The sequence below is a fragment of the Anastrepha obliqua genome, chromosome 1 (assembly GCF_027943255.1).
Source record: "Anastrepha obliqua isolate idAnaObli1 chromosome 1, idAnaObli1_1.0, whole genome shotgun sequence".
NCBI classification, from domain to species: domain Eukaryota; kingdom Metazoa; phylum Arthropoda; class Insecta; order Diptera; family Tephritidae; genus Anastrepha; species Anastrepha obliqua.
In genome coordinates, this window is record NC_072892.1 from 153,325,832 (window position 1) to 153,397,920 (window position 72,089).

Sequence of the window (72,089 nt, forward strand, 5' to 3'; positions counted from 1 at the left end):
GACTACCCTGTAATTCACAGTCGACCACAAACGCAATCGTGTAACAACTTCACAGGAAGGTCTAGCGTTGTTTAGTCGCAATATGGAGGAGTTTTTGCACCGTTTTGTAACCGTGGACGAAACATGGATCCATCACCACACACCAGAGACCAAACAACAGTCGAAACAGTGGGTTTCTAAGGGTGAATCCGCTTAATAAGCACACGAAATTCAGTTTTTTCCATTTTCTCCTCAAATCACTGGGTAGTCTGATAAAGGTAGCTATAAAACACAAACTAACTGACGCAGCACGTTCAAATTTTGACAGGAGTCAACTGACAGATGCCTGTTGACAGGAGCAGTATTTCTTTTTTTTTTTCTTCCATCTAGAAAAGCCTTGCACTCATTGCTGCAGGCTTTCTAAGTTGTAGTCGGAGTCCACAATTGGACGCATTCAGGCTCATAGCCCGATGTGCCTGAGTAAAAAGCTTTTTTCTTTAAATAATTAAAGGAGAGCTCAAAAATTTTTTTAACTTCGAAAAACCACTTTATGCGCTCTGAATTATTCACATCTAAATTCAAAATTTTAATTAATTGGAAGACATAAAAAAAGTATTAGAGGAGGGTAAATGTCTGCATAAATAAATTCCTTTCCAAAGGTGTCAATATCCAAAACAGGCTAACTGGCAAAGCGACTGATTATATGTATGTGTATAAGTACATATGTGTGTATGTGTAGGCTCAAACCATTTCAAACAGACTTGAAAATATATCAGTATAGCAGCCGAATTGTCAGCAACAATTGATTTCAATGCTGTGCAGTTTTTATTGCTGTTATGATTATGGTTCGCGTGAAAACTTAATGCCACAAAGCGTTGAGAGTTTAGCATTGAAAGCGCTTGTTGATGTACAAATTTATACACACTCACATGGATTCATACACCTGTGTGTACAATAATAGCAGTGCGACAAATTGCAAGGTTTCGACTATTTATATATTTTGTATTTTAATTAATTTATTTTTAATTAATTTTTTTTTTTTATTTAAATATATTTTATATAATATATTTTATAAAAATATAGATCTTACTACGAGATAACCCATGTAACTTTAAGTTTCAAACTGTATGCAAATTCAAAAAAGAAAGAATCAACAAATTTTCATCAACATTTCTTAACTTTTTCGGAAAAAATTGTAGTATACAGTTTTATAGCTCATTGAGTTTTGGCGTAATAAATTGCAAATTTGAAGTGGCTCAAAAATCTCATTGATTTTTGGCAATTTCTTTTTTGCTGGCGGTTTTATGGATTTTCTCCACACAAAAATTCAAGCATTCTCTATATGAAGGAGAATTTAGAGCACCCTCAACAAAAATAATTATCAAAAATCAACGCGAACCGTGAGTCTCTTCAAACTGACACAATGCTGTACTGATATTTAATGAGCTTCAAAACTGCATACTTTGTTTTTCTTTTTCATTCTGACTAAAATGCGTGAAATTTTGATGGTAATTTGTTGAGTTTTTTGAAACTTTATACAAAGTTCGAAACTGCAAGTGAAATGGTTCTTATTGTATCATAGTAAAAACTATATTTTATAAAAAAATGAAGAATTTAAATGAAAAATAAATGAGTAGTCAAAGTTTTGGAATATAGCAAAACTTTTTAAATTTTATACAAATTTTGAAGTTTGGAATTTTATGATTTTTATTCTAGAAAAGACATTATTTTCGAAAAAAAAGATACAATTAAAATAGAAAATAAATGAGTAGTGAAAACTTTGCAATATATCAACACTGCTATTCACGCGATCGCAGGTGTATGCACGCGAGCACCAGTTGCAAGCCATTGACAGTAGCCACTTATCGACGTCCGACTACCATGGCCATGGACACGAACATGTGTTGTTGTTATTGTTGTGCCTGAACAACATTTCTCAAAAGAAAGCTGCTCGCAAAAATTGCTGGTGTTTATGCGCTGACAGCGGCAACACTACAAGGTGGTGTGCGGTTGCTTACTTTGGTTGTGCTGCCTGGCTGGCCAACTTGGTTGACTGGCGATTAGCGATATGCAGTGAAATTGCAACATTGCAACATTAGTTTGTTTGCCACCACCACGCCATACTTGGCATTGCGCATGAAGCGAATGCTCCTACTTACTTAAATAGCTGCGCAGCTGCACAACTTGTCAGCCAGTTAATATGTCAGTCTGTCAGTGAGTTGGTGAGTTGTGCGCATGTCAAATGTGTAAAATGGTTATTGCTATTCCATTTTTTCTTTCCTCTTTTTTCATTGCATTTTACTTTTTATATCAATTGTAATTTCATCCGATATTAAAATACCAGTAATGCCTGCCATACATCACGGCAAGCGGCTGCGGTGGCTTTTGCTCTTCATACCCGCCCACCTTCTACTTGTAATACTCAAAAGGTGTTTTGATTGTGGCTTGGCGTGTCGTTGTGCCATTGTCAATTCCTTTCAATTTTTACTCATTAATTTTTTTCTCTTTATAGCGCCTGATGATTGTTGTTGTGTAGTTGTTGCTAGCCGCTTGATGGCAACTTTCTTGTATTTGACTTTGGAGTTAGCCCAGTTTTCATTCGAAGATTCCTCAAATCATCGGGTATTATTACCCAGTCAACCAGCAGAGTCTGCAAGGTGCACAATTAGGACTCCCTGTGTGGTGCACTGACTCTTCTAGTAAAGCTTCGCTGAAAGTCCGAAAGAAGCACATTTGCCGGAGAATAAAGCCATCCTCATATATGTCAAGAAAAGTGTGACTGTAGGTTTCCTTTAATGAATGGTTTCGGCGTCTCAAAAAACTCACTCAGATCAAGAGAATACTCTCAGTAATGTAGAAGTAATGCAGAAAGTGGAAAAAAGGAGCCATGTCGTCACTTGGACGCTATCCCGCCGACTACATGACCTGGATTACGGAGACGTTATTTGCCTGCTTTTTAATGGAATAAAATATATGTAAATGTTTTATTGAACAAAAAAAATCCATGCGGATGCCTCTATTCATCTATGGTTTTTTTAAAAATGACTCCTTAAATCGTCCGAAAATGAGGGACTTGTTTATTTATTAATAACTTTGAGCTTTAGGGACTTTTATTTACTTATTAACAAATAATATATTAAGTGATTGCAAAAAATAATAAACCCAATAACAAAGAGATACAACGTGATCGCTAAACACTCCGATGTGTGGCTTTTGAGTAATCTCATTTTACTTTATATTTGGAGCGCTCATTCGAGGTGTTTCACTTCTGCTTCGGAGCGCCCCGCATTTGGTTGGCTGGGTAGTAGCGATTCTTACTTGACGTCGCTTTTCTACCTCATGAGTTCATTATGAAGAGATTCCTGTCTGGACTTTTTCACTGCATATCAGGCCAAGTTTCCTTGTACCATAGTTTAATAAAAAGAGAAGTGTGGCAAAAAGAACTCATTTTTGAATACAATAAACTTGTTTATATTATATATATATTTTTTTTGCTTGTTTCTTTGCAATGCACCATTGACTTTTAATAATAATGTGGGTTTTTATAAACAAGTTTAAGAAAATTAAACAAAACAGGAAATATTACACTTTTGCATTTTCGTTTATTTATTGATGGGATTAGTCCAATGCTATGTGTCAAATATATGTATAACAAATTAAAAATGTAGCAGTCAGTTAGAAAATATCTGAAATAATAAGTGAAAACTAATCGAGCTAAATATCGTAGCAGGGGCAGCATTGCGCGATCTAAAAGCTTTTCGAAAGAGAGTTTCAGATCATTGACCGGAATCCGGAATGTCCTTCAAGATGCAGGTACAAGCCTTTGGATGACCTTTGCGGACGCAAAACGTTTTCCTTTCATGGTCAAATGAAATTTTCCGAATAGGTAGAAGTCACAGGGAGCCATATCAGGTGAATACGGTGAGTAATTCGTGGTAAAAATGCAAATCTATGGTTATAATACGATCGATGAGATGGTGCATTATCATGCAATAAATTCCAGCTTCTTCCTTCGCGGTATTCAGGGCGAATTCGACGAATGCGATGCAACAAACGCTAATATGGAAAATTGCCTTGACGGTTTTGCCCGTTGGCACGAAATCCTTGCGGGCAATTCCTTTTGAATCGTAAGTAAAATAAAGGAAGCTCTCGTCTTTCCTCGCCTCTTTAATGAGGTGTTTCGGATGTTGAATTCTGATCAATTTTTGGTCCTCAGTTAACTTGTGCGGAATGAAGTTAACTTGTGAGCCCAAATGATCAGTTAAAATGCGATAAATCGATGTTTTGGAGGTACTCAACTCCGATTCCATAAATTTCAACGATGATTTCGGTTCATTTTTGATACATTTACGAACAAATTCGATGGATTTTTCGGTTACTACTGATTTTGGGTGGCCGGTATGTTTATTGTCATGTATGTCCTCACAACCATCTCTGAAAGTTGTAAATCACTCTTGAGCTCTGGCACGAGCTAGATAATCATCGTCATACACTTTTTTTATCAATTCAAACGTTTCGGAAACGTTTTACTGATTTTATGGTAAAACGAAATTTTATATTAACTCTTTGTTCGAAACTTATTTTTGTACCGATGACTACAAACATACTGACACTTTAGACGCAAATAGGTCGTAGGTGTGAAAAAAAAACAATAACGAGCCAACAGGCTAGACCTGCAGAGGTCAATAAATAATGCTTGTAGGCAAAGCCAGCATCTACCCGGACGACAATTAAATTGTTCCTAGAACAACGAATGAAGCCGGAGATGAGAATGATTTCAAATACGACAACAAGGCGAGAAAAAGGACTCGAACTTGTAAAACGGAATCGAAACCTGTAAGAATTGCATGTTGGAACATTATATCTTTCACAAACAAAGAAAAAGAGATATTGATAGCATCTGCGCAATCTCTGGAATTAAGAAAAAGGAACAGAGAATATTAAATTTTAATATCATGTGATCACATACAGTGGAAAAAATATGATACATGAAAAATTTATAAAATGTATCGAAAAGGTTAAAGATGTCAGCGGCAGGTTGTTGCATGTTTCTATTAACCTCAGTAGAACAATACCGACCAGCAAGGCCAGTGTTTTTGCGCTGGATGTATCGAAACCATAAGAACTAAACAAAACAATTCTGTGCAAGCTTTAAGCAATTGCTTGACGCAATACCAGCTTCCCATGAGGTTATTCTGTCGGCTCATGTCAATGTGTTGGAATCGCACAATATCTGGTGTAATAAATTATTTTAATGAAGACGAAAGCAACGACAATAGGCAACAGTTAATAAAAATTTGCTTCCAAAACGAACTAAGCAGAAATAATACATTCTTCAATCATATGCAATAACATAGGCCCCTATTATGAGTTAGATTCGATCTTCGATATTCGCTGCTTGTCGAAGATCGAAAATCGAATGTCAATTTGGTATTATGAGCGGTGCAACCCTATCGAAATTTTCGTTGTTTACCGAATTTAGATTCGAATGCAATTTTGCTTTCGATTGGGTAGCGTATTGTGGGAAAATTAGTTAAAATATAAGTTGTTTGCGATTATTTATTGTTTTATAGTAACCAAATAATAAACATACACTAATTTTGCTAATTTTATGCATGTCGAAAGTCGTGAGTACCAAACAGCAATTAGAAAGGCTGATTGCATTAATGGAAGGGAATCCACAATTCGCAAAAGGGATTTACACAAAAGTTCAAGCAGCAAAAAAATGGGAGGAGTTTACAACGGAGCTGAATTGATTGGGACCACCAGTTAGAACGGCAGCAAAATGGATTAAGGTTAATAATGTTTTTTTTGTGATGTTTGTAGAAATACATTTTTATTTTCCCTTGGCAGGTATGGGCTGACGAATGACGAATATTTGAATAAAGCAAATTTATGACAAAAATAAAAAAGAAACTATGGCGTAAAGGTTTTTATTTAATACTTTTTAGTTTTTTCCATAATATTCTAAGAATTTCATTTCTTATGTTTTCTGCTTCTCCGTTATTTGACTCCACTTCAATATCTTCAATAACTCTTCATCCGGAGCTTTTGTGCAAATCTGCACACACATTAATAATTTGTGTTGATTTTTTTTGGAGAATAGTGGAGAGCTCTTGCCTGCAACAAACATCTAAATCGGTTTTCAAGACTCCAATTGTTCTCTCAATGATACTTCTTCATTAAATATGGTTTTAGAGCGTATCCAGCATCACCTGAGACAGACAAAAATTATTAAAAACGGAAATTCAATTGGTGTATATTACATACCGAGGAGCCAAGTATTGCGACGGCCATTGAGATGTTGCTCCTCTAAATGCGCTTTCAATGGCGACATGTTGAAAGCCATAGAATCATGAGTAGCTACTGGCTTTTTCACATTTATATAAGTTATTTTCATTATATGATCACAAACCTAAAATTTACATCATTCACATTGAGATGAATCGTCAAACCACTACTCCGTTGTACTCATTTTCACAAAAAATACTTTTTTAACTTTTAAAAATGTTGTTAACAAAGAATTTCAATGCAACCGCCTTTTCTTTTATTTTGATTTGCTGTATCAGCTGAGAAAAAATTATCTATTGTAAATGCGTCGAGCGATCGAAATTCACAATAGTCCTATTCTTCAGCGAATGAGCACCATAATACCAAATGAAATTCGTTCGATCACCACTTTCGACTACAGTCGAAGATCGAATGTTGCTCATAATAAAGGCCATAAAATTAAAAATAACTATCTATAATAGACTACATCATCTCAAATAGAAATATTCATTCATCACGAATACTCCATGTTAGAGTTTTAAGCTCCGCAAATCTAGGAACGGACCATGACCCGGTTTCCAAGAAAATAAGAAGTATTTAACAATTCATCGAAGAAAGGAAGCAGCTGCACCAGCTTTCATTGAGAAGTCTAACATCGAGTCATTCAAGAATCCCTCCACTCCAATACCTGTACCAATGCAGATTATGTGAAAAATTCGGTGAAAACAACATAAACACAGAAGGTGACTTAGAGATTATGTGGAAAACGTAACATATTAATCTCTGAGTGAGAAGACTTTTTCAAAAAGTTGTTCAATAAAGTTTCGTACGATAACTGTCCATTTAACTGTCCAAGAGTGGCGAGTGCAGGGAATTATACCACCTCGATTGAACGTGGCTCAATTACGACGAAGAAACTTAAAAATCGCAAGTCTCCAGGAGTGAACGGAATACTTAACGAAATGATAAAATATGGCTACGAAGCTATTTCAGAAGAATTATCCAATTTTATTCAAAAGATTCTCGATACGGATGGTTTCATTAGAATGGAAAGACAGCATGACAATACCCATCTTTAGAAAAGGTGCCAAAAAGAGCCCAAGTAATAGTCGGGGTATAACATTACTTAATATAACTCTATGTTAAAGCTATGATATTTACGAATCGACCGATCAGCAACTGATGCAATATTTATACCAAAGCAAGTTGGATGAAATCACACTAACACTCGGTTTTAATATAATATTTCTAACACTGGCGTAAAAATAGTATGTTATGCGGGCGGTGCAATACTCATTCCGAATTCAGAATATGACCTTCAAAGTTTACTCTATTCTTTTGAAAAATCTTCGCAAAAATACGACATACAAATATCCACATTAAAGACGAGATCCCTAACAATTTCAAAGTTAGCCATATATGGCAAATGTATCGAGATGGTCATGGAATTTAAATACCAGGGCGCAAAGATAACATCTTCAAAAAATGCAGTTGATGAAGGCCGTTCGGCTGTTTACGGGATATTATGTGGAAAAACAAATTAAAGGGGCATCAAGGCCAGAGTTCGCATATATAAGGCATGCGTAAGACCATTTATGACATAGGGAATTGAAACTCGGGCGGATACAACAAAGTGATTAATATCCACCATCGAAATGCAAATGTTGCGAGCAATAGCTGGCTACACGAGGCGCGATCTTAAACGAAATCAATCATGTCATAATTATATTTTTATTAAAAAAACAATAACATATTGTAATTTTTTTCGTTGAAAAATAGGGCTAAATAAAGGTGAGGAAGAAGAAGAAATAAATAGCCAAAACTTGTCAATGTGTGGTGTACACTTTCTTTTTATGCTGGCGGGATATCTAAGCACTTTTCCTAAGCCAACAGAAAATGTTATGTTAGCAGTGATTGCCGTTTTGCAAGTGCAAAGATTATTTACAGGGCTACATTCAGGTGCAGCTTGAGCCGTAACTAAGCCAGTAAAAGAGGAAGCATTACTTAAGGGTGGTCCAGAATTTTCAAAGAATCGATTTTTTTTGTTTTGATATTTCGAAAGTATAGGCTTTTAATAATATATTGTCCAATTTTTGGAGGGAGATTCCCATTGTTTTCGATTCTACAGCCTTTTTAGCAGGCAGAGTCAGATTCGTCACGCGGCGGCATCAATATAAAACATCCGCTCTCAAAACTTTAAATTGAATTATATCAAAACTATTTTTTCGTCCTGGTGTTGTCAAAAAAAAATCGTCTTAAATTTTAATATTTTGTTCACAACATTAATGGCTATCACTCATATCATATTATTATTGTATTTCAATTATAACGTATTATTTTATTATAAAACTGAACGAAAATTCGATTTTTAGAGTGTCGAATTCAAAACCGCGCCATTTTGTCAACAATTTTCTTTTATTCTAATATGGGACATACCTACAGTCATACTGATTAATATTTTTTTTTTGGTTTTTGTGTTTCAGGTAAAGAGCCAAACTGGACAATACCGTCCAGGTCCAATTTTTCGGGATGGCGCCATTTTTCAAATTATTAAAATTAAACAAAAAATTTTTGTTTTTTCATTTTTGTATGTAAAAGAAGTTAAATAAAAATCCTCAATTTTTTTTTTTATTATAATATTTGTATGTTCATTTTTTAATATTATTTAACACCTTTTTTTGAAAAAAAAGCGAAAAAGCACTTTTTTTTCAATAAATAATTGTGTGTTCATTTTTTCATATTTTAATACAAAAGTAGTCTACTATATGCGGGAAAGTCTTCTGAATAAGACAATATTTTTCTTTTGTGTTTCAGGTGAAAACTACGACCGCAATCTTACACGCCGTTTCACTAGCGCGTAACCAGAAGCTGTGCGAGATCCCTCGTATGTCCACCATTTTGTTTTTTTATTTATGTTAAAAAATTGTTTATTACTCTTCAATCATTCCTTCAAATAAATGCAAAAGATTATTCCTGTGTGTCGCTTTTTTCGCCTCGAAAAAAAATTGAGAAAAAACACCTTTTTTTGAAGCCACTGATAAGAACCCTCATTAAATAAACAATTTAAATATGGTTTTTAATTTTTTTTTATTATAAAACAAAAAGTCCTGAAGATACCCTAACTTTTCTCGCTCTAAACTATCTGGACCCCTTAAGTTTTAAATGTACTTTTATTCAGGTGTTCCACAAGATCTTTAGTGTTTTTCTACGTACGGCATTATTTTTGGTTCCTCTTATTGTGCCAAACTTCTGGAGTAACTAGTCTTCAACATGTCTCACTATCTTGTACAGGTAGTCTAGAAGAAGAACCATAGACTTAAGTAGATATAAAAAAATAAATAATATGAAAAATCGCCAAGAAGCCATTTTTCGCTTTCTCATATTTTAGCGGGAATTCAGTTCATTAGTAAATTTCGCCATTTTTACGCACTTTTGATTTGATAGTAAAAATAAGCAAAAAAATAATTATCTGCCTATACAAAAAGGAAACAGACTTTCAAGTTTTGAATATTTTTCCCCTCAATTGTTTATTTGATTTCATTTATTGCGCGGAAAGTTCCAGTTGATCTGAAGAAAAAAACTAAAATCAAGGTGCTGCACTTAGTAATGCCGCCTAGCGTATTTGTAGGAGTGCATATTTGTGCACACAAAAATATTATATGTAAAATTTTAAGTAATTTAATAAAAAATGTAAGCAATGAAAGCGAAGAGCTAATGTATATTTTCAGGTCGGCACCATATTTTTGAAACTTCGTGCGTGCAATCCAAAATTGCTGCTACAAATACTCGCATGCGAAAATTCTCGTGTATATGAATAAAATTTCAAAAATTGATTTTCAATGCTCTTACATTAGAAGTGGAGTGTGCATTTCAAATTTGGCGGACAAGTGCAGTTTGATTGGTTCCATAATAGTTCCCACACTGGAAAGTGTTGCAATTTCAAGAGGTAAAAATTTCAAACAAAAATGGCAGAGAAGCAGCTGTACTCAGCGCAATAAAGTGAAAATCGTTTGTAAGTGTGCTTCCCATGTTGTTATATGTGAAACATACATCATCGATGCACCAGCACCTACATATTTGTAATTGTGCTCAACCGCAGGCAGCGTCATTAAAGAAAATTTTCAATTTTCACTATGGAAATTAAAGTTGGGAATTGGGTTTCCTGTGTATTGGATGCGCTGCACACCTTGGCGGTTAGTGTGTGCGCATGTGTTTGTATGTGTGTGCGTGTAATCGTGTCAGAGTGTGTGGTTTGTTTGTTTGGCTTGTGGCAAGTGTTGGGAATAAGTCGTTCACCGCCTAACTTGGTCAACGACAGCAACAACGCGGCAGGCAGAAGCAACTCACTGCATATGTGCCACTATGAATTTTAATAGAATAACAACAATAGCAAAAACGGTAGCTTAAAACCAAAAGTCTATTGTAGCAGTTGGCTGTCTGGCTATTGCTTTGTTTGTTGCAAGTCGCATGCTGAGAAAAAGAAAACAATAATGACAACAACGACTTTGGCAGTGGCAGAAATTGAAGCTGAGGCTGAGGCTGAGACTGAAGTGGTTGTTGCAAGTGATTCCTTGCACTTGGGAAACAAGTTGTTGATACCGCTGTTGTTGGCTTCAAAAATTTGAAACTGTTTTTGCTGTCGCCGTTGATTGCATTAATGTTGTTGCAATTGTTGTTGTACGAGTATAGTTGCACACTGGCGGCGTGTGCTTGTTTTGGAGCATCCAACACATCCATCCAACTAACTGGGATTCTCTAACTAAGCCGCACGGCTGGTTTTCCAACAACTACAACCGGCTTGATCCCGCTTAGCCTAGCGCTTGATATTGTAGCGAAATGATGGCAGCACGCTGCCACAATCCAAGCTGCATCACTGCCACCACACGGATAGTCAGGCGCTTGTGGCAAATACGTTAGTAGTTCATATAAAATCTTAATCACAAGCGTGAAATTCGCATTAGGTCTTCTGATATCACGACGATGTCATCGAATTCTTGCCGCTTGCACAGTGCCAATGTAACTTAGCAAAAACTCAGCGATAATCCATTAGAACTGTGGTGAAATTAAATAACTCTGCACACTAAAAGGATTCAATTATTCAACGTTAATTCGAAATAAGGATAATATTCGTTGTGGTGTGAAATTTAAGTGTCATTCATAATAAGAACATTGCGAATTTACATAAAAAGTTTTCTGCTCGGTTTCTATTCCTGCTTCTCATCCTGTGAAATTTACCACACATGCAGCAGTCAAGGCACAGAAGTGCGGTGCATTTGAGAGTGTGTGTGTGTGTGTGAATGCTCGTTCGCAGTAATTAGCGTTTAGTGAGGCAGAATAACAAACAAAAATTGGATTAAATTCTACGTGTGGCAGTGAAGCAGTGCTGTGCTACCGGATACGGCACAAAAGTTGAGCCACTTCAACTAAATCAAATACGTACGACTTTTGCCTGTGGTTGCGCAAATACTACTTAAACGCGAGCTCAAAATGAAAGCGCTAATTTCATTTGGTGTTATAACAGTTTTAATGGTGATTTCAGTGCGCGCGACACCCGCCATTAGCTCCAGTGAAAACTCGGTAAATATACAAAATTTATAGGAAAAATTAAAATTAGAACAACGAAAAGAACTTTAAAAGCTAAGAGGAAAAAATGTTGTTTTAGAAAAAAGAAAGGAATAACAAAAATTAAAACAACATGAAAGTAGTAAAATGTTTTTTTTTTCTTTGCTCTTTCTAACAAAAATGTTATAACGATAGCTGCTATTTATATTGGTGGCCTAACACTGAAAAAAATGAACTTTCCATGTTAAAAACTGTTTTATTGATTTTCAAAATATTCTGCATGGTAATTAACGCGCTTTTGCATTCAATTGAATCAATTTTCGAAGCGCTTTGCCCAGTCGTTTTTCCAGGGCGTTTTTAAAATTCTATGCGACCCAATGCGAACAGTCTTTTTTAACACACTTTTATTAGCTCGGGTTGTATGTATGTATGTAACGGAATTTTGAGCTTAATTTTCACTGGCTTCTAAAAATCTGATCGACTTGGAATTTTGCACACCTATCAAGGACCGATGGCAATGCAATAATTTGATAAAAGTTTTCCATTATCCTTATTAGGATTGCCAGGATAAATATTTTCTTTTTTTACCTGTGGGCAAAAAGTAAGGTGAATTTGGTTGTAAAATGAAAAATCTTTATTTATTCTTGTAAATCAATTTCATTCCCTTCAAAATAATCCCCTCTCGATGAAATACACTTATGCCAACGATTTTTCCAATCCCCGAAACATGCCAAATAGTCCATTTCCGGTAGAGCCATCAGCACCTTCTTCGATTCAGCTTTTATCTCCTCAATCGACTCGAAACGCGTTCCCCGGAGTGGTCTCTTGAGTTTTGGGAATAGCCAGAAGTCACACGGAGCCAAATCAGGCGAATACGGTGGTTGCGGAACGATATGCGAGGAATTTTTATCGAAATGGTCACGAAGAACGAGTGCAGTGTGAGACGGTGCATTATCGTGATGCAAAAACCAAGAGTTGTTGGCCCATAATTCTGGTATTTTTAGACGAATTGCTTCACGTAAACGAAGCATAACGCTCAAATAATATTCCTTATTAACAGTTTGGCCAGGTGGAAGGAATTCATAGTGCACCACACCACGAAAATCGAAAAAACTGTCATCATGACCTTTATTTTTGAACGACTTTGACGTGCTCTTTTCGGTCTGGCCTCGCCTTTAGCACAATATTCGCTTGATTGGTCGGTTGTTTCAGGCTTGTAAGCATAAATCCAAGTCTCATCTCCCGTAATGATGCATTTGAGCTTGTCCTGATAGTCTGAAAGCATTGTTTCACACACATCAACGCGACGACTTTTTTCCAAGAAATTGAGAGTTTTCGGTACCAAACGAGATTTGACTTTTCGTAGGCCCAAATGGTCTTTCAAAATGGTTTTCACAGATCCTTCTGATATTCCGATCATATCAGTAAGGTCTTTAACAGTCAACCGACGATTTTTGAGCACTAACTTCTTCACTTTATTAACGTGTTGGTCATCTGTTGACGTCGATGGTCGTCCGGAGCGCTCCAAGTCATCAACACGTTCTCGAAGCTCTTTGAAGTCTTTGTACCACTTATAAATATATTTCTGCGACATTATCGAATCACCAAATGCCTTCTGCATGCTAAACGTTTCCGCAGCCGAAATTTCATTCCGCAAACAAAATTTGATGGCACTTCTCTGCTCAATCAAATCAGACATTGTAAACATCGAAAAGTGCACTCTTGGTCGTTTGGTAAACGTAAATATATTATAAAAGTGTTATTAACAGTGCTGCCAACTTATGAAAAAAATAACTAGACATATGACATTTGACATATAAATTCACCTTACTTTTTGCCCAAAGTAGTAGATCTTCTGTAGAAGGGTAAGAAAGACAGAGGTAACGCGCGGTCTGCGCATGCCTGCACTCTCCGAGTTACTCTTACTGATTTCGGGAGTCTATGACTGCGTGGGATGCTTGATATAGTAAATATTACAATCATTCTATTGGCAACTACCTATGTACAGAAGGTTATGAAAGTGAAGCAAAATGCGTCCCACGCTTTTAACTCTAATTTGAATTATTCTATTTGTATCTTAATTTTTGTTATAATTCTGTTCTGAGGTAGTTGACTATGACTGATGGTTCGATTTGCTATTACTTCATTATAGGTCTCTTTGTCATTAAAATTTATTTTCTACTTTTTAGTTCGATTAGAAATAAAAGCGTGTTTTTTAGTTTTTTTAAACTATTTTTTTTTAGCACAAAGTGATTATGCAAAATCTTATGGATGCTATTCATACTAATGCCCAAAAATTGCTCAACCCCACGGTATGAGAGATGACGAACTTGCTCTCACATTTCGCGCACAGCAAAGATATTTTCTACCAATGCAACTGATTTCGGATCATCTTCCCGGCATTCGTTGGTGAGCAAACAGCGAAGTTTTTTATGGCACAAAGTAATGGTTCTAATAGCGATTGGTTCTCGGCAGGTATTAGCAAACCTGCGAGTGTACCTTTGCCATGAAAAATCCCGTCATAAAAGCTAGCTGCCGTTCGAAGGCGACATGGAACTGTAGGTACCTCTATTTATGGGAAAATATCTAGACTCCCACCACAAATAGGAAGAGGTGTTAGACCAAGCACAAAACAAAGGGTGTAAACGTCAATTACATATAAATAAGTATGTACATATGGTGGTGCCTGCTCACGGTATAATGATTTTAGTTCATCGATTCCTTCTTACCTTAATTGCATGTCCTTGCCGAGATGAATTTCAGTAGGCTCTTTAAACAGCACTAAAACGTGCTGAGTGCGTTTATGATGATAAAATATGACAAACTTTCCAATGTAAAAGTCAGATGGCACTTGAGAACACTCTCTTAATTCCTGTCCTGCCTGATGGATGATGGGGTCTCTGCAAAACGCTTCCAACGATCACGATCCTACGCAATGACCTCGACTTCTTTGAAAGATTTCCCCACAGCCTTCAGTTCCTTTTCAAGAGTTGTTATCCAAGTGCACCTAGGACGTCCTGTTTTTCTACTGCCTTGCGGGTTCCAATCGAGTACTTGCCTGCATATTTCTGTGGGATCCTTTGGAAGAGTATTACCAATCCACCTCCACGTTCTCTACTCTATTTCAGTCTGGATGGAAACTGCTTACAATTCGCCTAAAGCTCTCTGTTTCTGATTGTTCTGGGTCACTAAATCCGCAATAAATGTCTGCAAGATTTGTTGACAAAACTTAGCTTATTAGCTTATTTAACAGCTTATTAGCGAGCAAGTTTGTCATGAGCCAGGTCTCACAGCCATACAAAAGAACCGATTTTACAATTGAATTGAAAACAGGGATGGGCATTTTTGCACTATCACTATGAATTCAGTGAATTCGGTGAACTATGCTACAAGCTGCACATTTAAACTTTTAATGAGGAAGAAATTGAATATTTGGAAAAATATGTAAGAGTAATCCTAATCGCGGACGCTCTCGACTTCCTTTGAAGGGAACAAAATATGTTACTGGAAAGGTTTGAAAAATATTTTCGCTTGCACTCTGACTCCTAGGATGCAAAGCATACCCCCTGAAGTTCAAAAGACAACCGATAGGAGGCGAAAATAATTGCTGCCCTAATACATCATTCGATTAATTCTATTAAAATAAACCAACCTGCTAAATTTTCGTAAATAACTTCTTATTTTTAGATGAAAATTATTATATACTTGTAGACTCTAATGGCGGACCTATAGCAACCGAAGTAATTTTGTACTTGAAGAACAATAACAGATGAAGTTTGCAACGCTTTAGTGTGGTGTAATTAGAAGCTTCTACTCAAAACTATGATTTGTTGTGAAAAAAATTTCTTATACACCTTCAGCGCGTATAGTCTTACTTACTTTTATTCTATAAGAAGCCGTGTTATGTTACTTAAAGATGTTAATTATCACTAAAGACTTTCACGGTCACTAAATATTTAGTTGTAATGCAATTTTATTTTTACTTTCAGTAAAAGTTTAGTTATATTTACTTTTTTTTCACTATCACTAAATATTCCCTGTTAATAAAATTCATGTTTAAACTACCATTAAAGAAGTAGTGGCAGTGAAACGCGTATTGAATTTATTTTGTAGTGTATTATGCCCAACCCTGGTTGAAAATACCCAGCTTTGTATGTGTGGCAATCGATGTAGAATTCCATACTTTCATCAGCTGGGTAAACGCGCTGCGAGCTTTTGCGATTCTGCTTTGTATGTCGTCTACTGCATCTCCGTCCGTAGAAATTGCATTTCCCAAGTAGGTGAAGGTGACAACACTAGAAGTGCCCAAAGCCAGAAATATGAATAGCAACCCTCGTAGAACCTCATCCACATAGCAGAAAAAAAACAATTCTTTTTGCGTTCTTTTGCAGTCGGACTTGGAGCTGAGTAGTATTTTTGATAGAAATTTCGATTCCTTCCTTATGATTAAGGATAAGGAGGAATAATTATTTTACTGCACACTGTGCAATTTTGAATTGATATTAGAATTATTAAGAACTTTATACGCCCGCGCATATTTCAGTTAAACTTTATTTGGGCTGACTTTTAATTTTGGGAATCAAACAAACTCATGGGCAATTAGAATTAGGTATAAGTATTGTTTGTAACATCAGACGCACGAACGAAATTTAGGCTTACTACTGTGGTATTTAAGAATTGGGTGTGATTTTTATTGGATCTCAATAATATTTAGCTTGAATTTAACTAAGGTTCTCATCAATAAATGTGCGAGTTTGGGCGAGTTTTATTAAGTCTTCATCGATACCCAAAAGAGGGTGTGGCACCGCTTATTTTCGAAAGTGTTGCGTTGTTGTACTTTTTTAAGGTTCATCATTTTTGCCAAATTTAAGTAATTCAGCAGCATTTTCTACAGACGTATCACATTTTTACTGTTTTGAAAATTATTGTTGTATGGGAAGTGGTTGTTGTTAATGAGAGAGCACAAAGTTTCGTTGAAATATATTAATTTTTGCTCGAGCTATCGTATGCACGAACGGACGGATGAACAGGCGAGGCTTAATCGTCTCCACCTTTCATTCTGATTAATTTGACATATTTACCAAGGCCCATCACGATTACTTTAAAATTATAATTTAATTTATATTTATGATTTAACATGAGATTTCTAAGGCAAAAATCGTTTGTACGTGCCAATCATTGAGATTGGACATTCTTGTGCAAAAATATATATTTTGGCTGAGTATACCATATACTTCATACCAAATACTTCAAAGCGAATAAGCGGATTTAAATTAAGGCGATATTACTTTTTTAGTAGCTCATTTAGCACCTTAAAGTTGGCACCTTGCCGATAAGGGTTTCCGAATCATATTGGAAAAATTGAGTGTCATCACCAGTGGTAATTTTATAGAAGACATTTTTATTCGATAATGTCATTCAAACGTAGAATTCTTAAACATTTTTGGTCGTTAGTAAGTTTTAGTCATATGCAAAATTTAGTATACAAGATTAAGAGTTTAAATTTGATGTGAATTCCATACCATAAGGCAAGCAAATGAGAGATATGTAACCAATGGTAATAAGTCATTTATTTATTAGAGTCAGAACTATGAATTATCTGTTTAAGTTTTCTGGCTGTGGACAGCAGTTTTTGGCTAGTCGGAAAACTCTGGCTGCTCATTAAGAGACCTTCATACAATTTTCTATTTTTCTAATCATAACAAATTAAAAAAAAAATCATTCTTTAACATAACAAAGTTATGGAGGAAAATCATTCTTTAACATAACAAAGTTATGGGGGAAAAATGCAAAACCAGAGTTGACAAAAGCCTATATTACATAACGAAGCTCCTGGTTCGTGGATTAGTACGTTTTTTTGTGTTGTTGTTTTATCTCTTCTTTTATTATGCTTGCTACTTCACTAATATCGAATTTAGTCATGATTTGGATACATCAAAGTATCAAAAATGGGTCTGTGAAAATAAGTATCAGTTGACGTAAGAAATTTGGTTATACAGCGTAGCATAGAAAAAGTCGTATGGTGAAATTTAACTTGAGTCGACCAACAGTGCAGAAAATTGTAAAAAACTTTAAAAATATTTGTTTTAACATAAATAAACCGCACAGTAGTCACTATTTCGCAGCGATATCAGTTTGAGTCTCAAAGAAGTTCATGCTCCTAAATTAGCCGAACATGTGGCAAGCTCATTGGAAAAGCGTATTCATCTAACAACATTTCGAAGAACTCTAAACAATAATAATAGTTTTCACTGTAGAACACCACGCAAAAACCCTCTAATTTCGGCAAAAACCCCCTAAATTTGAAGTTCGCAAGCACGTAAAGAAAAACAGATGAGTCAAAGTTTAATATACTACTTGGCAGCGATAGAACGGCGAAAGTTTGTAGGAAAAAAACTACTGCGAAAAATTTAGTATCACATCATGTAAAATACTATATGGTGGTGGCAACGTAGTTATTTGGAAAGCAATTACGGCATCTGTAGTTGAAGGGATAGCACAAATTGATGGTAACATGGATGGAACATAATTTGAAACCTTCGTTGGATAATTTGGAGTTTGATGCAGGTTGTATCTTTCAACAGGACAACGATTCAAGACACACGGCACATATTGTTAAGGAATGGAGGCTTTACTATGCACCAAGACAATTAATTTACACAGCACCGCAAAGCCCAGATTTAAATATTATTGAAAATATAATATAAGGGAAATTTTGGAATGCGAAATTAGCAAAAAAATCGGATTACTAGCGTGAAAAAACGCTATAATAACCCTGGACTTATGAGCTTCATAAAAGGCTATGCATAGCCAGTTCTTCTATATGGCATGGAAGTATGGACCATAAAATTATCGGACATGAACAGACTGGAAGCATTTGAAATGTGGCTTCTCCGGATATTACTTAAAATACTTACCCTTTAACGTCTTAGAGCAGGCAAATTTAATTACTTCGGTAACATGTCGGTGCTCCATGAACCTCGCGAACAGATTTATTTTTATTTTTTTCAAAATAAATTTCCAACGTTTTATATTGACTTGCCAAGCCTTACTGACCAACGCAGTTTGCCATTCTGAGCTGCGTAACCATAGTTGTCGATATCGATAGTTCTGATAAACGGTTCACTAGACGAGGCTAGTTTATTGGAGTGGCCTTTGGTCGGGAAAAACCAGAGTCATTCCGGTAACGTAGAACCGGCTACCATGGGAATGATGCTGAAGCACCTAGGTCCATTGGGCTAGGTCCATTGGGAGTAGTACAAGTGGAAAGCAGGGCGAGTGGCCCCGCTACTGAAACCTGGAAAACCCCCCAACCAAGAGGAATCTTATCGGCCGATATCTCTTCTTTCCCTAGTAGTGAAAACACTTGAAGCATGGTTTCCGACAAGTGCACAGCACCACCACAGCACTCACAGTCATAAACACCCAGATGAACCGCTGGCTTAACCAAAATCGCCCCTGCGAGAGGACTGCCCTAGTAGCGTTGGACTTGAAGAAGGCTTTCGATACTGTCAGCTATTTCACGCTATGGGAAGATTTTTTCAGTCGACATTCCCGCCAGCGCTGAAGAGGTGGTCCACAAACTATCTGAGCGGTCGTCACTCGTCAGTGATTTTTAGAGACCAAACATTCAAACAGAGAAAGATCAAGCAACCTTGGTCCGCAGGGTGGTGTCCTTCCAACCTTTCGGTTCAACTTCTATCTATCTAAGCTCCCCCAACCACCCGAATCCCTCTCCTTGCTCTCACCCAACATTTTGAGTGTAACTATCCACAGTTTGCTCTCCTTCTCTGCGAACACAACCGCTATTGCCACCCTTCAACACCTTCACATCGAGGCACAGATGCTCCCAGTAAAGGAGTACAATAAACTACTCAGCAAACAGTTTCTGCTTGGGTGCTACCAAGGATTTCACGCTTGCATACACCTGCTTGAGCCAGGCACGTCAGGAGGCACCTCCTCAATTACGCCGACGAGATCCGGGACAAAACGAACAGACATCTACTGAACCAGACAGTGTTTAGACAGACAATAAACGGCCACCTTCTTAAGCTCCCGACCACCGAATGCCGTAATCGAAGTCCAACCAGTATCTACAGCAGATGAAGAGCTCTGTGAAACTCGCGTAACACTGGCACAATTTCAGTCTAGATATTGTTGCAGGTGAAACTCCTACTTATCCAGAATTGACCCCGACATACCAAATATATATCCTGCATGTGAAGGCACTCCGCGCGACACTAACCACATTTTCATATGCCCCTCAAAACTCACTCATCTAACACCCCTTTCCTCTTGGGAAAAACCTGTAGAAACAGCATGGGATGAGTTAGACGAAGACCGGTGATATACACTACACTGACAGGGCTTGTATTACTGCTCATTTATGTTTGGCTTATTTGTACTCGTACTTGATGGAAGAACTGAGAGAGGAGGCGAGTGTGTAGTTATGCTGAGTTATTATTATTATTATAGTTCCGAGTATTGTCCTATTAGGCAATGCAGCTTCTTCTTATTGATGTTAAGTTTGTCAAGCTCGCTTATGGCAGTAGTCCGGTGTAACGACCGAAATTTCGACGTTTTTTCATGAATCTATTTTAAAAAGAAAATAAAATGCGATCGTTTTGAAGTTTTAACATGTTTTTATTGGTGTTTTGAAGTATATATATTAAAAAAATTTTTTTAAGTTAATTTCATATTAATTTGTTTAAAATTTTTGACGTCAAAATGGAGTCCTTAAAAAGAAGATGAGTTGGTTCGGGGAAACGAACAGTCTTCCAAAGTCATCTGAAATAAAAAATTCAAAGAGATTATTATTCTGTAGACTTTATTTTAGGTCCCGAATCTAAAATATACATAAAAATAAAAAAAACAAAAACAAAATGGCGGACTTGTGAAAAAAGTTCTCAAAATCTAATTTTTATTCTTCATAAATTTTTTAAATTAAATAGTTTATTATTAAAAAATTAAATGTTAAAGATACGGGCTCTAGATATGTGTGTCTAGAATAACGGGTTAAATTTTTAGCCAAATCGGTTGAATAGTCTTAAGTCAGTGATTGCTCGAAATTTCGAAAACATGGATTTGAGAAAAACGCGCTTAAAGTTTCGACAACAGATGTCTATGTAAGTCGAATTCGCTTTCATACACACTACGGCGCGCTCTCTTATTTTAGCTATAACTTTAAAAATAATTAAAATTTCTATCTGAAATTTTTATAGTATATTTTTGAAATGTTTTTCTTCCGAAAAATGTAAAAAAAAATCAATTTTTTGAACCCGTCACACCGGGCTACTACCTTATGTAATATTTAGAAGATCATAAGACCAGCAGAGTGTATTTTTAATTGTTATTTGACTAGTCGCGCTTTAATGTCATTTACCCATTTCTTACTCTTATCTTGCATTCACATTTCTTTTCACTTTTGCTTTGCCTTCGCCTGTAGATACCCATCATGAATCGCAATCAATTGGAAGAGGGCTTTCTGCGGAAACTCAACATCAAATGCAGTCAAAGGGACAATCATTCGTGTATGATGCTCAAACTGATTGTCTACATGAATCGAATATTTAAAAAGTCTTCTATCGAGATAAATGAAAATTTAAAAGTCTCACAAAATAGGTAAGTAATCATTCATATGTAGTAAAAGTAGCTTAGGAATGGTAGGCGATTATGCAAAAAATGAGCGCTTATAAGAAATCTTACACCAGCAGCAGCAGCAAAAAACCGCACGACAATAAATTATCCAGTTCACAAAACAAATAACAATAAGAAAAAAGCACGCACACTTATGGTACACTTTTTATCTACCATTGCAGAGACATCGACTCCATACCGGATGATCCCGATGATGATTTACTGTTGGCGCGTTCAATTGAATCCGATGATGAGACGCTCGGTCTATTGGTGGCCGGAAAAATTTGGAAATTTATACGCTCACGTACGCTACGCTATAAATTCTCCGATAATGCAGACTTTGTGCTCACCACCGAACCCAAAGGCAATTTGAACTTTGGCGTGTCCGTCAGTCCAGTGGATGCGCTCGAAGAGGGACGTGGAAAAATGAAAAATATGGGACCAATGTTGATGGTAATGATGGCCAAGGCGGGCATGGTGGGTGCCATCATGCTCAAGGGTCTGTTCCTGCTGGCAGGAAAAGCGTTAATAGTCTCCAAAATTGCGTTGCTCTTGTCGGTGATAATCGCTTTGAAGAAGTTGCTATCACAAAAGAAACACGTAGTAGAGATACCACATCACGACACCTACAGTTCGGGTTGGGCGCGCGCATTGGATGGTTTTATTGAGGGCATGGCTGAGGTGCCGGCACAGATAATAGCACAGGAGGCGCAGGATATGGCATACAATGGACAAATGCCAACGAAGGAGATCCATTAATGGGAGTCGATAGCCAAAAGATGAAAGAAATGATGTGGTACAAATGAACAAATATTTATGAATAAGAAAATAGAAAAATTCAATGCAAACGAGTAAATACTTTTTAATGCTGTAAAGTGAGTGAATCAGAATTGCAAAAAAAAAAAAACAAAAAAGCAAAACAAACAAAAAAAATTTCAAATAATGAAAAAAAAAACGAATTCAAAACTGTACGCAAAAAGAATGCAAGAGGGGAGTGCAAAGCAAAGAAGTGCAAAAAATGGGAGTACAAAAAAAATGTATGCAAAAAAGAACGCAAAAGGGGAGTGCAAAGCAAAGAAATGCAAAATATGGGAGTGCAAATAAAATGTATGCAAAAAAGAACGCAAAAGGGGAGTGCAAAGCAAAGAAGTGCAGAAAAAAGAGGTTCAAAAAAATGTTTTTTACGCAAAGCAGCTGCAGAAAAACTGCAATAAAATGTAAAAACCCAAAGCCAATGCCACCAGCTGTGCCTGTTCAGAAGTGGCTATTTTCCATAGCGCAATCTACACATACATGCATACATCCACACACACAATACATGCACATTTAAAGAATCTATTACACGCATTTTATTATTAAAAAAATTTTTTTAATTACACAGAAAAACATCCACTAAAGCCTCTCTCATCTATTCCTCACGTTAAACTTCTATGCAAACACTTTTTTATTTATTTACAGTATCAAATATTTAAAATAAATAATTTTACTCGAATGTTCCTTAAACCATTTTTGGGCGCATTGGAAGTAATAAAAAATGTGTTACGGTTTCATATCTTATTTTCCTACCCGTTTGACCAAAATCTGTCATTTTTTTTCACTGTCAATAAAAAAAATATATAAAATAAATATCGTAAATTTTAAATATTACTATATAAGTGGAATAAAAAAGTTATTTATTAAAAATGTTGTTTACTATAATTTACTATTTATTTTATTATTTATTGTACAATAATTTATAATGCATAAAAATAAAACAATCGAAGCTTTTCAAGCTTTTAACATCGCTTTTTTGTTAGTGTTTTTTCATATTTATCTTCTTAAATTTTTATAAATACAGTATACATTTTATTTTTACTACTACTAGATATTATTTAAATTTTTTTTTGTTTTTGTATTTTCTCATAATATTAATTTCATTGCACTGATTTAACAATTTATTCTTTATTTTCTACTATTATTTTCGTTTTATTGAAATGTGTTACATATCTTGTTTTTTTTGTGATTTTGTAGCATTTTTTGCTAATTAACATATTTTTGCTCTACTAAAACAATAACTACAAACTTACAATTATATAACAAATATGTGTGTTAAAGTTTTCTGCATTAGCATTTAGTTTAAATCTTTCATAAGGGAATATATATATATATTTTTTTTTGTATTTTTTCTTCATTTTAATATGATTGCAATTAAAAAGAGATTAATAAAAAGAATTCATCTATAACAAAGAATGTTGAACAAATTACATATACAACTTCTAAAATAAAGTTCGGAATTTTCTATGTGGCGAATTTTGCTAACAAAGGCTTCGGTGTCGTGTATCAGGCGCGATAGTATGGGTGATGTGGCTGTATGTAGTTGTAAACCAATGGCCGCCTCACGCCCACTCCAGCTGCTGCTGCAAAGTGAATGAGAAAAAGAGAAAATTGTATTCACATACCAGAATGTGCAGTAAAGAAATAAAATTCTTGCTTAAGCAATTTGAGTTGGAATTCAAGCTATCACTGCTTAGAAAAATATGGAACAATAAATAAAATGTTTGAAAAGCCTTAAAATATAGGGTACCTCAGCACGCCTTGTACATTACTTAGAACTCTCTTGGTCGCAGTCCGCAAAAAAAATGTTCACCTGAGCGATTTTAGCTGATTTCTCATTAGAGAAGCAGCTAGTGACGTTAAAATAATCATAAAATTACAGTGTGTGTCAGAAGAAAAGAACCGGTTTTTTTCTTGTAACCTCAAGATATAAATATTTCGTTCTGCTTTTTGCTGCATAATAGTCCCACTCAAGGGCTACAATGCCAGTGCTAACTCAGGTTAGTGTCGTTCGAAACTTTCCCGTAAACGCAACGAAATAAAAAAGAGTGAAAAGTATGCGGAGCGTATCGAAGCGGTATTTTTATGCACGCATTCGAAAGGGCCGAAGTTATCTCACACAGCGGCTGCAAAAGTGATTAAAAAATCAAACAAGTTTGTTGTGATATGGAATCAGCTGTTGATGACTTTTTCGAGCGCGGCTTTAAGCAAAGCAGGATAAAGTGATCTTCCAACTTTTTAAGCGGGAGCCTTCTTTGTGACTAACTTTGCCAAGCACGATCAGTTCTTGCCAAAAGGGAATAGATGTGAGTATCAACACCATCGAACGGCGACTGAAGGAGGCGAACATATCCTACGGTCCCACATCATCAAAACCACTGCTCTCAGAAAAGTACATTGAGAAACAACAAAACAAGCAAATGGCGTCACAGTATTGAACTGGCCTTCCCAGTCCCCAGACGCCAGCCCCATTGAAAATGTGTGGGGAATTATGAAAACGCATCTTGCCGGATGGCCAGTCCATGATTTAAAGCGACTCGTGCGTCAAGTTCGCAAAATCTAGTCCTGTTTGTCGGCGAGCTACGCAGAAAAGCTGGTTCAAAGCTATGAAAGCTACCGGTTTATTGAGTAATTGCTACTCGTAGTTTTGTTCATACTTTTATGTCAAAAAAATTTAAATATTTATCTTTTATACTTCATGAACAATCGCGGTTCCTTTTTTCTGACACGGACTGTAGATAAAAATTGGGTTTCTCTATTTTTGCTTAAGTGACAAGACTGTCTGAAATAATGGAAGAATCCACGTTTTTTGATTAATTTTAAAATATTTATCTTAGCATTTTTCCGATTCGGCCGCCGTAGCTGAATGGGTTGCTGCGAGACTACCATTCGGATTTCAGAGAGAACGTAGTTTCGAATCTCGGTGAATGACCAAAATTAAGAAAAAGTTTTTTCTCATAGCGGTCGCCCCTCGGCAGGCAATGGCAAACCTCTGAGTGTATTTCTGCCATGAAAAAGCTCCTTATAAAAAATATCAGCCGTTGGGCTGGAAACTGTAAGTCCTACCATTTATGGAACAACAGCAAGACGCACGCCACAAATAAGAGGAGAAGATCGGCCAAATACCCAAAAAGGGTGTACGCGCTAATTATATTTAAATAAAATCCTCCGATCTTCCAGTCCTATGGTCTTCTGATAAAAGTATCCCGCATTCCTAAACATATTCCTGTATTCTTAAAATGCGAGGTCAACGCCTGAAGAAATTGTTGACTTCTAAGGAGTACCATATATTTTGAAAAACAAGAAAGCCATTTCCATTATTATATAATAGCGTTTTCATTATTTGGCGCGAAATGTAAAAAGCAACCCTTGTAGTAGGATTTTTTCGGCCACTAGTTAAGAATCTAATATCAGATTCTAAAAATTTAAAACGGCGGACGAGTTTTTTCGAACGAATTGAACTGGAACTCTTTACTCAAAAGCTTTCGCTGATCACCACTTCTACTTATCAGAAAAGTTAATATTAATAGTTCAAGCTTACTGGTAGTAAGGGTTATATTATTACGACTTGTGCCTATTTCGACACTGTAAATAAAACAAAAATTAGTTTCTCGCTCGATCTTCAATTTAAGCTCTCTCTTAAGGGGTTAATTTTGAAACGGCTGGTAGTCCTTAATTAAGCAGAAAGAAAGCAATATAAAAAAATATATAAATTCGGAAGTATTCGATGCAGTCATTCCCTTTTAAAATTATATCAAAATAGTTTATTATTAGGTGCGCAACTAAGCTCCCGCTGTTTGTCAATAGATGCCACCATATGTGCTAGTCGATTCTAACATAACCTAATCATCATAAACCAAGCTTAGACATACGGTAAACAAACTGCTTCGACACATTAGTGATTTTGTTCTGGTATCATATACTTTTGGTTGTCAAAATGTCTGATTTTGTGCCGAATAATCGTCATTTGCGGGAAGTGTTGATTTTCCTCTTTCATTCAAAAAAAAAATGGCGGCTGAAGCACATCGAGAGCTACAAAAAGTTTATGGAGATGCTGCTTTAAGTAAAACAACGTGCCGAGATTGGTTCCGTCGCTTCAAAGACGATGATTTTAATGTTGACGACCGCCCGCGTGAAGGAATTCCAAAAATCTTCGAAGACGCTGAATTGGAGGCATTGCTCAATGAGGATCCGTGTCAAAGGCAAGAAGAGCTTGCTTCAGTATTAGGAGTTACCCGCCAATCCATTTCCAAGCGATTGCATGCTTTGGGAAAGATTCAGAAACAGGGAACTTGGGTTCCTTATGAGTTAAAACCAAGCGATGTTGAAAGTCGTTTTTTCGCCTCTGAACAACTGCTCTAGCGGCAAAAAAGGAAGGTTTTTCTTCATCGCATCGTGACGGGTGGTGAAAAATGGATTCATTACAGCAATCCAAATGAAATCCAGAAAATCCTACCCCACCTGCCATATTCTCCAGATATTGCGCCGTCCGATTATCACCTGTTCCGATCGATGGCACATGGTCTAGCTGGCCAGCAGTTCCATTCATATGAAGACATCAAAAAAAGCTTTATCTGTGGATAGCCTCAAAAGATAAAGTTTTACCGCGACGGTCTACGAGATCTACCAGAAAGCTGGGACAAAGTAGTAGCCAGCGATGGGCAATACTTTCAATGATTCACTTGTAAACATTTTTTCAGAATAAAGTTGTATTTTCATCAAAAAAACAGCGAGTACTTAGTTGCGCACCTAATAAAATATATGAAATTAAAAAAAATACTCAAATTGGGCAAAATGTTGGTGTGCTATCATAATCAGGGATCTCCTAAAAATTTTGAAAAATACGCACGGATTTTAGGAGAAATAAGGCTTAATGTAAGGATAAGTTCCAGTGGTATCACAATGGATCTACGACAGGGCTAAGTCTGCCACTGTGACAGCCGCTCTACCTACCTACTTAGGAGAGATAAGAACAATTTCTCCACACGGCATCACAAAGGGATATGAGCCTGACTGTGTCCACAGTGGACAACAGCTTCAACCTGACCTAACCTATCATTTTTAGCGGGGTGGATTTCATGATAAATTGCCACTACAAAAAGCAATTATTATAAATAAAAAAATTAATAGAAAAATAATAAAGTAAATATGCACGTACATATCAAGAAACAAATTCTTTGATTACTCATTATTCTTTGGTTCATTAGTATTGCAGTGTTTTTTTTTTTTTTTTTGTAAATTAATAGCAACGTATTTCCGCTCTCATCAAATAGGATTTATTTGCAAGGGCATGGAGCCCATATACACTTGGGGATTCTTTTAATAAGTTGTAATTTTTTCAGAAACTCTAAACATGGAAATGCACTTTGATGTTTAAAGTAAAAATTGTGATGCGCGCGATGCCACCACAGGTTCAAGGCAAAAGGAATACTTAATACAAATGAACCTATATGGAGAGGCATAGTAAATATTTTATGAGCACTCGTACATCAGCATTCATTCATTTAATTATTATCACTGTACGGTGGCTATGTGTGTTGTCTTTTCTTCCTCTTGAGTGGCATGCCCAAAAACTGGAGTGTGTCCTTAATACTCTCCTCTTTATCGAATATCTCATCTTCTCCCAATTCCTCTTGCTCCTCCTCCTCCTGCTCGGTTGTTGCTGCCGCCGCAGCCAAAGCAACCTTCACCGCTATTTCTTCGTCACTGCGTTGACGCCAGCTTTTGTCGCGCATCAAATATTCATAAAATGGATGCCTGCGAAATTTTCGCCTAAATGGATTGTTAACGAAGCGTAATGGTTTTCTCCGGCCAACTGGGATTATAAATTTGTGAATGTGGAAAAATTCGAAATAGCAGAAAAGTCGAGAATGTACACATCTTGACAAAGACAGTCCCTAAACAATTACCAAGCTAGGTACTATACTCACTCTTCCCCAACCATGCGTCTTCCCGCTTCACTTTCGGTCCCATGTGCACAGCATTCAGCGCTGCCAATACCTGCGTATTATTCTGCATATCTGCAATGTTGTGATGCAAAGTGCTCTCCGCAGAGAGGCTTTCGAGTCCGGAATGGCCACCGCCATGATGTTGCATAGGCGCTGCGGCCAATTGCATTGCGGCTGGGTACATTTCGCCACCGGAAGCCATTTCGGGATGCATGCCATACTCCATACTGTAGGGCATCATGTAGGGTGTGTGTTCGGGGAATTGATACATCATTCTACAAGGGAGAATATGCAGGATTGGTTATCATTAATTTTATAATATAAATTCATGTTAGCTCCAAGATTAATATGCCGTCCATATTCCAGTTAATGTATATCAAATACTTGAGGGTATATTAGTTTACTCACTTTTCCGATGCATTGTCCATCAGCTTTTTCACAATCACCATTGCCGCCACAATGAATGCCAACTTTGAAACGGCTAAGGCCTTCAGCGTCAATAAGCCAACTGCCTTCGCCGCTACCATAGTCCAGCCGAAGGTGGTGGCCGCCAAGTACATTGGTATATACATTTGGAACTGTTTTTTATCCTGTTTCTGTTTTCGAAAACGTCCGCGATTTCCACCGCCACCGCCGTTCCCACCTCCTCCCATTAGGCCACCGCCATTGCCGCCACTACCAATACCCGAGGAACCCATACTCGCTAAGCCGCTAAGCATACCATCACCTCCTCCACCACCGCCACCGCCACCGAGACCTCCGCCTCGACCTGCAAGATAGGTGAGAAGAAGTGATTAGGTTACAGTTTCATGCGTGCATATATATTTATCTATCATTTGGTGTTTAGTGAACCCGGACTTTACCGAATGGTACTCACGCACCAACCCATTCGGCTACGGCGGCCGCTCCATAAATAAAGGGTATCTAAAAGTATTTCGGTTCTCAGAAATATAATAGAATAAATTATCTGTTTTGATTGCTGTCAATCTTTCGCATTACTTATTCCTTCGAACAAACTTTGATGCGCCTTCTAAATAGGCATTACTAATTATGACCAGTTTTTGTGGAGAATTGGAGGACATATCTGAATTCTCAAGACTTAGAAAATATTTCTCCAAGAAACCCTGCAAAATGAGTTTTTTGCAAATACCGATTGGCAGCTTCACAGAAACAGGGCAGGAAACACATGAATATCTCCTACAAACTAAGTCCTCTGGTTGCCAAGAATAGACGAATAACGCATGAAGTTCTAGGCCTTATGGAATTCAGGTAGAAGAAATTGCAAGGGAGAGACTAGAGGTAATCTGCACAGAGGAGCTGATGAAATAATACCCATGATGCTGCAGCAGTCAATAAGAACGATTATAGTTAGTTAAAATATTTTGGGATATATGCTAATCTCCAGGGTATATCCCTAACTTATAGAAGAAAATTGGGTCATAATACTGCGAATGATTTCAGACCCATTAGTCTCACTTCGCTTTTACTCAAAACATTGGAAAGACTGATTGATCTATATAGCTCCCTTAGTGCCGAGAACTTCAGAAATGCACAACATGAACATACCAGAAGGGTAAGTCTGTAAAAACAGTACTGCACGAAGCTTTTGGAACAATAGAGAAATCTCTCAAAACCCTCCATTGGCGGCTTTTCTGGACATCGATGGAGTTTTCAATAATGTTGATGTGAGATCCATACATTCAGCGTTGACGAACATAGGTACAAAAGAAAAGACGTACGGATATGTCAATATGCTATCTAACAGAGTAGAGGTGGGTAGATATAACTAATCTAAAAACCAATTACCAGAAAGGAGCTGTACCTCGCAATGAGGTGAAGTGAAGAAGAAATTGAGTTGTTGTACCGACTGCCTTCAAAGAAGCCAAGCCAAATATCTTGGCGATTTTTTCTTTGAAGACCTGAGAAAACTGCAAAATGTCTCACTGGAGGGACTAGTTACCTCATTAAAAAGATATATAGTAAGTGGCTTAAGCAACTTAGTTAGGGGATGGAAATCAAATGCAGATATGAGAATGGGTATGAGGTTAGGAGTGTCTTGTCTTAGAAGAGCAACTTGGCTAACCTAACCTAATGAAGTTCAAATAAACAAATGAATCTTTTGGCACAAAATCTATCTCATCTATACCGCCTGCTCATAAAGCTGTAAATATCGGTTCCCTGTCGAAAGATAAGGAATATCTCAGCGCCTTCAGAGCACTCTAAATTAGAAGGGCTACAATTTTCTGACAGTGCGTATATGTATGTATGTGAAACACACCGAATAACAGTCCATATATTTCTAGGGAGCATTTTCCGCATGCATATAAAAAGAGTATATTTTTATGATTTTTAAAAGTAACTGATTTTGCTTTTGTGTCAATTAAACTTATAAACGGCGTTTCAAATCATGTAAGCAAAGTCACCATAAAATCTACTTCATCTACGAAATTCATTTTTTTATTAGCACTTTATGACGGATCTGAGCGAACGCTACTTTCGCGTTAAGTGAGGAAACAAATATTCCGACCTTCAAGAAATAAATGCTGGTGTTCCGCAAAGAAACATTCTTGATCCAATCTTTTACCTTCTATATACCATAGACTTGCTGATACCCCCGAATAGCTTGATCGTCACTTTTGCCGACGACACTGCCATCCTAGCAATTGGAAAAAGAGCTGAAGAAGTTGCAGCCAAACTTCAACTTGCAAAAAACGCTATTGAAGAATGTACGAAGACTTGGCCAACAAAAAAGTGAATCAGTATCCAATAATACTGCTAGGTGCCGCAATTCCACATGCAAACACTGCAAAATACCTTGGCATAACGCTCGATCCTAAGCTTCGATTGAAAGAGCATATAAAACTTAAACGGCATGAAATCCATCTGAAGATATAATAATAAAAATGAAATGGTTAATTGGACGAAGATCAAAGCTATGCATATTAGGGCGGGACGATTTAAAAATCGCTCATTGCTCTGTGAAAATCGTATTCTAGGGATTAAAATAAGAAACTTTGCCGAAGGAACCATTCTAAAACGAATTCTGATGTTCTCCAATTTGGGTCGAACGAAAAATCCCACTTTGACCCATTTAGAGTGCTCCAATCGAGTCCAAATGTATGACCGACCCCCACTAACTTTGGACGGCCGATCCACCCATGCCAGTGGCACACCCCCTGGTTCCCCATACAATCATTTCAAAATATCACCATTTTTGGCCTTTACATGAGAAAAGAAACTAAAAAGTTCGACCCAAATTGGGGGTCATCAGAATTCGTTTTAGAGGAATGGTTCCTTCGGCAAAGTTTCTTATTTTAATCCCTAGAATATGATTTTCACAGAGCAATGGGCGATTTTTTTGCCTCCCCACAAATCGACCCGGAATATATAACAAAATATCTATATATATATAAACAAATTATAAAGCCTGTGTGGTCCTATGGCGCGCAAGTATGGGGTTGCGCCAGTCAAAGTAATATAAATATACTTCAACGACTCCAGAATAAAATACTTCGAGATATTCTCAACTGGCCTCAATATCCCTACAGTTGTTGAAGAAATTAAAAAACAAGCAAAAGCTCACTCCCTCAGGCTTTAAAGGCACGTGGATGAGGAAGCTAACAAGCTAACAGGCCTAACCCGACGATTCCATCGTATCAAAGCACAAGATCTGACATGATGGTTCTTAACTTAAGGAAGGATCTATGAAAATCTCTTCGCAAAATTCTCTTTATGATCCCAGAATTGTGCTGCTCGTTTATGTGTTGTAGTTGCAGTGTCAACAAACAGTGTTACATATTTTGTATTGTATCTATGTTTGTATTACAAAAAAAACTTTATAACGGAGATGCACATAAGAGGGTCGTCACAACGGGTCCGTTGTGGTAACGAATTTGACTGGCAGCAAGATATACTCGTATTATTTATATTTGGGTCGAAGGAGCCCCATGCGTGCGGCGTGAGTCATGCAGGAATACACAAAAACTGGCAACTTTTTACTTATGCCTTGCCGTACGGCAAGTTCAGCGAAAAAGACATCTGTTTAAAGAAGAACAATTTTGTATCGCACAAATTTTTATCGATGGTATTTTTTATTATATCAAATGCAGAAAATAAATGGAATTTGAATTAATTGCCTCAATTCAAATACACATTTTATATTTTCAATAAAAGCTTGAAAGAGTATTGAAAAGGCTGGGCTTAACCAAGTTGTGCTGAAAGATGAATGTGCGCTCCGATCTCGAAGTTGTGTTTGCACCCACCGTCTACGACAACCATAAATTCTATTAAAATCGTCTTTTACTTCAACAAGCATTAATTTATAATATATTTCAGAACCAACAAAAACCAACACAACGAAACATCACAAGAACATCTGGATTTATTTTTTTGTTTTTACTGGGTCAGCGGTGCGTTTTACACATCACGTCAGTCAAATGTGTTGCCGCATCGGACGCCACGGACCCATTGTGCCAGGCCTATAATTTGGAGGCAGGGTTGGACATTTGCGCTATCACCGAATTGCACTTTCACTATTTTTCAGTGTTTCAACAATCCGCTTATTGCATTAATTATTTAGCGCACTATGCCCAACCCTGGTTGGAAGTGAGTAATGGAAACTTACACAAATAAAAGTGTCTTTATAATCCATTTACGAATGCTTTCAATATTTTCATTTTGAGAGTTAGTGGACTTTTTAGCAAAATCCAAAAAATATACTTGTAGGAGCAAAACAAATGATGACACAATTGCATTTCTCGCGATAGAAAAGCTCAAAATGGGCAATTATTTTGTGATGCCTGAAAGCGCCATGTTATTTATTGCTCATATTCAAGCAAAATTAGTAAAAACTAAATTTCTCAAATCACTGATAAATCGGATATCTTTGACGTCCTGTATAGCGCAGCAATAGTTCGAATAGTAGTAAAAATATTATATAACAAAGTTGTTTATAAGACGTTAAGAAAATAACTTATTTCTGATCAATATTTGCATCAACTGTGACTACAAACTACATCAATTTCGATTTGTCATATTGATGTTAAATATCTCCGTCATCGTTGAGTATACAAAAAAAAAAAAAACCGAGAGCCGATTAGAGGAAGGTGATTGGTAGACTCGACTTTAAAATCTACACTGGTGGTTCTAAGATGAACTGTGGTGTGCGAGCTTGCCTCTATTCGGAGCCGCTCAAATTATCCAAATCAATTCCACTTCCTGACTATGGCGGTATGTTCCAGGCAGGGAAGCTTGTGAATCACTAAAACATTACAAAGAAATTGGTGCAAGAGTTAGTTGCTCTGATTAGTCTACCACCACTTGATGCCTGCTGAAACACAATGGGAAGTGGTACCGCCCCTGTCCGGCATTGGACAACAGAGTAGGCATGGACTTCGATTCAACGAGCCTCGCTATTCCCCTTGACTCCATGCCATCCAGAGTCGAGTTTGACAAGAGATTCAGTGTGGTGCTGCCAGAGGCTCAACTGTGGGCAAACTCAGAAAACGAGCCCGACAAACACTGTTTTCGGATTTTCACGGATGGCTCCAGAACAAAGCACGGCTCTACGTGGAATCCAGCGGGACAAAACTGCACTTTGCTCTTGCAATGTATGCATCTGTGTTTTAAGGGGAGGTGTGTGCTGTTCAAGAAGCGATGAACTTTGTTGTGAAAAACAAATGGAGAGGCAGATCTGTATGCGTATACTGCGACAGCCAAGCTGCGCTCATGGCCTTAGACAGCCCCCCATCCACTTCAAGGCTAGTTGAGTCCTGTAAATCTAGGCTGAAGTATGTCGGTAGACATAATAGCCTGATGCTAACTTGGTCCCGGAGCACGTGGGTATCGCGGGTAACGATTCAGATTTCTACGGATTTAAAGATAATTAAGAAGGGAATCCGGGTGCAGTACAATAGATTTAATTGCGTCTGAGTGCTGTACTTGGTAGTCTGTCCCGACAAAAAAAAAAACAGCTAACTTTTCAAGGCCTTAGACTCCAACTCCATTTCATCCAAATTAATTTCACAATGCAGAGAAGAACTAGAATTGCTTGAAACAAAATTACTCTGATACGGTTTCCCGGCCATAGGAATATAGAGGGTAAAGACATAACAGGAGCGATGGCAGTTGCTACCCCATTTAACATAATAAAAACATCCATTCCTGCACACTACTTTGCTTTAGCCCAAAGAACTCAACAAGAAAAACATGGCCGAGGTACAACATCCAGAGGACGAATTATCAGATAGGATGCTCTCGCCCAAGCATCTCCCGTATCACTGAGATGCTTACAAATCATTGGAAGGTAGTGGATCATACAGCCAGACTTAACCTTCCTTTCAATCACATCTGCAGAAGCTGTCAGGCGGAGGACATGAAAGAAAGTCTTTTTCATTACTTATACGAATCTCCAGGGCTAGCCAGAGCAACACTTCGCTCTCTCGCCATGGCGATATAAACGAAATGGATCTGATTTAAACAAAAAAAAAAAAAAAAAAAACAGACATCACACGATATCAGTGGTAGTAACACGGCGCTAGTTGTTAATTAGGAGTATTTCAACACAAATACTCAACCACTTCAGCAACAACATACAGAAATACTAGAGTGTACAGAATAACTATTTGTTTAATTAAGCCACGAAATCCATTAGCTACAAGAAGCTGCAAAATCCCATATACTCGTGTACAAATGTTTCGACCAACTTTTTCATATTGTCATTAAGAATGTGATATAAACTTTGCACTCAGCATTGTTGAATATTTCCATCAGCAGTGACCATGACACGGTAGGCCAAATGATTGCCACTTGTTCAACTATTCAAGTGCATCAAACGAAGAGAAACTTCATATTTGGGGTACATTCTAGGGAGTCCGAAATATGAACTGTTGCAACTCATTGTGCAGGCCAAGATTGAAGGAAGAAGAGGTATCGGGCTTAAGCACTTTTCTGGTTGAGGAGTATAAGGCAGTGGATCGGTATACAACGTGTGGGTTCCCCCTGGGAAGCAGCTAGAGACCGCGAATTATTTTCAAATATTCAAAGATATTCAAATCAAGTTCAAAATTTGTATTAAAAAAAAAAACAAAAAAAAATTAATTACTTTTAAATTGTATAATCACTTACCAATATCGATTACGAATAGCAAATAAAGAAGAAGAAGTTCTTGAAGTGATACATTTCTGCACCTGACGTGCATCTTGAATATGTTGAATAAATGCGAATTTTTAATCCTTATTTTTTCATTTGCCATGTGGGTTGATATCTAATATTGATTAGAAGAAATCAATATCTAATATTGATTAGAAGAAACTTGAATCATGCGTCTTTAACAATTTGACTTGTAAACTACTATTTTTTTTTTATTTAATTAAATTTATGTATATGTATATGCATGAAAGTATACATTTTCATTGAAGCTACTACCAAAAGATTATTGCCACTACTAAAAATATGTTCTCCGACTTCTACTAAAAAGGAAGCAGTTCCCAAAGATATGTATGGATTTTTTAATATTTCGAAAGTATAGGCTTTTAAGAATATACTGTAAAATTTTTGGAAGGGTATTCCCAGTATTTTCGATTCGACAGCCGTTTTAGTAGGTAGAGTCAGATTCGTCACGCGGCCGTGTCTCAAAATTTTAAACTCAAGTATCTCAAAACTACTGTTTTCGACCTGGTGTTGTTAAAAAACACACTGTTCAACCGAATCGTCTGAAATTTTAATATGTTGTTCATAACATCAATGGCTATCGCCCGTACTAGAATCATATTATTATCTCAATTATATTATTTCGTATTTTTTGATTAAAAAATTGGAAAAAAGAACACAATTTTTAGAGTGTCAAATTCAACAACTCGCCATTTTGTCAACTTTATTTTATTCCCGTACGGGACATAGTTATAGTCATACTGATTAATATTTTTTTTTAGTTTTTATGTTTTAGATAAATAGACGAGCCAAAATGGACTACACCGTCCAGGTCCAATTTTCCGGGAGGGTCAACTTCAGCGCCATTTTTAAAATTATTAAAAAAAAAATGTCTATTTTATTTTTGTATGTAAGAGAAGTTAAATAAATAGTCTAAAAATTTAAATATAGTTCTTCATTTTTTTATTGAAAAAAAAAAAAATTCCTGAAAACACCCTAATAGCCTAAATTTTCGAGATCTACAGGTAGACCGCTGAAACCCCCTAGTCAACTTTAGCTCTCGTTACGTACTCAGTCCTGCCATAAATTCTGTAGCAAATTCTACAATGCATACGACAAGAACAAGTTCGCAGAAAAAAGTTACGTTACTTTTTCTTTTGTTCGTTTGCTTTGTCTACTCATAAATTTTACTCAGTTTCGTAGCAAATTTCGCTTATTAACATGGAGTGGGGAGTTAAAGAAAATCGCATTACAAAAGTGTGACCAAAGTGCAAGTGAGTTTTACAAATTGCTGGAAAAACTTAATATTTGGAGAATGTTTGTTTACCGTAGTGGTTTTTTCCAAACGTCTGACGTGATAGACAGAAAAAGAAGTGGTCGTCCTCGCGTGGCTCGAGCCAGTGCAGCCATAAAAGCCGTTCGAGAAAGAATTCTCCGAAATCCCCTTAGAAAACAGAAAGCATGCCCAGGTAAATTAATGTATCGACCAGATCCACGTCAAGACTAACTCGAGATGAAAGCCTTGCGTCGCTCAGCTGGTCATCTTTGACAATGCAGAAAATTAGGCTCGGGAGATGCAAGCAGCTTCTTCGGTGGTACGCGATCAACGGCCATGCAAATAATCTTTTCACAGATGAAGACGTTTTTAATAAGCAAAACGACAAAATATATGTTAAAACTTCTAAAGATGTAAAAAATGTTGTTCCAAGAGTTACGCGTGGCCACTATCCAGCCTCCGTAATGGTTTGGTGGCGAGTGTCTTGTAAATGCGTTATATCTCTTTATTTCTGTGAAAAAAGGATTAAGATCGGGGCAAAAATGTACCAAGAGGATGTCTAATAAGGCGTGGTGAAGCAGTTGACCAGTACTCTCTTCAATGGAGAGCGAGGGATCTTCCAGCAAGGTTCCGCTCCAGCCCGTAAGGTAGAAACCACCCAGCAGGGGCTCAAAAACAATATTCCCGGGTTCATAACTGCGGAAGGTTGGCCGTCTGAAAGTCCAGACCTGAATCCATAGGACTGCAGTTTGTGGAGACCTCAGAGAAATTTGGGGAGTGACAGACAATATTTGCTTCGAGCAGCGACTTCAATATCCGTGGAAGCGCGTGCTGCAATAGCTAAAATCGTTTGACCATTTCGAATGAAAATTAATTTTTTTTTAAATATTTATATGTTTAAATAAAATTAACTTCAGTAAAAAAAGTATTATATTATAATTTCATATCTATATTGGACTTAACTTGGAACAGAGCTTATGGCAGGACTAAATAATTACGCTTTGCGCATTTTATTTGGAACAAATTTGGTTAGCAATGCCAATTTAATTGTGTTTTTCCGACAGACGACCATTTGGGTCATTGCCGTATATTCTTTAAAAAGTAGTTTTTAAGATATTTATGTACTTATATAATACATTTTCATAATAAAAAAAATTAATCAAACTTATCTAATCTAATATCTAGTAGTTCAATTTTGAGCGGAACAAAAAAAATCAGAATTTTCATTCCATACGAAATATATTCCCAACGAAATACCTCCCGATACATTCATTTATTCGCATTTGCGAAGCGGATAATTGAAAAGTATGCCCACGTGTGTGCAATGAATGCCCTTTCGTGGTAACGACGATGAGCATGTTTGTGACGCATAATTCACAGCAATTCAATGGCATATTCCCTCATAAATTTCGCCTCACTTATCTTAAAGTTTGCTATTGAACTGCCATAAACATCTTAATATGTGTGGAAAATGCGCACACGACTTTTCACCTTCGCACACGTGCACAGCTTATTTAATATTTTCTAGTTTGTGGATATGGTCCGCGTGTGAGCCACACAGGTGTGCGAGTATTATGCGCCAATAGAAATTTATGTCCACGCAAAGTTCAAGCGCTGGAAATTCTTTTGTATAGATTATTTGGAAATTATTTGTGCTTGGCAGAAATACTACGAGCATTAACTTTTTAAGGAATTGGATGAGAAGAATAAGCTAACAAAGCGTACTGTAAAAGGAAGTGCACATTTACCAATATTATTTTGAAAAAAGGAATGATAAATAAATAAATTATAAATAATACCCGTACTGTTATTAATGCCATTGAGTAAGATTTTTAGAGATTAAAAAAGATTTTGTGTCAATCGGGTAATATTGAGTGGCACACCTTGGTAGTCAGTGAGCCTTAAGTTTTACTTTCCGTAATTAATGGGTTTATTTATTTTTTATATATTCAATACTAAGCAACCGCCGTAGCCGTACGGTAAAGAGAGATAGAATATCACACCGACAAGGGGAAACTATCAGAACTTTCACATGGCTAGAACAAAAATGTATAGTTGGATGAGGATGGTGATGACGATAATATGAGTGCTTATATGATAGTCAACTATCTTGTAGGGTGTCTTGTAGGGTATGAGGTTGCCAGAATACACGGACACCAAGAATAAAGAAAAAGTTTATACACTTGCAAGGGCTGGTTTGGTGAGGAAATTCTTCGGCTATTTACGGCTGCAGGGGCGGAAAAATCTCTAAAAAGCCGATGTGTATCACAGAAATACTGAGCGTTTCAAGCCAAGCCAAATGCTCCAAGTATTTTTGACATCGTATTAAATTTTTCGGAAAATTTGCTTATTTGTGGACTTGAATAGGAAGAGAGATGAACTCAAAGAGTTTTGAAAAAAATTGTATACTTGTGAGATTTATTCAATGTTGAAAATTTTGGCATGGAGTTTTTTAAAGTCAAATAACTTCGGTAGTTTTAGGCAAAAAAAAATATTTTTCAATAAAAAAAATTTTTCTAAATTGCATATTTTTAAAATTTTTTTCACTTAATTAAAATTGGAAATTTTTTTTCGTCATATGTGAAAACCTTGTGAAAAAGCCTGTCTCTTTTCTCTTTTTTTTCAGTAATATCTGAGATTATGCTCAATCAGATAAGTACAGCAAACTAAGGAAAAATCAGTGTCAAACAGTGCTCTAGCGCAGCACTAGCAAATGTACTTGTACAAGGTGGCGCACAATTAATCACCCTATTATATGATTTATAATTTTGCAAATGGCGTCGTAGGCCAATCGTATTTGACACTTGTGAACAAGACAGCTGGAATGTACAAAAAGAGGAGAAATGGAGGGCAAAATAAAGATTTTCATCACTCAAATTCAGTTTTTTTATTTAGTAAAAAAACTATTGAAAAACGAAATTGAATGCTTAATTTTGCGTCGCCTTGATTGTTACGTCCGGTTGCAAATCAATCGAAGCGTCATTACGTATATGTGAAGGTAAGAAAACGTTTTTTCAGAATATATAAAATATGGAAATTTTTTTTTCTAAATATTTTACAAAAAAATGTCGGAAATATTTTAAGAAGTTGTAACATTTTTTTTTTTAATTCTTAAGAGTTATAAAAAAATTTTTTTTTTAATTCAAAATTTAATTTTTTTTATGGAATTCTAAAAACAATTCAAAAGGAATTTCCATCACACACTATTCAGTAAAAAATTATTCAAAAATAAAATTAAATGAGTAATTTACACCCGTCAAAGTAACCAGGTCAAAATTACTATTGCGCACTGCAAGGCAAGCATTTTTGTACATTCCAGCTGTCTTGTTCACAAGTGTCAAATACGACTGACGGCATTTGCAAAAATTATAAATCTTGTGATGAGATGATTAACTGTGCGCCACCCTATATTATGAGTACGCTAGATCGCTACATTGCACTGATTTTTCAGTTGTTCGCTGGACACATAGTTGATTGAACATGATTTCAGCTTTTAATGAAAAAACTAAATAACCGAAGATATTTTACCTTAAATCTCAGCTATTAATGAAAAAATCCGAGTAGGATGTTCTTCTAAAGAAACAAAAAAACAAACTATTCTCTCAAAAATTTTCAACAAAAAAATTTTTTTTTAATTTTTTTTCTAAATGTTTTGTCTAAAAAACCTTTTTTTTTTCTCAATTTTCTAAGAAAAACCATTTCTAAAAAGTTGGAGCAATTTTTTTTTAATTCAAAATCAAATTTTACCCGAGTAAGGTGTTTTTAAGCATCAAAAAAAATATTCTCTCAAAAATTTTCATCAAAAAATTTGTTTTTTAATTTTTTTTTCTAAAAGTTAAAAAAAAAATCTTTTCACTAAATTTTCTAAAAAGATCATTTCTCAAAAGTTGTACAAATTTGTTTGTAATTTAAAATCAAATTTTTTTAGCGAAGTCTAAAAATTTTTAATTTAAAATTATATTTATTTAAAATTAAAATTTTTTTAAATTCAAAATTACAACTTTTTTTAACCCTAAAAAAAAATAAAAATTTAATATTTTTTTAAGTATATTTTATCCAAAATATTTAACTAAAAAACTATAATAATGCTAAGAACAACCGAAGATATTTGATTTTCAAAACTACATATAGAAATTTTTAACATTGGCACAGTCTTAACTCCTGCAAGCAGTCTGAAATGTTCCTTAACGGTAGACGCAGCGGATTAAGCTGCTAGTTTTGGGAAAACGTGATTAGCGGACTATTTCATTCACTTGAACTAGTACCACACTAGAACTGGGACATTAAGTGAAATGTGCCCAGCAAGTGATTAGATTGCCTTCAAATACATATGTGAAAGTCCACTCGTCAGTCGGATAAGGTACCTGTGCTTCGATTCGAGGGCGATTATTGTGGATGCCGATCCAAGTATTGTTGAGACTCTGAATCTTTGGGAACATTAGGAGGTGCAGTTGTCAGCAAAAATGTATCACAGGTGAATCGGAACTGTTTGCTTGACAAGAGAGGGAAGCACTTTTGAGAGGTACAATAGTCAGGCATCTAAGTGGCTGTGACTGTGAGTTACTCACAACCTCTTAGTAAATAATAAATGTTGAATGGAATTCTGCTATGGGGTCAACATATGACCGCCTTTGGAAATGCTGAGCACCCGATTTGTCTGTCTTTCTTCTTAGAGGCGGATAGCACTGAGCATTTTCTCTGAGAGTGTACTGCATTTGCTAGAGCGAGGCTGCGATTTATGGGTTCCGATATCATAAGAAAGAGTAAAATTAGTTCTTTCAAACTGAAGGATATTTTCAAATTTACCAAAGAATCTGGAAAATTCTGACAGGTCTAACTACTTCTATGTCTCTATTCTATCCTATATTTTCCTTCTTTACTTCTCTGCTTTCCTCCTTCACTATCTACCCTTTCACTTTCCAGAGCTTTAAATACAATGGGCTTTTTAGCTGAGTTGTTTAGGAGCTACCAAATATCTTCTGTGCTTCTTGACTCGACTTTTCAAATTTCAATATCAAAACGCACTGTTCTCTATTTTCTTCAAATGCAATGTAAAAACTTATTTCTAACAATATCTGGTGTGTAGAAGGGTTTTACTAAATATGGTTTCTTCTACAATAATCGTTTTTCTGTAGCTTACGAAACACTTCGGCAAGCCCAAAGAATATAATATTTTTTTATTTTCACTGTTAGTATTTTCTCCGACTCTGTGGGTTTTTCTTCACATCACACTTGAATAAAAGTTAATCAACACACTTTGTTAAGCCAACTTCATAGCCGCACCACTCAATAAATCTTCTCTGTAACACTACCTTGACCGCCACTAGCCTTCTTCAGCAAAGCAATTTCAATGTAATTTCCATCATCCTCCGCGCGTTGCACGCTAAACACCATTGGTCCCACTGGTATACGAATTGCATTTCCACTAATAAAGTCAATGAAACTAGAAATGCCGCGACCTGTCTCCGCCGCATTCAACTTTTCCCGGTCCTTATCCGCCAGCGGTGGTAATTTGGCCAAATCCATAAATCCCAAACTAATAGTTTCACCACTCTTGTAAGCCAGAAGCATGTCATTAGCTAATGTGTGAAGACAACTGGCATTATTGGCACATTGCGATGACATTTTTTCCGAAAAGTCCCTTTTTACCACGTCGGCAGGCTTCTGATGGCGCTGCTGATGTTTTCTAATCGGCAGCTCATTAGCTACCACTGAGTCATTATCTTCTGCCTCCGCAGCGCCTTCATCGATGGCATTGCTGTTGGCCGCCGAGGAGGCACGCGTATGTATCGCTGGACGTACGGCGGAGATTTGTAGGCAAAGCAATAAAATAAAGCAGAACACGGAGGCCGCAAACGCGCCACTATTCCGGTTCGACATGGCGCCAACGTTGCAATTTTTGATTAGCACTTTTCGACTTAAGGATTCTCTACTGACCGTTTGTGTGCGTGTGTGGGGACGTATATGTGTTTTTGTTTTTTTTTTTGTATTATCTTGTTTTTGGGAGGAGCGTTGTAAATATACTTGTCGTTGCCGCTAATGCAACGCGAGTGTCCTTGACATTGGACTGTGCGGCTGCACGTTTGCCCCGTTGGCTATCAAACACTCAGATTTATGGTTTGTGCACCACTTTATGAGGCAATTAAACGAATATACTTTTTACTATATTTGTTAGTTTGCGGCGTTTGTGGCGATAGAATGCGAGCGCGCACGTCTTTTGTGGCACAATGCGGATTGACTAAACACTCGGCTGTGCATGCAACTCAGTTTTATTGTCTTTGCCCGCGATCAAGGCCGCACTAACTTATCTGACTATGTCTATCTGTGCAGTAATAAACTTACACACACACACATAGATATATATGTGCATTTGTATATTAATTAGACAATAATTTTGTTACCATTTTTATTTTATTACAATCTTCGCGTTTTAATATTCATTTACATCGCCTTTGCAGTCTTGCGGTTGTTGTTGTTGCAAGCGTATCAGCTAACATGTCTACAATTTGCAAGTATCAGTTATAAATGTGGCATGCAACAATACGTACACATAGAGCACAAATCACATTTGCAATCACGAGCATTCATCACATTAGCTCCAACACCAACAACAAAGTGTAGCAACACCACCGACAAAAATGTCCCCTTGTGTTGCGTCTCCCTATTTCGCCAGCATCGCCATGACCAAACATCACTTTCAACCATCCACCCAACACGAGAACACCACACAGCACTGCGACCGTCAGCACATCCCATTCACCGGCATGTTGCAGATTATTAGCCACACACAAACTCACTTTGGCAAAGCATTGCATGTTACATATTGCGGCTGCAGTGGTGCATGCGAGCAAAAATATTGTGCAGCTTCAGTGCGTCAACAATGCGCTGCCCATTTTCACCGTATTTCAATTCGGTAGCTGGAAGGAGAGAAGTGTCGAATGGCGTTATGGCTGCAGCCAAATTGCAGATCATTACGTGAAAAGTGGTTGTGGCAGCTGCAAATGCTGTCAGAAGTAGAACTGTGGTAATCACGCGAGAGAGCTAAAAAAATCTGGCGGGATGGAATATGTGTCATAAAAACTCGTTTCGAAGAAAGTTGCGGTGACACAACACCCAAATTAGAGTTGATTTGGAAAAGTCAGTTTTTAGGTGGCATGCGAGGGATGGCAAAGGAATTAAGTAGTAGGAGTAAAGTAGTTCTGTCCACGAAATGCATGTACATGTAAAATAAATCTATAATTTCACAGTCAACTCACTTAGTGATTTAAACCTTATACTCTTGAATGAGCCGAAATTTCGGAGAAGCATTCTCGACCTTAAACTTTCCTGGAGAAGAATTGCCGAAGAATGGAAGAAAAATGCCAAATACGCTTTACTCCTTGAAGAAGACTGGTTGCTATGACCTCACATAATATAAAAGACGTACGGTATAACAGTTTTTGTTATGCCATGCGTATTTAGATATGTAGCCACTTCTTTTATAGCTAGAACTTTTTCCTGATAGACGCTGCAGTAGCCTAGTATGTGAACGGATATGTAGTTCAAGTCCTAATTCCTTCGAAAATACTACATAGCCAATCTTATCGTCTTGCTTGGAAGCATCTGTATAGAAATTTAATTCCGCCCTGCTCCATATCCTTCTAGGCGGTATACTCGTCTTCATGAGCTTGTCGAACGTGAGTCTATGAATGGAATAGTCCATTTCTTGTTTCCCTCATTACCTACTCTGAGGTGGTATACAGAAAACTTGACTCCAAATCCTGCCATAGACTTAATGTGGCATTTAATAATTTATGCACTTGGAAGTGTGCGGAGTACAAACATGTACTCATTTGTGCACCCCACTGTATATGGGATTGGTAGACATGATCATATAACCGCCTGGCGAACAAAGTTACTGGGCTGTTGCCTTAATAGTTATTTGTCTGCTAGAAATTCCATATTTATATAAAAACTTACATTATTCAAGTCCCCTCCCTACCTGACAGAGAAGTTGATACCAGTAAGATCTCGCAGACACAACAAATTCATCGTTCCATCATTTAATTACTGGCATCATCGAGATTATTCTTCATTAACGTTGTTAGAGTGTGGAACTCATTACCCGACACTGTGAAGGCAGATTTAACTACAGGGCACAAGTCTATAATTACTTTAGAAGTGTTTTACTGCATTGAATTAGGGCAATAAATTTCTCTCTACATATTCTAATATCTACTTTTGTTTTATCTTTTCTAAATTCCTCTTTTCTTTTCCTACTACCAAAACCTTATCTTCTTACTATTATAGTTAAGTTACATAAATTGGATTGATTTATTAATGAGCTAGTGGATAAATTTAGACTAAGTAACTTTCATGTTCAAATCATTCTAGCTATACGAGAATATACTAATGTTGAAGTACTATTAAAAGACCTTAGCCTTACTTTGTACTATTGATATAAGTAAATAAATAAAAAATAAATAAAAGGACCTTACTCATGCTTTGCCCTTACCCGCCTTTTCATCAGATGGCCACCATAACTCTGCAGATAAGAGTGCCTTAAGACTGAAGGCATCTAACTAGCCGCGGATTGTAAGGAAACTGCATGGCTCTATTTGTGAAGGGGTCAAAGAGGAATATTGAAGCTGTGACGATAATATCACGGATATCCGCTCGGCCACGACTTCACCAGAAGAGACTGAGATACTTCTATGCTATAATCAGATTCCAAGCCAAGAAAAGCTCATCATTAAACTGCTGTGAAAAAGATCTTCATAAAAACAATCTGCCGTTCCAGGTCGGCTTTAAACTGTAGGTCCCCCTATTTGTGGAACCACACCAAAACGCACGCCGCAAATTTTGAATTGACTTGACAATATACCTGGTAAGTATGACTGATATCGCTTCCATAAAATTCGATTAGGTTGGCATCGACCAGTTCACAATTTGGTTTCAGTTTAGTATGGATATTCGTAAAGCTCTGTTCGCCTTAAATGTTCTTGTACAGATTTGCAATGATATGCAAAAAGATGTATTCATATGTTTCTTTTACTATGGACAATGTGCAGCACATTTTAAAAGGCGTTTGAATTTACTGAATGCGGATTAAAACCATGTAATCGTTTCTTCCGGCCATCAATCCTTAGAGGGACATAGGTCATCAAGAGATGTATTCATTGTAAAAATAAGCCCCAAATACCAGAAAATACGAAAGAAACCATACTGACATTTTTACAAAAAGAGTACCTTATCTAGTTACATAACCTCAAATATAGCAAATAAGTCGTTCCCTTAACAAAAGAGTCTCGCTTAACAAAAAGAACTCATAAATTAAAATGTACGTAAGCAAAACACATTCATTTAAAAAAAAACGCACATTCTAAAGACAATTTGTCACGCATACAAAATTCTTTAAGTAATTCAATAAAAATTTCGTGTTTTATTTTCTTTAAATGGGCATTTTACTGCGTCTTTAAATCCAAAACTAGGCAACACTGCAGTAGCTAGAGAGAGATTTGACTGCTGAAAGCAAAAGAACACCAACAACACCTGCAATCGCGGACAATGCCACCAGATGTTAAAAACAAGTAAAGCTAAATAAAACTGAGTGAATTATTTAAATCATTATTAAAAAATGTACCTATATTTTATAAAATTATAAACATTACATTTTAATTAGAACAGGCTCGAAAAATGTCAAAAAAGGCTAAATCAAGTTACGAAAATGCTAATCTAAAATCACGTAACTCGTTGTCAAATTCGCTGAGACCAAAGTAACGGGACCACGATAGGCGCCATCTCATTATTCTTTTCATCACGGTAAATATGATCGCTGACACTCGAAATCGAATAAGCAAATAAAGAAGAAGTGCACTCAAAGAAATATATATACTGTGAACATACTTACATATTATTTGTTTTATATAGGGGTTTTTATTAAGAGGTGTTATTTTAATATTCAGAGAAATATGGTATTTTTTAATATAAATAATCGCATGTTTATTTCATTATAAAGTGGAAAGTATGCCGTTAAAAGTGGCAAATAACATCAGACAAAATGACCACGACCACGCTTACAGGACAATATCCTTTTCATGAAATTTTCCATAACCGAATTGCAAAGTGGCTGCCCTATGTCCTCGATAGCCTCACGAATTCCATCTTTGAGGTCTTGAATCGACCCTGGGCTGTTGGCGTAGACCTTCTCTTTCACGTGGCCCCAAAGAAAAAAGTCACAAGGTGTTAAATCACAAGATCTCGGTGGCCAATTGTGATCACCTCTTCAAGAGATAACACGGTCCGGAAACTTTTCCCGTAAAAGATCAATGGTTTCGTTGCTTGTATGGCACGTAGCGCCGTCTTGTTGAAAATATTGAAAATAAATTTTGCCCAGATACCATCCAATTCTAGCTATAAAAAATCGTTAATTATCTCTCCATAGCGCAATCCATTCACCTGTAACACCTATTATTGGATTTATAACCAAAAGGATCCAGGAGTTGCGTAAGTGAAAAGTTGTGAGGCAAAATATCTCAATCAAAGAACTCCGACGCATTGCATGCTCTTGCAAGTGTGCTAACAAAAATGTGAAAAGTGCATCAAAACAATTGTCTCCTAAGTCTGCCGTCAATTTGCCATCTACCGCTTCTTCGCTTTCTCTTCACATAAATCCTCTCCCAGCTGTAGAAGAGGGAAATAAATCTAATCAACAAACGGCTCAGCCAATCGAGCAACGCAAGACCAACAAAGTATCGTGTTCAGCAACGGTGGTGGATTCTGCTGCGGCTGCGACTGCATCTTACGCCGACGTTGCTAAATTAACTTCTCATCCTGCCTCTGCTGCGGATGCCTCTGCTTCTGCCTCTAACTCTGCGTCCGCTCTTTCTATTGGTACGAATAAGCCAAAAGTGAAAGCGCTTACTCGTAAAATCGTTGTTGGGTCGAGCTCAAATGATGAATTAAATGTTGCTCATAGAATGAAATGGTTACATTTATCTTCATTTAAGCCATCTGTAACAACAAGTAATATTATCGCCTACGTATCTAAGCATTCATCAATTAGTTCCGAAATGATATCTTGCTATACCCTTGTAAAGAAGGATGTGGCTGTTGATTCTCTAAAGCGAGTGAACTTTAAACTAGGGGTCTTCTCAAATCATTACGACAGCTTACTAAATTCAGAGCTCTGGCCAGCTGGCGTAAAAGTACGCCCTTTCAAGTTTTTTCAAGAGCGAGTAAACAAAGAAGTGACTACGTAGGATCTGTACCTTACCAAGCAAATAAATCAACCGCCGCAGAATTAGTTGCCTGTGCCAGGCCTAATAATCGATTAAAAATTTATTATGAAAATGCGTCCGGACTAAGAAGTAAGTCAGATGAAGTACGATTGCTTAGTTCATTTTGTGAGTATGATGTGGTGGTTATAACCGAAACTTGGCTCAACTCAAAATTTTTTGATGCTGAATTCTTCGATCCAAACATTTACGTTCTTTTTCGTAAAGACAGAGATGCTGTCAAAACTGGATGTAGCAGAGGAGGCGGAGTCATGATTGCAGTTCGCTGTAATCGTCACGCATCACTCGTTCAATTACATGAGACTGATACTGTATTAGACCAGCTATGCGTGCGAATACGTGGTGCGCATAGTTTTCTTTATATTTGTGTGTCTTATATTCCACCCTTAAGTAATGAGTACTTGTATAAGTCGCATGTGAACAACATATTAGCCCTTCAAGATGTTATTGGGAATAACCAATTATGTGTCTTAGGGGATTTTAACTTAAGCAATATAAATTGGGTATATTTAGACAATAACGTATATCTAACGCCTTCAAATGTCAATAGTCCTACTGAATCTTTTTTTATTGATAATTTACTGGGCATGGGTCTAACTCAGATTAATGGGTTAACTAATAGTATGAGTCGTTTATTAGATTTGATTTTTATAAGTGACAACATTAGTTCTGTTCTATCGCAGTCTTTTTCTTCTATATCGCCGATCAGCGTTCACCATATTCCTTTAAAGCTAGACTTGGAATTTTTAGAATTTTTTGAATCTAGGCCCGATAGTGCTCATCCCTCCTTTAATTTTGCCAATTGTGATTTCCAAACTCTCGATAATGCCTTACGTGAAATTGATTGGGAAGTATCTCTAGGCAATATTGAAGTTGCTGAGTGCTTTAAGATATTTAAAACTTTAGTCCTTGATATATGCTCTCAACATGTTCCAATTTTTAAGCGTGTAAATTATAAGATTCCTTGGTGCACGAGAGAACTTAAACATCATAAAAATTTGAGAAATAAGTTTTTTAAGAAGTTCAAGTTAACAAACGAAACCCGCTATTATGATTTTTTTATCCTCCACAGGAATAAGTTTCGTACTTTAAATAAGTCTTTGTATAAGGAATTCATTCACAAATCTGAGCTAAATATAAAAAGTAATCCGAAGAATTTTTGGCGATATATTAAATCGATCAAAAAGGCCTCTTCTATTCCTAACTCTGTTTTTTATAGGGACGTAACTGCTTGCTCTGTCAGCGTTGCAGCGAATTTATTTGCTGATTTCTTTTCATCTAACTTCGTGTCTGATGAAGATATTCAGGAGGAACATTTGGCAGCCATTCGCCATAATTTCGTGGGGAAAATCTCGTCTTCAGTTGACTTTGGTTCGCTTGTTCTATCAGATGATGATGTCATTGAGGGATTGTTAAAGATTAAAAACTCGGCCCATGCGGATGTTGACGGGCTTTCTGTAACTTTGTTTAAAAATTGTCGCTCTTTGGTTCAACCTCTTAAACTAATTTTTAACAAATCATTGGCCGAAGGAATATTTATCGACGATTGGAAGCTGACTTCAGTCACTCCTATTTTCAAAAGCGGTAATAAAAGTGATATCGTAAATTACAGACCAATTTCCAAATTATCTGCTGTATCTAAACTCTTTGAATGCGTTGTCAAAGACAAGTTATATTTTAGTGTTAAACGTCTAATTAGTCCACGTCAGCATGGTTTTGTAGCTGCCAGATCTACCTTAACTAACTTATCCGTTTTTTCTGATGATGTCCACGCTGGCTTCCAGAATGGTTTCCAAACTGACGCGATATACACGGATTTTTCTAAAGCCTTTGATAAAATCTCCCATACGATTTTAGTAACTAAATTGGCTTGTCTCGGTTTTCATTCTACTTTCCTTGATTGGATTCGGTCCTATTTAATAAAGAGATGCTGCACTGTAGTTATCGATGGTGTTTCTTCGAAACACTACACTGCCACCTCTGGTGTACCTCAGGGTAGTATTTTAGGACCTCTGTTATTTGTTTTGTTTATTAATGATATATGTTCGTGTTTTTCCTTCGCTAATTTTCTTCTCTATGCTGATGATCTAAAAGTATACGCTGAAATAAGAAATTCTAGTGATTCAGCCGCCCTTCAGTTCGAGTTGAATAATTTATTTTCCTGGTGCCTTATAAATCGTCTATTTCTTAATATTGAAAAATGTCATAAAATCACTTTTTCTAAGCTTCAAAACCCCCTCAACACCTCTTATCATATCAATTATACATATCTTGGCTCGTCTGATGTGATAAAAGATTTAGGGGTTTTCTTTGATTCAAAGCTTAATTTTATCACGCACCTAAATTATGCCGTTTCCAATTCTCTTGCTATGCTCGCTTTTGTTAGACGGCACTCATCGCATTTCACTGATCCATATACTCTTAAGATTTTATACTCTGCGTTTGTGCGGTCCAAATTGGATTATGCCTCTTTTATTTGGAGGCCTTATCATGCAGTTCATATAAATCGAGTGGAGAGGGTTCAAAAAATTTTTGTGCGTTTCGCGCTACATTCAATCAATTTCTCAGACCCCAAACCATCATACGTCTCACGCTGTCGTTTGATTAGTCTCTGTCCATTAAGTGACAGAGGTACGTTTCAGGCAGTTTCTTTTATTTTCGATCTTGTTAATGGACTAATTGACTGCCCGATTCTTCTTGAAAGAATACAGTTTAATGTTCCTTGCAGGAACTTTCGTCGTGTCAAAATTTTTCATGTTGGCGTTAGGAGGACATTATATAGTTCCAAAGCACCTCTTGTTAGAACGCTGTCTGACATTAACCATCTCGCCTCCCTTTTGGACCTAGACTTCTCCAGAGCGAAACAGGTATTTAATACCCAATTGAAAAATTTCTTCCTTTGCAAGAATTCTAAATAATTAGCTAATATATTCTGTTAATTTTAGTTTAATAAGCTTTAATTTTGTCAACTACTTCTATATAAATACTCTTAGTTCTATGTAGTTAGTAAGAAACTGTGTATTTCTTGACTTCCTAAAATGAATTAATCCTCTTTGTAAGTTATAAGAAATTTTATCTTTTTCTTTTACTCATTACTATTGAAGCTAGTTAATTATAAGTTTAGTTTTACTTTGATTAATTAATTTAGTATTAATCTGTTTTCATAGTCTGTAAGAAATACTGTATTTTTAGACTATTAATTGAATTAAATAAATAAATAAATAAAAGCGATCTGGTGCACGTGTATTTGCTAGATATTGAAAAATAATTATTAAATAATAAAATCCAAGTTAATTCGGGCTTGTTCGCAAGTAGAAACTAATCCACTTTTTTGCTGTTTTGTTCATTAACAATGACTTGTCTGAACTAGAGTTATTGCATCACGCCACGGCACACTTCATTTATAAAAACCCGCTTTTTATGATTGAAAAGCTGACTTAAAATAATATTTCTTCCTATTTTTGTAAACTTTTCTATTTATTTCGGACTTCGGACGCAACACCAAGCGATTGGCAGTCATCCAAGACAAAAAACTCAAACTCAAAAAAAAAAAAGAAAAAGTGCGTAACGTTGAGGGCGCAATCCACTCTATCATTTTTGCTTCTACAAAAAAGAATATATTGTAATATGGGGTGATTCTAACCCCGAAATTGTCCATTTCCGCAAATTTCACACAGCTCGAAAACTGACTTTTTCGATTCACGGAGTAATGCGCAATGCCGTCAAGCAGGGCTTCTTTTTTACTCTTTGTGTTTACAATAGCATGAGTTAGTCCACGCAGTGTTCTGTAATCATTGTAACGAAAAATTCACATTCAAATTTTTTCACTGAACTCTAAATTTCTTTAAAAAGAAAACAATAAGTGGCATAGTATTTTTCTCACAAAAATTTTACTTCCCATTCGATAAAGCTTTTGAAGATTTCATGGTTGGCATTTTATTCTTAATTTGATCAGTTTATTATCTCTTCCAAATTAGAAAAAAGCAATCAATAACACCTGTTATCAACTAACATTTTGCTATTTTACCCTTACAATTACGGGATGTACAAATTTTTACAGGAAATTTGAAGCTAAGCTAGCAAAAAGATGTGCTTTTCATTTCATGTGCTTCGTTTGGGCGGTTTGTGTGGCAGATATTAAATATTGCTAATGAATTTTTGATTGCAATTACAAAATCTCTTTGCTCTTCATTAACAATGAAATATGAAGAAAGTAATATCAATAAAACTTTGTACATCCGTTTATCCATGATAAAGAAAAATGGGGGCATTTGAGAGTGAGTTAAAAGTAATTTATGAATTAGCCGTAAATTACTTGTTAGCTATCAAGTGTAGCCAATAAATTTATTGTTCAACGAACCGACACATATTTATTTTTCACTCTATAAAGATATGAATTTGCGGTTTTTCATTTTGATTAACCGCATTTTGTTATTTTATCAATCAACTGCAGGTGTTTTCTGCGATTTTCCCTATGGATAAAAATATCGAACAAAGAATTTGTCTTAATTTTTGTGTTTTGAATGGGATTTCGTGTGCCAAATGTTGCAAAAAGCATATGGCGAGTATGCTTTATCAAAAACACGGGTCTTCGAGTGGTTTAAAGCGTTTGCAGAGGGCCGAGAAGTCGTGGAAGATTCGCCTCGATCTGATCGCCAATCAACGTCTTCAACGGATGAAAACGACGACAAGGTCAAGGAAATGGCGCTGGAAAACCATCAAACCATCATTTAAGTTTAAGGGAGGTAGCTCGTGCTCTTAGCGTGTCTCACAAATCAATTCGCAACATTTTACACCATCAAAGCATGTGACGCGGGACTGCTCGACTCGTTCCAAGAGAGTTGAAATTATTTCAAAAAATTTATCGGAAGAAGGTAGCTGAAGACATGCTTGAGCAAGAGAATTTGGACCCAACGGTAATGAGAGGTGGGTATGTGAGTTTGACATGTAAACCAGTTAATTGGCAGCTGCATGGCGCTATCCACATGAGCCGAAACCCAAAAAACCACGTCAAAGGCGGTCATAAGTGAAAGTCATTCTACTCGGAATTCGTTAATTCGTACCACATAGTTCTATGGTAAATACAGAATATTATTTGGAAGTTATGCGACGTTTGAGAAAGAATATGCGTAGGAAGCGGCCCAATTTGAGGAAAGAACACTCATGGATTTTGCACCATGGCAAGGCACCGTCACACAAGGCTCATATTGTGAACACTTATTTGACCAAAAGCTCGACAAATATCATCGGACAACCACCGTATTCACCGGATTTAGCCACCTGGCACTTTTTCCTTTTCTCAAATTTTAAATTGCAACTCCACCGACGCCGCTTTAAGTCGATAGAGGCCATTAAGGAGAATTCGCTGAAGGAGCTGAAGAAGATCTCTTCAAACGCGTTTAGAAGGTGCTTTGATGACGGGACTAGTCGTTCGCATTTGGCGTTGGGGTACTGCTTTGAATGGAGCCTATTTTGAAGGGGATGGTTTTGATGATTAAACAATTATTTTGCGTTTTATGGAATAATTCCTGATACTTTTTTGACAGACAGTATATTCGATCGATTTTTAAAGAAAAATTAGCATTTTGATAATACCGACTACTTTTTGTTATTAAATGATGAGAGGTGGAGATGAACGAGAATGGAGATGACCAAAGTAGAGTGGAGATGATCAGAGATGCAGCTGGACCAGTGTGCAAATGGAGGTGGCCAGAAATGGAGTTGGACCAGAGTGAAAGTGGAGGTAACCAGAGGTGGAAATGGACAGGAGTAGAGGAGACCTCAAATGGAGGTGAACGAGAGTGGAGGTGACCAGAGATAAAGTTAGATAATAGTACAGTTGAAGGGAAGTGGCGGTTGTCAGAGGTGAAGGCTTAACGTGAGCATGTCCTATGTACATCCACTGTGAAAAGAACTGAACCATTTCTGTAAATACATCTGTTTTGGAAATATTGGTGTCTTAATCCCACTTCGCTATAAATACTTACATCATTTGTTCAGTTATCTTTGTCAATAACTACTGAACATCGATTTTTAAAACCGAACCGGATGTCACCCAAATTTAGTCGAAGCCGAGCAGAAACATTTTAAGGGTTACGGGTAGTCGAGGCACGAAAAAATTATGATTTTCAATAATTTTGTTTTTTCCTAGTCAATTGTTTTATTTTACAAAAATAAAAACATAACATTAATACATCATGTATCGACTTGACTTTAGCAAAGTTTAAAAAAAAATAAATGATTGTAAAAGTTATCGCTGTTTGTGTGGAGCCCGTTTCTCCAGAAGCCCCTTCCGGTGATCATCGCAAGTCCTTGGAGATTCATCTAAAATCAATCGGACTAGACAAATTAGTTTTATTAATAGATAATCTTGTGTCTGATCGAAGTTTTTTTTTTTTAAATTAACAATATGGGGGCCTCAGGAAATATTTTTCAGATTTTTGAGGAAAAAACCGACAATTAATTGTTTAAAAACATCGAAACTTAAAGAAAAATCTTTCGATCAGACACGAGTTTTTTGTGTTTTTCAAAAGCAGAATAAATTTTATTGAAATGTACCAAGCGGTTTTTAAGTCATAGTTTTGAGAAAACGTATATTTAAAGTTTTGCACAGGGCGCTCCGGCGCTCTGCGCTTAATTGTTGAATAACTCGAACACTATCTGTAAGATTCACTTCAAATTTTCACAGAATATTTTTACGATACCGTACTTTAAGAAAATGTGAAAAAATCCAATGTTTTGAAAATTCGGACTAACACTAATCCCTTAAAAAGCCCAAGTAATAAACAAGCAATGGTTTGTTAAAAATCCCATATTTTTAGGAATGTAAAGCTAGTTTCGTTTTTTATAAATTTTATAAAAATATAGATCTTTGTATAACAAAAACCTTATATTTCAGTATACGTATTTTTTATCCTTTTAGTGTTTTTTTAAGTAATGCCCAAGCATTTTCAATAGGGTTGACATTAGGCGACTGTGAAAGCCAATCTGGCATTTCGATACCATTTTGTTGTTTCCACTTGGGATCGTTGTTTTCTTGTGAAAATCAAGATTGTCTAGATCTTCCAAATACCTTCGTAGCTGACGGCAATGATGCTTTTTGGTCAATTTTATTCATCAAACATGAAATTTTATTCAACAAATCCTTTTTCGCAGCCCCAAATGTGAATCCTAATGGTTGCTCAATAGATCGATGAAGTTTGCGATTATCAGCAGTATACCAAGACTAGTGGATGCAACTATTCGCCCAAAAAAACAACTCATCCGTGAATACTGCGGTCGCCCAATTCCGTTCTGAATTTGCCTTAGCCAAGGCAATTCTTTTTCATTTGTGAAGTGTAATAATGAGCGGCGTTTTCAAAGGAATTTGGGGTCGGTATGTTTCCGAATAATGTCTTTGGATAGATTAGCACCACTCTTCCTTAAAATTACTTCAGCTTCACGCAATGATAAGTTTGGCTTTGTCACAAACAAACTCATGATCTTGCTTTGGAAAGGTAATTTTATTGCGGCCTGGTCCGGGGAAGTTGTCAACGTTTTCAATTTCGGTATACCATTACACACATTAATTTATGAACGTTTTGGACTTCTTGAAATATTTTGCTGCATATACCCTTGATATTTTTGGACCTTTAGTCTACGTACATAGGAACATTGCTCCAAAAAGATTTTCATAGGCTACTACTACTACTAACATTAATTTCTCACAACGCGTCTTATGAAAAGGATATTTATAATAAAATAATTTTATATTGTAATGCAAATAAATACATTAGCTTTGAGTCATAGCAAGTGTCTACCGGTGTAGAGCTGACTTAAGAGACTGATGAACTGATCACTAGCCGCACTCGTAGAAGCAGCAGATGATATTTCAAAGCAATTCAAAAAAATGTAGGTTTTGATACCAGTATTATAAAATTTATAAAAAGCGTGAACTAAAATGCCTTCAATATCTTAATTACCTAAGATAGATACCTCAAATTTTTGAACAAAAGATTTAACAAAAATAATCGGGCTATCTTTTGGCTGAAGCCGAACCGAAACCAAACTGTAATTTTTAGCCCGAATATTGACAAAGCCGTAGTCGAAATTGTCTGGTTATAATATTATATTTTGCATCGCGGTTAGAAATACGTTTTAAGTACAGAGCTGTGATTTACTTTTGTGTTCAACTCGGCAACGGTTTTAGCAGAACGTACCAAATGCTTCAAAAAACATATGTTGACGTTTATTGCTCCCATACCGAAATTTTCGAATTGCACAAGAGATTTCAATCGGTTAGAGAAATGTCTTATTCAGTTGACAAATCTAACAGCTGAATAAGGCGCTGAATGCCTTAAAACCTGAAAGGCTATGTATGGAGTTCTGGCGTTAGTGATAATGAAAGACTGAGTCATGCAAAAAATGTAGTCTCCTCAGAAAACATCGGAAAACGGGTGATTTTTTTTAAACCAATAAGAAATCGTCTATAATAATCATTGGGATGTAATTAGGAATTTTTAAACCTACTAAGTATTGCAAAAAAAAGCTCCTCCCAAAAAAAGTCTGCCATTCGGATGGCAGAACTGATGGTTCCTCCATTTGTGAAAAAAAATCAAGATGCGCACTATAAATAGTAGGAAGAGCTCGGTCAAGCAACTAACAGAAGTGTGCGCGCTAACTCACGTTTGATAACTTGAAGATGAACGAAATGCGAAATGTCATGTCAATGGAAGCAAAAGGCGAATTTAAAATGTACATTGTGTGTTTCTACTCTCAAGAAATTCGTTTTTTATCTTGGAATAGAGGTTGTATATGCATTTTTACTGCTCAGCACGGTGAGGTATGTACGTCTCCTGCTGTGGCATTTCCCTTTCATACTTTGTCTAAATGTATTTTCCATAAAACCGCAAACTCACTACACCGCATCATTTCGAGTGACAACGGAAACCGCATAAATAGTTCACATTCGTGATTTTATACACCCCACAGTGCACTCCGATGGTAAGTCACGAAATAGAAATTGTATGGGAAAGAAATCTAACACATCTGGTATTATGTTAAGGGGTTATATGAGTCAAGAGGTTGCAAAATATCAAAAAATGGCTTTTGAAATAAATGTCTCAAAAAGTATTTTTTTTATAAATAGTAATTCTAGGTATAATAGTAATTTTTTTTCAATTTATTTATATAATAAGTATTTCTTTTACAAACTTAAGTCAATAAGTAATTTTTAATAATTAAGTTTTTTTATAATGTAATTTTTTTATAATTTAATTTAACTTAAGAGTCAATAAGTATTTTTCTAATAATTTGAGCTTATAAGTAATTATTTAATAATTCAAGGTAATTGGTAGTTTTTTAATCAATTAATTTGCTAAGTTTATAAGAGCTTTTTTAATAATTTAATTTATTAAGCTGATGAGAAAATTTTTAATAATTTATTTTTTTATAATCTAATTTTTTAATCATTTAATTGAATAAGTTAATGACTAAATTTTTAATAATTTATATTTTTATCTTTTTAATAAGTTATAATAATAAGAATTTGTTTAATTATTTAAGGGATTAGGGGTAGTCAGAGGCACAAAAAAATGACGATTTTCAATAATTTTTTTTTGCTAGTCAGTTGCTTTATTTTACACAAATAAAAATATAGCACTAATACATCATGGGTCGACTTGCCTTAAGAAAAAATTTCGAAAAAAAAAAAAATAATTGTAAAGGTTATCGCTGTTTGTGTGAGGCCCGCTTCTCCAGAAGTCCCTTGCGGTGATCATCACAAGTCCTGGGACAAGAAAAATTAGTTTTATTAATAGATAATCTGACTGATCGAAGCTTTTTTGTTTTTTCAAAATTAACAATGTGGCGGCTTCAGTAAATATTTTTCAGATTTTCGAGACAACAAATTGTTTAACACGAATCGAAATTTTTGAAAAAAAAAAATCTTCTTAATCGGTTCCAAAACATAGTTTTGAGAAAAACGCATTTAAAGTTTTGCTATCGATTTATGTAGAGTTATACGAATTTTTTAATTACTTGCACTGTGTCATCTATTCCTGGGCCATATAATAATTCTTTAAAATATCGATTTGCTGTTGCCTACGTAGCATTCTACCTTCTCGAGTGCTATCGTTAGCGCACTTATCTGCCACTTTAATACGTGCAGCATCCAGCTATTTGCTCTCGAAAGCTTCGGAGTGCCCGAACGCCCCTTGTTAATTGTTGAATAACTCGAAAATTAATTGTCGGATTCACTTCAAATGTTCACATAATATTTTAAAGATATTATACTTTAAGAAAATGTAAAATTAATTTTTTTGAAAATTCAGACTGCCCCTTAAGTAGTAAGTTAATAAGCAAGTTTTTAATAATTTCAATTTAAAAAATACAATAGACTTACAGGAAAACCTCAGGAAACCACTTTTTTAAGTCATTTTTTTCGAAAGCCATTTTGGTTTCAAAATAATTACTTTAACACCACCTGCTTCCAATCTGCGGAAATCTTCTAAAAATATCACACTGTACTTATGGGCCTAGTTCATGCAGTTGGTCAACAAATATCATAATAGCGAGGGTTACCAAAGTTTAACGCAGCCGGTTATTATTCTTTTCAATACTTTTAATATTAAAGAAAATTCAAATGAAAAACTAGGAATATCATTCACATATCTCGATGTTAAAACTCTAGGCAGAGATTAAAAACGAATGAAAAATAATACCTTTTCCATAAATTCATTAAAAATATTAAAACCGCCCAAAATCCAAGCGTATTAAATTTTTCTTTTTACATAAACAAAACATTTTAAAAATATATAAACATTTTTTTTAACTGACTTTTTTTTGAAAATTTTTAAAAATAGGCAAATATTTTTGGGAAAATTTTTAAGCTGTTATCTGCTAAATCATGTCACCGAAAAACAGCGTTGTTGTTGTTGATCAAGAAAATTTGAGTGTATTGGTATTACCAGAGTACATTTTTTATCCAATTAAATGCAATGTTTAAAACAATATTCACATAATGAATTATATATACTTTAATATTGTATGAGTATACAAGGTGGCGCAAAATTAATCACCCAATTTTGTTTTTAAATACCTGATTTTGAGTGATGTAAATTTTTATTTTAACCTTTACGCTCCATTGCTTATTTGTATGTCCACTGCAGCTGTCTAGTCCACCACAAGTGCCAAATATAATTGACGTAGGTATGAGAAGTGTGTATCCAAATGATGACGGTTAAACCAGCTTTAATTTTTTGCATTCCAGTCTGTTAACTCGCTTGTTGCACTGGTTATTGTTATTGTCAAGGTTTTCCAATAACCGGTATTATTTTGAATAGCCCGCTATTTCGGTAGATGTCGCTTCTGAAGCTGTCATTTTTTGATATTTGACAAGTAGGAACTACGCCATTAATAAAAATGGAACGATACACGCTTAAAAAACGCATTGAAATTATTAAAATTCACTGTAAAAATGGTGAACATTTGGCAGAGACGAAACGAGTTCGTAAAACTCGAACACTTTTGGGTCATCGTGAAGCACCTTGTCGGACCGCAATACTGAAATTGGTGAAAAAATTCGAACTGTTGGGACAAGTTAGTGATGTGAAGAATAAAACCCTTGCACGTCGCTCAAGAATAGCCGAAAATATTGCTGTTGTAGCCAAAAATGTTGAAGATCTTTGGAATTAGGCTTTCCGCAAACGTCATTACACCGTATTTTACATAAAGATTCGGGTCTTAAGGCTTATAAAGTCCAGTTAACACAAGAACTCAAGCCGACCGATCATCAACACCGTCGTGTTTTGCTGATTGGATCGTTGAAATGCATGAAATTGATCCGGAATTCCATAGAAAAAGCATCTTGAGTGACGTGGCCCAAGAGTTATTGTTGAAAAGCCTCTCTATCCTCAACGTGTGACTGTTTGGTGTGGTTTATGGTGCGGCGGAGTCATTGGACATTACTTTTTTGAAAATGAAGCTGGAGCAACAGTTACGGTGAATGGATTGCGCTATCGAGAGATAACTAACGATTTTTTATGACCGGAATTGAATGGTATTGATCTGGACAACGTTTATTTTCAAGAATACGGCGCTACGTGCCACACAAGCAACGAAACCGTTGATCTTTTACGGGAATAACACCTCTTATTGGAATACTTTTTACTTATAACGTAAAATATTAGCAGCAAATGTCGAGGAAATGTTTCTGGACTGAAAGTCTACGGCCGAATGTAATTCCAGTTCGCTTCAGAACCGTACCAGGTACCTTCCTTGAGATGAGCCAGCAAAATTTGCAACAGAAAATGTTTGAGATTTTATTAAATTTTTCAAATGTGATACAATTTTAACAAAAAATAAAACACAAAACACTTTCTAATATACTTCTACTTACGCATCGAGTACTACTCATATTAATTCAGCAGTTTAAGCAACGAAGCGTTAAAATTTATTAAGTTGCCAATATTGCATTTGAATATAAATTAATTATTTCTCAATAAAGGAGCTATCAAAATTTGCTTAGACTTTTCAATGCATATTCGTGTGGTTAACTTGACAATGTGAATATATGCACAAAGATTTCCAAGTACGAAATATTTCATTTCAATCCTAACCTTCAGGCAGCTCCGTCAATTGTAAAGGAAATATGATACCTATCAGACATATATTTACCGGTGTAAGTGTACTCACAATTATTCACAGTAATTTCAGCCAGCATCAAAGGTATGGCCCTCCGATTTGAATACACACAAGCATGCCTTAGTAATTACGTACCCTGTAGGGAATCCAAGCGCCACTTCTTCTGAATTTGAAACTGCGGGTTATCCGGATTATTTGAGTTTCAAATATAAGCGACTAGTGAATTTTACACAACAAATTTTATGAAAGTATTAAATACAATATTTTCGATCCTCGTATTTGCAGTTTGACTACATCTTGCCTTCGACCCTTCAGTGATAATGTACCAACAGTGCTTTTTGCTGTTCGAAGCTAAAGGGCGTCACAGTAATACAGAAAATACCCAAATGGATAGGGTTGCTGTTGTAACAGCATAAGCATTCCCCGTAATTGTTGGAGGATTGCTGCTGGAGTGACAGTCTTTGGCCGGTAAGGTAGAACTGACTGCCGTGGAAATGGAATAAATAGGGTACTGATGGCCGTCTGTCTAGCTGAAAATATGTATATCAATGAATACACCACATTTCTCAAGATTTATGCGGCCGCAGGTCGAATTTTATGGCCCCTCAGCGGAAAAGACGGTATGCTATCCTACTTTGCGATGAAGGGTTTGGTGTCTGGTTCATATAAATATGTTCCCATTACTTCCTCCTTCTCTGACCCGTCCGTGTATCCGTGTACTTATGGCAATTAAGATGTTGGAACCCATTTGTCCAAGTTTCTTGATCGAGAGCATTCACTTCAAATTCTTTGCTGAAACAGGTTTACATAGTAATAGAGTCACTTCACTTTTCCAACTCAGGGTTCTTCCAAATAATCTATATTCCAGTTGATTCTTGGTAATAAGTACAATCTCGCCTGCTAATCGTAATTGACGCCCTCTAAAGGCGCAGTTCATTTGCTGATGTCATCAGAGTAAGACAATTACTTATTACTTCTGTTATCATAAGGTGAGCCTATTTTTATGGAACATCCGGACAGATTGTGTTATTACTCTAAGTCACCTTCCAAGCACTTACATACAAGAAGCACCATGCAATCTAAATGAACGCATTGCCTTAGGTCTTACCTACCAGATACGGTAAGGTTGAATTCATTAATATCTGTTTACCGCAGACAAACTGCGACCATTCTGCTAAAACTTAATAGGAAGGACTTGTGAGTACTAGTGGGTGTAATCACAGAGCACAATGCCTGTGGTAAGCATATGGCTATCATGGGAATCATTGGAGACCCAATATGCATATCCTGTCGTGAGAATGAGGACACTGCAGAGTATTTTCTCTGTAGCTGTCCGACGTTTTCTAAAATTAGACTTAGGCTGAGTATGGATAAAGTTTATGAATCCAAAAGATTTGCGGAAGAGTGACCTCAAACCAACTTTTCCGTCTTACCATCCATATTCTTACTGAGTGTTATTATTCTTATTCAACCCAGCACAAATCTAATCTAATCCATGTTTGATTGGATACTGAGCTCAGGAGGACCACAAAAATGAATGTTGTTTTATTTTAGTAAAAACCTTATAGATGTTGTGATTTTTTTTTTAATTTTAGTCTAACCCAACCTACATATATGCAAATCGTGAGAAGCCCAACATCTCCCACTACCCCAACTAGCAACTAACAACTTCAGGTGCTGTTACCATCACACAACGTTACGAGTTGAGCGAGAAAAGCGACTTCTTGAGTTTTTCACAGCCTTCAGACGGTCACACTTTTAAGAGTGTATCAAAGCTATACTCAACTGACGAAATCAAGCTGATTCAGAACCAAACATTTCTTTCATTCGCATTTCCCTGCGGGATGCATAAAGCCATTCAATATGTAATTAAGTTTAAGTGCTTGTGTTAAAATGATGGTGAAGTTTGCACAAAGCTGTAAATCGACGCTAAGTTAGGCGAAGTTCAATAATTTCAAAGTTTAATATGAGTATCTGTTTACTTTTCTTGAAATATCTTTGGAACTCGATATTCTATTGAAAATAGCCAACCTATTCATGCAAGATGAATTTAATCAAAATAGAGAAATAAAGTCGAGTGATACCTGCTAGGGATGGCTAATAAGTTCGTGACCTACAATAATTAATGAATGAAGATACGATTTTTATTTATTTATTTTTTTAATGTACATATATTTATCTCCAAAATAGTTTACTACAGCTGCCTTCATATCACTGCCGTGCGAAATATTTGATCCCAGTTGCTCTTTTTTTTAATTTTTTCAGCATGTCCACGGCCCCTCTGAGTTATTGTCTCAGTTCATGGTCAACATAGAAGTTCAAAAAATAAGTTTAATTTTCAAATTTCGCGGGCTACGTACATTCGACTTTCGATTATTATTATTTTTATGTTGGTGCACTCATCTCGCAGATATGTTCTCCGTTTTAGCAATATAGCTTATTTGGTTTTTTGTGAGAGTCATAAATAAGACAAGTGTTTTTCGTGTTCGGCGATTTTTTGCTATCGAAAAAAAATCATCAAAGTTATTGCATCTAATTTTGTGTAAAAAGAAAGGAATAGAGTGCTCAAAAATACTTTAAATGTTGACAGTGGTATATGGTGAGGGTACTCTGAGTCAAAAAAATGTTTGCAAGTGGTACAAGCTTTTCACAGAAGGTCGAGAAGATATGAATGACGCCCCGGCACCTCAAAAACCGATGAAAATGTTGAGAAAGTGAAGAAAATTGTTATGGAGAATCGTCGAACCACAATTAGAGAAGTTTCTAAGGATGTCGGCATATCGTATGGCTCATGTCATGTAATCTTTCCAGAAATTTTGGACATGAAGCGTGTGCCAGCGAAGTTAGTTCCAAAAGTGAACGGAGTCAGTGTCGTAAATTTTGTATTATTATTATTTTATTATAATCATTGGCCCTTTGTTCCTCCCTGGAACTATAAGAAATAATAATTGACAATAAAAAAGTCTATATAGTAGCCTTAAATTTCGACACCTACTTTTTCACTTTTAGATTTTTTACTCGGACCTCGGATCATCCAGCCGAATCGTGGTTTAACAATGGTCACAATACGGTTGCATATTTCCACCATATCATCTTGACGCAACTCCAGAAAGCCTTTTAAACTTCCCAGTTGTCGTTGTTGGTCGAGTGGTTCCTTGTTCAAATGTCCATATGAATTTTTTTATTACTATTATGAAAGTGGAGAATCCTCAAGAACCTATGAAATTTCTTTGAAAATTAGTTTCGACGTACATGCTTTTCTAGCGAAAATTTAGTTCTCCAAATTGCGAAATTTCCAGTTTCCATTAACAAGTTATTGTTGTTTCTTCCGGTGTTGGCTGATAATAAACCAAATAAAAAAAAGGGTGATATTTATAGCAACAACTATGAGTAGTGTTACCACCTAAGATATGATGAGTCATTTTAGTTGGCAGTATTACACAGGGGAAAAAACGAAACATTTCAAAACACCCAAAGAAATCCGCATGTGTATGAAACTAGGGTACAAACTAGGCAAAACTGTGTTTTTTTCATTCTGACTTGAGGACTTTGGATTTCAAGGATGTATTTAAACTGTTTAAATTGGGTTTCGACCAAAAGTGGCGAATAACAAAGGTTTTGTTTCACCAAGACAAAGCTAAGTCACAGCTTAAGTCGGAACTTCTACTACAACCACCTTATACTAGGTGTGTTCAAAAAATATCGCTAATTTTGTGTTTTTTCAAAAATTATTTATTTATCCATTAATATATATTTTGTCCCGTTAAAAGTAGTCCACATGAGATATTATGCACTTGCGCCAACGTTTTATCCAATCTTCGAAGCACTTTAAAAAATCATTTATTTTATCTTGTTCAGCTTCTCCTGCGATCCCATCTTTATCTCATCAATCGTAGCGTAGCGTCGACCTTTCATGGGCCTCTTCAGTTTCGGGAACAAGAAAAAGTCGCAGGAGGCCAGATCTGGAAAATACGGTGGTTGTGGCATCATTAGTATGTTGTTTTTTGTTAAAAAGTAGCGCACAAGCAACGATGTGTGAGCAGGAGCGTTATCGTGATGCACGAGCCAATTTTTGTTCTCCCACAAATCCGGGCGTTTCTGGCGGATTGCTTCGAGCAAATTACGCATAACTTGCAGGTAATATTCTTTATTGACCGTTTTACCCTGTGTCAAGAACTCATGATGCACAACGCCCTTCAATCGAAGAAAACGGTAAGCAAAACTTTTACATTCGACCGAGCTTGGCGCGCTTTATTCTTGGTTCGTGCGGCAGCTTCCATTGAGAAGATGGATTGTTTCTACGTCAAAGCTATAAACGCACAATTTGTCGCCAGTTATGACCCGATGAAATCATTCAAAAAATCGAATTACACGAGCCAATCGATATGTCTAGGACCTCAACAACTTCTCTAACGGTGATTCGACGATTAGCCAATACCATTTTCTTCACTTCATCAATTTTTTCGTCTGTACCACCAATAAACGTTGCTTTGGTCCTAAGTAGCTTCTCCGTATGACAAAGTCAATATTCGGGATGCATCCGCGCACTTAATTTCGTTTTTCACACAAAATTTGATACAGGTTCTTTGATCCATTTGTTCGAATAGGTAAAAATCGAAGACGAGCCGAAACACGTGCAAGCAGCTGTCAACAATCAACTGAACATTCAAAATGGCCGAACTCGTCGGTATGAGTGAAAGACATGAGTTCCAACATATCGCCACAAAAAAATCGAAATTCGAATATACGTAACCTGCGAAAATTCAAAATTCGCGATACTTTTTGAACACACCTCGTATGTATAAGCAGTTCAGACGAGGCAGTAAGCATTTGCAAAATTTTTCTGATGATACAAACCTCAATAGAGGCTTGTGAAACTGGGCTCCTGGGCGATCCTTTTTACCAATATGAACGAGAGCTCCTTCAATTATGGGTTATGGTGTTGCCTTCAAAATATGCAAAAGCTATGAAACACAGGGCCGAATATGTGATATAAATCTGAGTTATTCTATCTAAATCAATTCCAACGAACTAATGGTTTCTAAATTTATTGTTACATGCATTAAAATGTACTTACTTACACGCATACATAGATACTTTGAATCGAATTCAGTGTAAACACGACAGCTGTGCGAATCGCAATTAAACTAGTGCACCATAAATTATTGAAAAGCAAACCGTTTGAAAAGTTTCACTCTCTTCATGCTCAGGGTGCAAAATGCACTCATCAAAGAAAAAGTTAAATAAATTAATTATGCTTCGCGTGAAATTAAACATTGTAACATAAGTAGCAATAAAGTAAATGGCGCTAATAACCCAACAATGTTGTAAATGAGCAATAAACATGCACGCGTTCATTTATTTATTTATTTTTTTTTCATTTACAGAACTTATTGGTATAGAAAAGAAAAGTAATATGCCGTATTAAACATGAATCGTTATCCAATATTCTGTGTAATTATTAGCCAATATTAGCCCGGATAACATTTGTCAGTTGACGTTTGACAGTTGGAGTGAATGATAGCTGGTCGTTGGCAATTCATTATGGACTATCTTAGAATTGCCGCTGCACGTACCGCAATCAGACTGAGGTGTTCGAGCTATAGGCTCAACCTCACTTATGGGCACTCAAACATCCTTAGAAACTTTGAGTTCATCCCACTGTCAACGGATCAATGTGGACCCCCACTTAGTCCAACCGGAACTTTTTACACTCATATTCCATCAAGGGAAGAGTGAACGGGGGGCTAAACTTGGGGATAGGGCTTGCTGAACTTGTTCACGGATTGAATTTGGAAGGAAAGGTAGGCGAAGGAGTTTTTTGTGAGGAGCTCCGCATCAGACTCAAATTCAGGTTGCCGGACGACTGCAGTGTGTTCCAGACAGAGGTAGCTGCAATCAAGGAGGCAGCTTATTGGCGGCTCACATGCATACAAACGGACACTAACGTACGTGGCCGACAGCCAAACGGCAATACGGGCCATCAGGTCAGTGACTTTGCATTCGAAACTGGTCAAGGAATGCCTGGTTTCACTTTCGGATGCAATTTTATGACAAAAGGCTCAACTAGGCACCTAGTCAGAGCAACATTGCAGAAAACTGTGAGGCGGATGAGCTAGCCAGTCAACGAACATGTGAGGTGACTTCCCCGCGAAGGGCGAAAATTGGGATCCTCCTGACTAACTGCAGTCCGCTCCTGGAAATATAGGATTCGCGCCAACTCAAAAAGCGTTAGGCTAGTACACAAACTTGTATGGTCGAGATTCCTTCTGGCCACATGTGGATCGAGGGCACTCGGACAAGCTTATGAGGTTCACAAAATATCAGCTCCCGAATCCCGTGGGTTTTCTCACAGGACACTATGCGCGAGGAATGCTTGCTGTGAGGTTTGGAGATACCACGAGTCCATTTTGCGTCGTATGTATGAAATATGAGGTGGAATCATCTCAACACTTTCTCTTTAGCTGGCCTGCTCTGACGGGGTTAAGATCTAGGAATCTTGGAAGTTACTTTTTGCGACGTTGACATTAAAAATCTGATGAATTTCATCAGCAACACAAAGCGGTTGACGTAAACGTAGCACAGTCATCGTTCATAATCCACACTCTAAACCCCTCCTCTTACCATCTCACCACCACTTCTTTCATCCCAACGCTTTTTTTCTCTTCCACCTCCCCTCCTTCTCAATGGTATCACAAAGGACGAATCCGTTTATCTTCGTCCAGGTGTGCTTATTCCTTGAGCAACCATTTCAACCTAACCTAATCTATCTCATTTTGCTATATTCTACGTATTTAAATATTTACTCATTCGTGAATACTCGAAATAAATTCCAAGATGACTGGTGCACGAGTCAAAGGCTTTTTGTCAATCCGAACAAAATTACCATAATGTTATTCACGAGATAACGGAAATTGAAATGACTTAGTCTTCCAGCAATAAAAAGTGTGACACTCAGTCTCTCTGAGAAAGTTAAATATCAAGGATAACAATCTTAGATAAGAAACTGGCTTAGAAGACAATGTTTCACTGAATTGTTCATTAAGGCTTTTCCAACAATGCCATGAAGACCTGTGGTTTAAGGCTGGCCGTGGTCCTGTGGATAAACACATCACTTATCAGACCAATCATCACTTATGCCTCTGTGGTCTGGTGGCGACGGACCATGGTTAAGTCCACAGACTACGAAGAAATGTATGTTTATGCATTACGGGTGCCATCAGTACAACCTCCAGCGATGCTCTAAATGCTATGCTTGATTTGCTGCCCTTGCATCTTAAGATACAACAGGAAGCTATAAAAGCAATGCGTAGGACTCCATAAATATGGTTTCTGGCACGAAGACGGAACTTCGAGATGCTATCTGAGCAGTATCTTCTGTTCTTGGCACCTAAGGACGACCTTACATTCATAGTTTATATCCAGAGTTTAACTAAATAGGTTTGAGGGATATTGTTTTTTTACCGATGGGTCCAAAAATTAAATAGGTTCTGAAGTCGGATGGTACTTGAATGATAGTTATAAGCAACGCTATGCGAGCAATAGCAACTGTTTTCCAAGCGGAAGGTTTTGCCATTCGCAGTGAAACAGATTGGAGTCTTTAGTGACAGTCAGAGTGCACTAAAGGCTTTGGAGAAGGCAAAACAAACTACAAAGATTATACAAGAATGTAAGAAGAAACCTATATGGGTTCTAGGACAGCGCGGTGTTCAAGGAAATGGAATTGCCGATGAATTGGCCAACCACTCATCAGCCGGTACCCAACAAGAACCAGAGCCAATAATCGAAATCAGATCTGCAGGAATCATGAAATGGATCGGCGATTATGTATGCAATTTACATTGAGAGCGATAATTCAGTCTAGAACCCCGCAGAATTGAGAAACCCGAACAGACAACTGTCGAACTATCCTTTTTGTAAAACTTGGTAGAAAAGACGCTCGGTTGAGGGTCAGCATGTGAGCACCGCTTGAATCACTGAGGGCCCGATGGGCGTGTCTTGCTTAGAGGCGGCGGATGGCACTGAGCACTTTCTCTGTGAGTGTCCTGCCTTTGCTAGAGCACAGCTACGAATTTTCGGTCCCAATGTCATGAGAATGAGAAAAATTCGTACTCTTAAGCTGATGGATATTTTAAGATTTGCCAAAGAATCTTTCAAATGTTCACAGGACTAGCTATCTCTGTCTTTGTCTCTTTTCCGTCCTATCTCTTTCTCTCTGTTACTTTTCTCTTTGACTATCTACCCTTTTACTTTCCAGCGCTTTGAATACAATGGGCTTTTTAATCTGAGTCTTTCAGGAGTTACCAAATCACTCGGTGCTTCTGGGCTAGCCTTTTTGAAATTTTAGTTTCAAGAAAGATCTCAACTTCTGAAATAACGATTTGGGATATTTACATATCCAATTACATCCAATTTTATTTATAAAAAAATGATTTTGGCCTTTGGGCGCTCTAGTTTTTTTTATTTTTTTTGTATTATGCAGCTGTAAACTCCACAAGTGTCAAGTATTATTGTCGTATGACGCCATTTGCACAAATTATAAATCTTCCTCTAGGGTGATTAATTTTTCGCCACCTTGTATAATTTTTCCGGCAACGCTCTGAATAAAGGCAAATACAATTCTGACCAATCATATTTCTTTCATTGTGACGTCATAACAAAGTTCTTTACGCACATCCATACACTTGTCTGCATTTTTTCAACTCTTAAAGGCATTTATTTTTATCTAGCAATTTTGCTTCTTTGTAATCAAACAACTTGTAACATTTACACTAATCACATTTCTTAGTGCTAAACTACGCCAAGATTCATAAATAAATATTTGTTCTTCGCACGCCATAACAATATTAAAGATATCATCTGCAATAATACGGCTAACACACAAACCAGACAGACATCATATCTTTGTGTAATTAAAAATCTTAGGCGGCAGCCATTGGGTTCTTCTTGGCCTTAGAGTCTTTCAAAGATGTATGCGCCAGTCTGCATATTTGTATTTGTATGAAAATCTATTATTCTTAACGCTGTTTCTGCTGACACAGTTTCCATCTCATTCTTATTTGCGCATATTTCCACGCTTTTCGAATTTTCCTTTCCGTTTCGCTGGTATTCGTTGCTCACTCCATCGCAAAACCATGTAAAGAAGTACTCCACTTTTTAAAACACTCCAGCACGGGCGGGAGTGCGTGTGTGTTTGTGTATATGTATGTAACGTGTATGTAAATATGTGTGTGCTAGCTCGCTTAAGTAAATGCATTTATTTTTCTTTGTCTGCACGTTTTAATCTAATTGTTTTCCAATTAATGCAATTAGCATTTAGTTAATTTCTTCTTTTGTTTGTTTTCTCTTTTTGTTTTTTTATCTTTCACTTGCATTTTTTTATTGGGTGTGTAATGGGGTTTTCAATATTTGTTTGATCACAATAAGTGCCGTCGATTCGCGACTTCTCTGTTCGCTAAGTTTAAACTCTGCTCGCTCGCCGAAAAATTTGCATGTGACAGCAGTAAAAAAGTTAGAGAGAAAGATTTGCCGCTAGCGAGTCTTTTATGCCTCTTAAAACTGGTATACCTCATGGTGAAAAGATTTTTTGAGGTGTACACTTAGCAGACCGTTACTCGCCTCTGAACGAATGTGACAGATATGCGGACGTCATTCGTTTTGTGCTTCACTAAATTTTGTGAAACGCAAAACGAATGACGTAGAATCCAAAGTTCTCCTCAAACATTTTTTTTTCACCATACCTAACGAGCACACCTGGTATCTGTCATCCTTGGGTATAACTAACTACTTTAAATGCTCCCAACTCCTTTTGAAGAGAGTTTTATTAGACCGTGTTCATACAGAGCGACTTTTGTTGCTTCAACTTTGTGAATTATCTTTTGGTGTTGCCCGTCGGATATGCATATTTCAACTCCATTGCTTTCAATGGTTTAATCTTTGGTCTACAGTCGACCACAACATTGAGAAGAATGAGAAGGCAACGGGTTTTGAGAGAGCACGAGCATGAAAATTCACGAGTTGAAGCAACAAATGTTTCCCTATGTGAAGATGGTGTTATTAATACTGATTAAGTGCTTCCAAGTAAATGTAATTTTTAGCAGCTCTTTTCCAGCGCTAGAAACATATGATTTTTTGTATGCGAGCTGCTTCATCTATTCGCTACTCGCTAACGCTTGACGAATCGAAGAAGCCTATCATATGAACGCTTTTTTTATTTAAGGTACTGTTTACAGGAAGTAATAATGTACTCGGATGCTATCCATATCTATAATGAAATGTTTAATGTTTTCCATTTTATTGTTTTTAATTAATCCACCATCGTCTACCAATACTCGTTATGAGAGATAAAGGCAGTTTCAAAGGAGACTGGACTCTAGGCCTTTCCTGCTCCCTCCATCCAATTCCATCACATCCAAACAAAAAACATTCGCATGCAAATGTCATGAGGGGCAACAGAATCTAGAAACTAGGCCCTTCCGGCTCCCACCGTCACCTCCGAACGGCAGTTGGTTTTTGTTTATATGAGAAGCTTTTTCATGGCAAAAATACACTCGGAGGTTTGGTACTTATTAGTACCATCAGTATCCATGAGCATTATGCCTTAGCGAAGAATCCCAAGCGCTCTCAGTGAACTGAATAGGCAATTGAATTATTCTACTTCGTGGTATTCGTCCTGCACCTTGCTATTTTACTAATTACTAAATTATGATATGTATGATGATCACGATTTTTAAGACATCAAAGAGCTCATAAGTATCGATAGGTTAGATTGGGTTGAAGCGGTTGTCAACTGTGGGACACACTCAGGCCCATTGTGGTGCCGCATGGGGAACTTGTTCTTATCTTTCCTAAAACCAATTTGTACTTTTCAAAAATTTTATAAGATCCTTGATTCATTAAAGGATTGTCTGCTTAGAATGGTAAATCTGCGGCTGGATGGACCAGGACAATGGCACAGAATATGCAAGATTATCTCTTCCTCGTCTATACAACTTCTTCAGAAACAATGCGTTTGCACACCCATCCTCTGGGCTTGCCTGCCGATTAGGCAATGCCCCGTTATAACTGAAATCCATGTGCTAAGACTATGATTATGTGGCTTAGTGTATATTCTGGGCCGCGCGATTCTGCAGGTGGTTTCATTACGTCGTCTTTCATTCACAGCTCTAACGACTTCCTCAAGTATAAGTAGCTTACATGTTTGTAAAGGTATGCTTATATCATTGTTTATATACTCATCGATCAATTTAGTACCGAGTTTCGCTAGTTCATTGGCTTGTGCCTTTGACTGTGAAATGACTCAGCCATCTGATTAAGAGATGTGCGGCATTTCATGGCTACCTTGGAGGTTGTCGACGGCTTTGTGAGGGATTTTATTGCCGCTTGGCTGTCAGTGAGATTGTATCACATCACACTGTACCAGGTATCACATCACACTGGTACATGTCGCGACTTTCGTTATTGGCATTAGTTCGGCCTGAAAGATACTACAGTAGTCGGGGAGCCGAAAACTGAAGGAGATCCCCAGATATCCGGAATATACACCTCCGCCCACCGTGC

At 36.6% G+C, this 72,089-nt stretch overlaps 2 protein-coding genes across 2 annotated transcripts; one reads left to right on the forward strand and one right to left on the reverse strand.

The window, feature by feature from the left end:
• The first annotated feature begins 11,736 nt into the window (after positions 1-11,736).
• LOC129236038 (uncharacterized) lies at positions 11,737-22,206 on the forward strand. The gene is made up of 3 exons (XM_054870215.1): positions 11,737-11,826; positions 21,257-21,432; positions 21,630-22,206. Exons 1-3 carry the CDS (start codon positions 11,737-11,739, stop codon positions 22,204-22,206), a joined length of 843 nt encoding a protein of 280 aa, XP_054726190.1.
• A 1,288-nt stretch (positions 22,207-23,494) lies between these two features.
• Positions 23,495-42,837, reverse strand: LOC129253205 (uncharacterized). Its single transcript, XM_054891486.1, has 4 exons — positions 41,946-42,837; positions 28,617-28,977; positions 28,191-28,483; positions 23,495-23,843 (listed from the first exon to the last, which is right to left on the reverse strand). The coding sequence occupies exons 1-4, from the start codon at positions 42,511-42,513 to the stop codon at positions 23,767-23,769; spliced, it is 1,299 nt and encodes a 432-aa protein (XP_054747461.1). The 5' UTR covers positions 42,514-42,837; the 3' UTR covers positions 23,495-23,766.
• Between the last annotated feature and the right edge of the window lie 29,252 nt (positions 42,838-72,089).

What these genes read in the sequence shown, in the direction of transcription:
- LOC129236038 (XM_054870215.1), top strand. Translation starts at nt 11,737, where the DNA reads ATGAAAGCGCTAATTTCATTTGGTGTTATAACAGTTTTAATGGTGATT. An exon ending in TTAGCTCCAGTGAAAACTCG is followed by an intron (nt 11,827 to 21,256) that starts GTAAATATACAA and finishes CTTCGCCTGTAG; the next exon opens with ATACCCATCATGAATCGCAA. An exon ending in TTAAAAGTCTCACAAAATAG is followed by an intron (nt 21,433 to 21,629) that starts GTAAGTAATCAT and finishes CTACCATTGCAG; the next exon opens with AGACATCGACTCCATACCGG.
- LOC129253205 (XM_054891486.1), bottom strand. Translation starts at nt 42,513, where the DNA reads ATGTCGAACCGGAATAGTGGCGCGTTTGCGGCCTCCGTGTTCTGCTTT. An exon ending in GAAGGCTAGTGGCGGTCAAG is followed by an intron (nt 28,978 to 41,945) that starts GTAGTGTTACAG and finishes CCTATCTTGCAG; the next exon opens with GTCGAGGCGGAGGTCTCGGT. An exon ending in AGACGCATGGTTGGGGAAGA is followed by an intron (nt 23,844 to 28,190) that starts GTGAGTATAGTA and finishes TTCACTTTGCAG; the next exon opens with CAGCAGCTGGAGTGGGCGTG.